This window comes from Lycium barbarum, chromosome 4, assembly GCF_019175385.1.
Source record: "Lycium barbarum isolate Lr01 chromosome 4, ASM1917538v2, whole genome shotgun sequence".
NCBI classification, from domain to species: domain Eukaryota; kingdom Viridiplantae; phylum Streptophyta; class Magnoliopsida; order Solanales; family Solanaceae; genus Lycium; species Lycium barbarum.
Window position 1 is genome coordinate 7,733,132 of NC_083340.1, and position 72,089 is coordinate 7,805,220.

Here is a 72,089-nt window from a genome sequence, read left to right on the forward strand (position 1 = left end):
ACTTGGCGACTCCGCTGGGGAATTCCTAGGTTCTAACCATAACAAACTTAGGTTAATAATTAATTTATTGGATGTTTGGTTGTTTTCTTTATGTTTGCTTTTATTGTTGACTTGTTTGTTTCTTTTATGTTCTTTTAAGTGATTGCTTTATTATGTGAAATTTTCTATGTAATAATATGTTACTGCTTTCCTTAAATTGGCATTCCGGTCATATTTCCTCCACTTCTAAAAAACTCACACTATCACACGTACACGTGAGGTGTGTTTTGCGCACCAGCAAATTTTTCTTCATAGAATCCAAATTTTAGGAGAGTTGGCGTATGCGCGGGGTGCCCGAATAATGGGGACCGTGTAGCCTTCTCACTCGAGTAGTCCGCTCGGGAACCTTGTGTCTAGTAAACCAAATCTTAGAAAACTTAAGATAGAGCTTTGCCACCAATTTTATTTAAGTCATGCATGCATAAGCCTTAGGTGGGTCGATCCTAGGTATCGGTTCCACAACTAGGAAACCTACCAAATTGTCGACGGGTTTCATAACCCAACGACCAACAAGCATATTGTGTGTACCGTGATAATGATAGAAGGATCCAAGCCTAACCATGACATGTCGAGTTTGGGAATCATTCCCTTTTGTAGGATGGTTTTTCATGCCCCAAGTTCTGAAATTTGTAAACGCTCGGTTTTAAACAAGAAATTTTTCTTGTGAACCGAGTCCTTGAATTATCGGAATAAATAAATATTTTGAGTTCGAGTTAGTTGTCGTCGTTGGTGAAAAATGATCTACTCAATTCTCTTGTCCCCGTCGCTACTCGACAAAAGGGTAATATCACCTTTCCTTCATTTTCTCTTTTCCCTCAGGTTCACAGTTTTGGTTTTGGGCAGTTTTAATTAGTTCCATCTCTGTTTGGATTCTTTATCGATGTTCATGTTAGTTTGTGTGACTAGTGAGTTTCAGTACTTATTTGCTTGGCTGCTTGAATTAGAATAGGTTACAGTGTTGAGATTGCTTATCAGGAAAACAAAAAAAAACTATTGTTTGTGCACTGATGTGATATAAATGCTGGTGTAACATAGCTCCAGTTTTGAGTAGCTTGATTCATGATTGACATGAATCTGATATTTGATTAAGTGCTCATTACGTAGTCTCTAGCTAATGGTTGCCTTGTTCAGCCCATTCTGATAATTAGTGGAGTTTGTGGATTTGTAGTTACAATATTCTTAGTGTTGTTGTCTGAGTCTCACTATGTTTTAACCAAAGGTAACAACTAAGTATGGACCTAGGGGGGGCTATTTAGCTGCTTAAGCTTGGTTGGGATTCCTATTTAAAATATAACAGTTTAGAGAGGATTGGTATTGGATTCCTTATCTTGTGATTGGTCCCAAAATGGTTTAAGGTAGAATCAATCCTAAATTACAGATCTGTCTATGTTTTAACCTCAGGAATAGTTATGTGAACATGGCTTTAGCAGTTCTGCTGTTATGAGTTGGTTTCTCTTCATATGATGTTTGTAGACAAGTATTCTCTCCTGTTATTAGGTGTTACTTTAGGCTTCAAAGGTTCAAAATGTTATGTGAAGTGTGTCTAGATATCTTGGCATCCTAATATGCATATGAGTTATTTTAAAATCACATCGTGAAGTTCTGTTCTGCTGTGTTGAGAGGTGGTTGTCGATTGTGTTTGACAGTCTACTGTTGGATTGTTGGTATTTAGTAGCTAATGTTGGTTCTGCCCAATTAAATTATTTTTCCTGAATAGTTAATGAAGCAGTTATTTCTTGAAATTGAGGGTTCTCTTCTTTCCAAGCAAGCTGCAGTTCAGCATAAAGCTCTTTTTCCCTTGATTGGAATCTGTCTTCTCTTAAACCTTTGAACTGAACATCGGCTAAACTAAAGATGTCGTAAACAGTGGGGCTGTCTTTCTTGGTTCAGTATTTTAATGACTAACTCTACCTGTTAGTTCATAAGTGCTTAATGTTAATACAATTTCTTCCTATTGCTTAATCAATTACTCTAAAGAGATAAGAATGAGGTCCTCAGTTTTAGATGAATAAGTTCACCTTCCTTGTCTTGTTCATCCTAGGCTGTGACACCTAAATTCCATTTAGATAGATTAAGAGCACTAATTCCATTCTTCACCCTTTCTCTTCTTTGCATGACTTGGGGTGTTTTTAACTCCTAATTGTTCTTGAGCTGCGTGGGCTGCTGGTATGCTTGACTACACCTTGAGAAGTTGTTGCTATGTTTACTCAGTTGTGCTACTGATGCTTTGACAAAATTACTGCTGCTTTTCTACAATTTGAGGAGATCTCTGCTACAGCTTTTAGCTGAGTTTTGCTGAAATTTTACTGCTGAAATGAAATGATAAATTTGAGACAAACTGGTGAAATCAAGCCATCATTGTTTTGCCTCTTAAGTCTCTACTGTTGCATTTGAATTGCTGCACACTTGAGTTATTACTATACTTGGTGAACTTGTTGCTTAGCTGGAACCTGAGGGGAAATAGTGGTTGTTATGCTCAAATGCTCTTAAAGTCTGCTCCATCCCAATACCCTTGTTTACTGTTTGATAAACTACTGGCTGATTATGAAAATTGCTGCTAAGCATTCTGTTGCTATTCAGAATTGATATTGTGTTATATCTGAGAGCATAAATGAAAGTCGGGGAACACTTATGGGATTGGTTAAGCCTTTTTCGATAGCCTGCCATGCTTGGGGTTCTAGAAACCTTTTGATCTTGCGCGGCATCGAAGAGATGAAGGTAGTAACCACCTAAGTTTCCTTATTCCTTAAACCTTGGCAGACATAGTTGACCACACTTTGAAAGCTGATGCTATATCTGGCTTAGCATTGTTACAACTTACACCTTGATGTGCTATCCTGCTCACTGCATTGTGATGCTGTTATGCTTGTCCTTTGGGCAGCTGATATCTGTCTTTTCAAGGCTGTTATTAAGTTTGTTTTTGGAGGCTGTTGTTGCTGTTTGTGGTGGCTGTTGGTTACTTTAATACGAAACAAACGCTACACTGGGGAAGAAAATAAATTGGGGCTGCACTTTGGCTGCACTTTGCTACAAATTATTACCCTTTTGAAGCAAGACATTGCTGTGAATAGCTAATGCCTTTGAGGGTTTGGTCTATTGTGTAAATCTGTATTCTAGGGCACCTTTGACATGGAAATATTCTCCTTACTGCCTATTGTTATATTTGCCATCTGGGTTGCTTTATTTGGACAATGTTGTACTGTTTTCGAAACCTCTTATATCGATGCCTTTTAGAAGGACAAACTGCTACCATTTATTGCACTGCTTTGCTGCTATGTTTCTGGCTTGTTGAGGTTACTTATTCATGCCCTCAAAGGCACACTACCACTGCTCTCAAACTCTGGTTGTTTGCTTCTTGTTTGGCTGAATTGTTGCTGCCATTTGACTATTCACTGTTGCATTAATAGCCATCTGCCGTTACGTCTTGGTCAAAATAGTTTTCTGCTGGGTTTTAAACCTTCTAAGTTGTCGGGCATGTGTTACTGCTGCTGTTGGCTGCTGTGACCAGATGTCATTTAGTGGGTCTTTTTATTACACTCTTGGACCCTTTAAGGGCAGCCTGTTGTTACAGCTTTTGGGTTGGTTTGCTATCTATTGAGCTGCTGATCTAATGCACTTAGTACCAATGCTGGTTGCATCTGATAATTGGTTTAGTGATGCAGCACTTTGGTTGAGGACACATTGTTGCACTTGGACAATTGTTTCACTGGGAGAAAATGGTTATGTATCTCTAAGGCTGTTTGAGATAAAGTTTGTTGTTCTCCTTAAGGATATGCTTTTGGTATTCTCTAGCTGTCATCGGTTTGATATTGCATTGCTGCTACCTTTACTGAATTTAAGTGCTGCATTTTGCTGCTGTCTTGAGAATGTTTACCCTATTTTAAAACTGTTTTTATACTGCAAAGCAGTCATTACATCCCGTGAATAGTTGAAAACAACAGATGCCACATGTTGAGGAAAATGTTCATTGTTATCTTTTTTTTTTTATATATTCTGCTGGTCGTTACACTTGTGACACTAGAAACACTTAGATTATTTGTACCATGCTCCTTCGTCAAATATAAACAACTCGTGACGGCAGTTCGCAGAGACAAATGATAAGGAAGATACTCAATATGAATACGTACACTTTTTCAAAACAAGGCGATTTAGACAAAAGTTTAACAGTTCCTTAAACGCTATCTGTCTAGAATCAGTTACTTTTGGCCATATACAAGAGGGTTAGAAAGTCATTATAACCAATCAACCTCAACGTAGACGTGGAAAAAAAAGGTGTAACGATCTTTCCATATAGGACATTTTAGCAACTAATTCTAGATATTCTAATTCTTCCAATCCTTTATCTTGGATATGGAAACATGCATAAGATCTATCTAACTAAAATGACTACTGATCAGCCGCCGGCATGATTAAGTGCGAAAGCTTTAAGCTAAGTCTTAGGATTGTCTTTACATTATGTCACCCTTTTTGTGTTTTGGTTTATTGTCTCATCAATGTACTCGCTTTTGTTACTTCAATGAAACTTAGCCTTTTATTTCCAAACTCAAGTGTCTCAATTAAATGGCTTGGATCACTCTATCATAATCTCGAATATTTGGCGTTAGGCTTACCTCTGGCATAAAGAGGTCCCTGCATATTAGGACGTGTTATTAATGTTTGTGTTATAAATTTTGTAAGTCATTTGCTTGCTTACTTGCTAAGTGATTTACTGGAATTTATTTGTAATATGCTCGCTCTTGAATTTATTTGCGATTACTTGATGTTAAGAGAATTATTTGAATTTATTTTCTACTTGTTTAGTTTTAATTCTTTAGAGGTTGCCTAGCATTGAACATTGCATTGGCTGCGAATCTGCGTTAAGGACAAAATACAATGGCAAAAAGATTTGAATCATTCAACATCGGTGTGGGATTGGTGCAAGCACAAAATGAGGATAGCGAGAAGAATGTGGTACAAAGGAGCGTGTTGGTCAATTTAGGAAATACCTTCAGCCTTCTTCCTAACACAAGTTCAGCTTACAGCTCAACCCAAAACATTTCTTTCACTATTTCTCCTCACCCAGCTCCTACATATATACCGCCAAGATACTCTATTAAACCAGAAGCTTTGCAAGTCACGTTGATGCCTAATGTCCAAAAGCCGGCACTTGCAGCACCCTTCACAGAAAACCACCAAAATCAGCTAGTGGTATGCCCATACAAGAGATTGAGAAATGAAACGAATGCAATCAATTGGGATGACTCGGATAGAGAGCTTCACAATTTAAGGAGGATTGTCGAAGAAGAGATGCGGGCAAGAAATGTCCAAAGTTTAAGATATGAAAGCTTGTGCATGCTTCCAAATGTTGAGTTGCCGCCAGGATTCAAAGTGCCAAAATTCAACACCTTCAATGGCAGAGGAAGTCCTGTTACGCACTTGAAGGACTATTGTAGCAGATTAATGGGAATTGGACAAGATGAAGCCATACGAATGAAATTGTTCATTCAGAGCCTATCAGGGTTAGCATTAGATTGGTACACAGAACAAGACTTTCGCAAATGGTACATATGGGAGGACATGGCTCGCGACTTTGTAGAACAATTCAAGTTTAACATCGGGGTTAGTCCAAATCTTTATGATATGTGTGAGATAGAAAGAATGCCACATGAGTCTTTTCAGGAATATGCCATCCGATGGAGATTGGAAGCTTCAAAAATACGCCCTTCATTGCCCGAGAATGAGTTGATTTCAACTTTCATCCAAACGCAAAAGGGCATATATTATGAAAAGTTGTTATGTGCACGGTTACGTGAATTTTCTGATCTAATTCAAGTTGGAAAGCAAGTAGAAGCTGGCGTTCGAGCAGGAAGAATTGTTGACACTTCATCAGTACAAGCAACTTCTCAAGCTGAGACGTTCAACAACTTGCGAGGCAAAAAGAGAGGAAACGACTCAGCTGTCAGGTCTACATATCAGCCGCAATCACGACAGAACTATCAATGTTCGCGTGATCATGTATACCTTCATCAACGAGGCTTTCAATATCAACCGGATCAAACACAGTCTAGCTTACGACAGTCAGAGCACGCAAGACTCCGCACTTTTACTCCTCTTGAAGAGTCATTAACCAGCATATTTCAGAGAATGAAAGCCAAGGGACTCCTGAAGCCAAAGAAAGGATGGATCCCTAAAAGCCTACCGCCAGATTTTGATTGGTCCAAGAGTTGTGCTTACCACTCTAATATTCCAGGTCATGACACAGAAAATTGCATGGCACTTAAGCATAAGATCCAGAACATGATTGAAAAGGATAAGATAAGCGTGCAACAAAATAAATTGTGCGGCAATGATGGCCCTCCAGTTGCAAATGCAATTATTGTTAAGGGTGATCCATCGAAACTGGCACCAAGGCATTTGAAAAGAAAGCGTGCAACAAGTCAAGCAGACTGATAGGGACATCATCTCGCCACTCGAGAATATCATTCTCCACATGCCCATCTTTAGGAGTAGCTGCTATCTTGTAATCTTTTCTAGACTTTTATAATGAACTACGGTCGACCTGATTCCTGTTAGTAGCAGGATATGTAGGCGCCCATGTTGGGTCCGGTCTCAATAAATAAAATTCTAATTTTCCCCCCATAGTTGAACTGGAGAAATTTTGCAGACGGCTTATCCCAAGCCATATTCACATAATCAGATTTCCGCAATGGCATAGCAACGAGAAGCATAGATTCAAAGCCAAAGCTTCAATGTTCAACGCAAGGCAACCACTTCCTTTTATACTAACAAATTTTCTTTGAGTAACGCAGAACCGATTTTTAGCTACTCCTCAACGATTATGCACGGCATACGAATCTTAGCGCCAAGAAAACATCACGAAAGTCATGAAGCAAAGGATGATTCAAGGATGATTCAAAACCAACACAAATTTCGAAACTCATAATTTTCTTTGAGCGCAGGAATTTTATTCATGGAAACATTTTAGCAAGGCGAAATATCACCAAGGCTTCCAGTTGCGGAAGCCGAAGTATGCTTACAGCTTTGCAGGGACTGCGCATCGAGCGGTTTGAATCTTCCTATAACACGCACAAATATTATTGCTTTCAAATGCTCTGCGCATGCACTACTATTTTAAATACCACGCACTGCATATGCATTATTGCTTTAAATTCCCCGCACTGCATGCACCGCTATTTTAAATACCACGCACTGCATATGCACTATTGCTTTAAATTCCCCGCACTGCATGCACTACTATTTTAAATACCACGCACTGCATATGCACTATTGCTTTAAATTTCCCGCACTGCACATGCACTACTGCTTTCAAATATCCCGCACTACAAAATCACCGCACCTGCATTGCATTATTACTTTCAAATGCCCTGCAAAGGCACAACATCATTGTTCGCAAACCCACAGCATTTGGGTTCGTCCACCCTAAAATAGCATATTGGGTTCTTCCACCCTAAAATAGGATGCTTGGGTTCGTCCACCCTAAAATAGGACATATTGGGTTCTTCCACCCTAAAATAGGATGCTTGGGTTCGTCCACCCTAAAATAGGACATATTGGGTTCGTCCACCCTAAAATAGGACATATTGGGTTCTTCCACCCTAAAATAGGATACTTGGGTTCGTCCACCCTAAAATAGGATGCTTGGGTTCGTCCACCCTAAAATAGGATACTTGGGTTCTTCCACCCTAAAATAGGATATTGGGTTCTTCCACCCTAAAATAGGATGCTTGGGTTCGTCCACCCTAAAATAGGATACTTGGGTTCTTCCACCCTAAAATAGGATATTGGGTTCTTCCACCCTAAAATAGGATGCTTGGGTTCGTCCACCCTAAAATAGGACATATTGGGTTCTTCCACCCTAAAATAGGATACTTGGGTTCTTCCACCCTAAAATAGGATGCTTGGGTTCTTCCACCCTAAAATAGGATGCTTGGGTTCGTCCACCCTAAAATAGGACATATTGGGTTCGTCCACCCTAAAATAGGACATATTGGGTTCTTCCACCCTAAAATAGGATACTTGGGTTCGTCCACCCTAAAATAGGATGCTTGGGTTCGTCCACCCTAAAATAGGACATATTGGGTTCTTCCACCCTAAAATAGGATACTTGGGTTTTTCCACCCTAAAATAGGATGCTTGGGTTCTTCCACCCTAAAATAGGATGCTTGGGTTCGTCCACCCTAAAATAGGACATATTGGGTTCGTCCACCCTAAAATAGGACATATTGGGTTCTTCCACCCTAAAATAGGATACTTGGGTTCGTCCACCCTAAAATAGGATGCTTGGGTTCGTCCACCCTAAAATAGGACATATTGGGTTCTTCCACCCTAAAATAGGATACTTGGGTTCTTCCACCCTAAAATAGGATGCTTGGGTTCGTCCACCCTAAAATAGGACATATTGGGTTCGTCCACCCTAAAATAGGACATATTGGGTTCTTCCACCCTAAAATAGGATACTTGGGTTCGTCCACCCTAAAATAGGATGCTTGGGTTCGTCCACCCTAAAATAGGATACTTGAGTTCTTCCACCCTAAAATAGGATGCTTGGGTTCTTCCACCCTAAAATAGGATATTGGGTTCGTCCACCCTAAAATAGGACATATTGGGTTTCGTCCACCCTAAAACAGGATACACGGGTTCTTCCACCCTAAAATAGGACATTTTAGGACATTTAGGGCTCGTCCTCCTTTAATAGGACAGTTTAGGCTAGTCCGCCTTTTATATGTTGCGTGGGCTGTGCACCACCCTTTGAAATTCCTGCATAAGGCTGAACGCCGCCTTTCATATGTTGCATGGGCTGCGCACCGCCCTTTGAAATTTCTGCATAAGGCTGAGCACCGCCTTTCATATGTTGCATGGGCTGCACACCGCCCTTTGAAATCGCTGCATAAGGCTGAGCACCGCCTTTTATATGTTGCATGGGCTGCGCACCGCCCTTTGAAATTTCTGCATAAGGCTGAGCACCGCCTTTCATATGTTGCATGGGCTGCGCACCGCCCTTTGAAATTTCTGTATAAGGCTGAGCACCGCCTTTCATATGTTGCATGGGCTGCGCACCGCCCTTTGAAATTTCTTCATAAGGCTGAGCACCGCCTTTCATATGTTGCATAGGCTGCGCACCGCCCTTTAAAACCGCTGCATAAGGCTGAGCACCGCCTTTTATATGTTGCATGGGCTGTGCACCGCCTTTTATATGTTGCATGGGCTGTGCACCGCCCTTTTGAAATCTCTGCATAAGGCTGAGCACCGCCTTTTATATGTTGCATGGGCTGTGCACCGCCCCTTTGAAATTTCTGCATAAGGCTGAGCGCCGCTTTTTTATATGTTGCATGGGCTGAGCACCGCCCTCTTAATGTTGTTGCAAAAGATTGAGCACTGCCTTCTATTTGTTGCATAGGCTGAGCACCGCCCTCTTGATGCTTTTACATAAGGACCGAGCACCGTCTTCTATCTCAATTTTGAACTACGCTCGACCTGATTCCCTTAGTGGGATACGTAGGCGGCCTATATGGGCTCGGTCTCGTCATTTTGAAAGCTCAACATCCTCCTGTGCTAGAAACTGGGACAAATTTTTAAGGGCATCATCGCAAGCGACATCGAGAAACATGAAAGAGTATATGGCCAACAGAGTCATCAGAAAAAAAAAAGACTTGGGAAAAGGACGCTCGCTTTGTTTCACAGTGTGTCACAGTCCCAGTTAGACAAGACTCAGAAATGGGCGGAGTTTACAAGTCCAGACGAAGTTGGAAGCAAGAAGCGTCGAGAGCCAGATCTGCAAAGTCAACGCGAATCAAAGCACTGCATATGCACTATCGCTTTCAAATGCCCTGCGAAGGCACTGCATCATTGCTCGCATTGCACCGCACCCGCATTGTTTTATTATTTTCAAATGCTCTGCGTATGCTCGCAGATGCATTGCACCGCACTCGCATTGCTTCATTATTTTTCAAATGCCCCTGCGTATGCTCGCAGATGCATTGCACCGCACCCGCATTGCTTTATATTTTTCAAATGCCCCTGCGTATGCTCGCAGCCGCATTGCACCGCACTTGCATCGCTTTATTTCAATATTTATTTTTACTGACTATTTTTATCTAGTTTAAAGTTTCGCAGGAGCTTTAGTGTAACGTGGAACTATTTCTTCGGCAGCGAACTGGGGCAATACGTCGGGAAGGATAGGCAGACTTCCCGACAAGGGTCAAAGATCTACCTCGAACACTCGGCTCCAATTCCAAATATCCCGTTCGCGTTCCAGCACACTCAATTTTCAGAGTTCTATCACAATACCCAGTGTCATCGTAATTCAACACTGGGACAATATTTTGCAAAGATTCGCACCAATCGCGATTTGCCAGTCATAGGTATTGTAGTCATCCCAGAACTACACACGGCCTGATTCTCGTGCAGCCCGAGATATGTAGGCGATTCAGAGACCAGAGTTCGGCCGTAATTTTCTTTACCCTTAGTCCTCCATAATCCTTTAGCCGGGACAAAATAAGCTACTAAGTCAACGTCTTTGCCCGACAACTCTTTTCATCATTATCGGGCAAAGAGGGACAAGTTGTTGACACCCAATTTTGTCCCACCTTTTCTCCAAAATACCTATTTTTCACTTCTAATATTTTGGCAACTTTAAAAAATAATTATTTGCATTTTTACTATAATTAGCTTTTATTAATACCGGCATTTCATTATCCTGTCATTATCTTTTACTACCGTCATTACTACCATTATTATTATTACTATTATTATTATTATTATTATTATTATTATTATTATTATTTTGTTACTATTTTTTATTATTACTAGTATTATCATAATTATCATTTCAGCATTTTTTACTCTCTTACGCACACGCATCGCATTCATCTTCGCATAATTAAATAACAGCATTTACTTAATGCTGAATTTCAAATATTATTGCACTGCTATTACAACGGCATATAATTTATTATCCGAGTATTAATAATTGCACATTTTATATTAAGTAATTTAAATTGGTCTTTTATTTAAATGTAGTAGCCCAATCAACTCATAAATATTTTGGAACAGCCCAAACCAGCCCATACCCGGTCCAATTTCGACCCGCCCCATCGTTTAAAGGAACCCTTTTAGGGTTCCTTGTTCATTTTTTTCCACAAAAAACGCCGCCCCCTCCCCTGTTCTCTCTCTTTCCCTCTTCTCTCCTCGTTACCGCACCTTCCCCCCCCACTTCCTTTCTCCCTCATCGTTCCCTCCACGCCACTGCCATCCTCCACCTTCGCCTGTCCCCCCACGCCACTGTCACCCCCACTTCGTCTTGTCCCCCTGCTCCTCTCTCTTCTTCACACAAGAAACCCTAGCTCGCAACTATAAATACCAGTCCTTGCATCCATTTTGGAGGGGATTGTTTTTGAGATTCAGGAAAATTACCCCAAGAACAGCAAGTTTTCCAGCCGCAAAAACCCTCCCTGAAAAGCAGTTCTTCAGCTTTGAATACTCCTGAAAATATCAGTCCCTAATCGCACGAATTTCCCTTTTGAATACTAGTTTTAATTTTCTAGATATCGACTCAAGCATTAAATTCTTTTCTGTTTTGCCCCCTTATTATTCGTTTTGAATCCGAGCATCGCCAGCCCGGACTTGATAGTCTTCGAGGTAGATCGGAGACTCGAAGCCTCACTTCGCTGCGCCCGAAGAAGGTAATCCCCCTTCCTTTTATTGTTTGCATTTTGTTCGGTTTCTGTAGTTATATGCAGTTGATGATGTATTGTATCGGCATATTTTTATGATTAAATGCGTTTTGTGTTGTTGTTTGGTTCAGCCACTATGTGGTAAAGGTTAGATTAATTTCAGTTTTCGTTTACACATATCATTCAAGTTCCAGTCCTGTGTTACCTTATCAAAAAAAAAAAATTAGCTTGATTGAGTTTTATGGGTTCAAATGCTAGTTTCTTTCCCACCCCCCTTGAAATGAAAAAGATTAGTTTTCCTTTTAATTTATTAGTATGAACATTCAAAGACAATTGTTTGGTTCTGTTTTAGTCCCATTTGAATCAAGTTCGAAGCTTTCGAATGCTTGTCCTCAAGTTCGAAGTTGTACTAGCATATAAGTTATTCAAGCCATCGTGTTATGGTGGTTCCTCATTCCTGTGAAATTGCCATTATTTGCCAGTATTTTAATTCCTCTAAGTTAAAGTCTACCTGGGCTGCTGTTTATTTTTAACTTGTTGTTCATCTTGATTATTGAAACTGTTAGTCTGAAACTGTTTTAGAAAGCTCAGAGATACATAGATTGCTTGATTGTGTTTTGCTTGGTAAATTAATTTTATCTACTCCTTAAAGTCAGTAGGGTATCAACTGGGTCTAGAAACTGGTTCAAATATTCCAAGAGGATTAGTTTATAAACGTTAGGGCGATCTTGAATAAACTCTTAAATTTAGAAGTTATTACTTGTAGAACTCATTGGCAGATTTGTAGAAATCCTTAAAGCTGTGTTCTTCTTAGTTTAGTTTGATTGGTTCTTATCCTCAACCTTTGTGTCTAACCTCAAATGTGCTAGAATTAGGATCTTAAATGATAAATAAGATCCAAAAGAAAAATTGTTTATGCCTACATCATGGCCATATCTGTTAATTCTCGTAATCAAAGAATAGTGTGTGTACTCTTAGTTGCTATGTGGAAAGAGGTTTTGAATTCCAAAAAATATTCAAAATGAAGAACGTATGTTTTAATTATTATATATTCTTTGCAAAACATAACTTTATGTGAAGATCATTTGCTAATTGTTATTTCTCTCATTTTTTTCTACATGTACACATCGGAGCAAACGGAGTCTTAATTCGGGACTTTATCAAAACAAAGTCTCAAGATGAGACTCGGCACATCCCTCCATATAGTCATCTCGTGTCGCGATTCTTAAATCACCTCGGGCAGGCGAAACTCGTCAGAGATCTCCTGCAACATTTTATTCTTTTTTTCTTATCATTCATTTCCTCTCATCCATCTTTATGATTGCTAATTTGTCTGTGTTTTGGATTGTGTGTGGTTTAAAATTAGGTGCAGAATCTATGATTAATGTAGGATTAGAAAGGGGTAGATTTTACTGTTTAGGATCACCGCTCTGAACATTAAGTACTTATTTTCACCATATAGAGTGCATTATTCATATAATAACACTTTAAACTTTGTTAGTTATAAGTTATCTTTTTTTTTTTTTTCTCAAAGCTATTTTCTTAAATTTTAAACCTTAATTAATTAACCTAAGTTCGGCCGGATAACCGTATAATTGGCTCTTATGGTTATCTCTCAATCTAATTCTCAAACAAAATGATAACACCTATCTGTAGACAAAATGGCAATGTTGACAAAGAGAAAATGAAAAGACACATCAAAGATCATGGACGAAGTCATCAAAATGGCATCAATATTTATGAATGGCAAAGCTGAGTGTTTGTTCCACGGGGTTGATATCCGCACTTCTCCACCACAGATGACCGTACAATCTCAGGGGTTGTCAGAGGGGCGGGGATAAGAGTGGGGGTGCTGGGAGTAGGGTACGTGTCAGGATGGGGAAGGGGAGGAGGTGGGGTGGGAGGGAGACAATTCATTAAATGTCATGCACTCATGGGGACTTGTTTTCTCTACTTTTATCATGAAAGTTGTTTTCTTGGTTTTAAGAAATTTATTTTCTGAAAAAATATATTTTATCCAACCAACCAAACATGAAAAATTGATTCGAAAGTGTTTTACTCCGCACTTAATACACACTATGGTATGATACATATACCACTTACTTAAAGTATATGATGTTTTTCTTTTCGAATCTTGGGCAGGAATTGAACTTGGACGGATTCATAATGCATGAAGTTAACTTTCAGGATATTAACAAAGCATTTGACTTACTTCAAGCAAGGAAATCGCTGCGTTGTATCACTTGGATGGACAGCTGATCCTGTTTTTTGATTTAAAAAAAAAATCTTTACTGCAATGTAAAATAATGTATGCATGGGATATTCGACGGTCCAACTACTAAATATTGGTACAAAATGATATATATAAAATTCCTTTCCTGATTTATGAAGATTCAATGCTTGAATGATAGTCATTTGGTTTCTAATGCGATGTCAATATCATGGATAACAATGGCATTCAATAAAATAAGGCGCTGAAGATGTATAGTAGCCAAATTCTAGTATTTGTTTCCTATTTTTATGGAACATAATACTAGTTTAACTTCAGTTGTTAAGGCAATCATAACTAATTATGCTAATGCAACGCGATAGACCCAGTTCTAAACAGTAAACAGAGCCTAATCAAGAAGAAATTGCACGGTTTTCCTTCAAATTGACTGCTCTTTTACTTCAAATGGGTTGGTTTTTAATTTTGCCTTTTTAAAATTGAACTTATGCCTAGCGGGACATGAGTTCTTTAATGATGTGGGGCATAACTATACATAACTTGTGTGATATTATGATACGAAAATATAAAGTTATTTGCATTGAGGACAAAAATTGAAGACTAAGCATAAAATGGGACAAAAGTGCAAATGATTAGCCAAATTTGCTGGATTGTCTTTCGCTGAGGTGGTCTTTAATTTTTAACGGCAGATGAGATGACCAAACTGAACATGCTACCAAAAACCTAATTACTCTGCTACTCTATTTACTCTTTGTCTAAGCTTGGTCCAGCTGGCCAAAGTCGCAGCCTCAAATGTTCCTTCTTTGAGCCCATTTGGATTGGCTTATAAGTTGCTGAAAACAGCTTATAAGTTATTTTTAGTTTTTTTGAGTGTTTGACTGACCAGCTTATAAGTTATTTTATGCTTAAAATAAGCTTAAAAAAATAATTAGACCCGTTTGATTTAGTCTAAAGCAATTTATAAGCTGAAAATAACTTATAAGCTGCTTTTTTAAGCTCATCCAAACAGGCTTTTTATCTGAGCTAAATTAATATTTCCAATTTTTCATCTTGATTTTGTTTGTGCCCTGCAATTAACCAATATTTTTTGAGTACATGACAAACACATTCGGATTACGGGTTATTTAAAAAAAGGAAAAAGAAGAAGGGGAAAGCTTAGCCTTACCACGACATCGAGGAGGAAAGCAGAAAGTGGAGTGTGGCTATGGTACTGCCCGGAACCACTTTTCATTCCCTCAAACTTGCTGCTATCCCTTACTTCTCCAAAACCCTAAGCTACCATCCAAGGCCTCTCTTCCCTCTTCTCCTTAGATCCCTTTCTGCCACCGCTGCCGCCACCCACGATAATAAAGGTATTTATATTCACCTAAAACTTTTTTTTTTTTTTTTTTTTTGCATAATACATAATTAGACACCTTAACTCGGCTATAACAGGTAAGTAAACGCTCCAACTTTGAGAATTTACATCTAGACACCTCAACGCGTCCCATTGTGTATAGTGAGGAGAAGTAGCCCAGTTTAAGAGTTATGAATTAGTATTTTTTTTTTAAAATTTTTTTTTTTGTTTTGTTGAAAGACTAAAGTTTGTGGTGGTGAATATAGCGGTGAAGCCTCAATGGAAAGCAGCAATAGATTTCAAGTGGATAAGAGATAATAAGGAGTCAGTTGCGGTTAATATTAAGAATAGGAACTCCATTGCTAATCTGGAGCTTGTTCTTGAGCTCTATGACCAGTTGCTCAATGTTCAGAAGGTCAATTATCTATCTCTTTTTGGCAATAGTCTAAACCTTTCAGTGTTTTATGTTTATCTTCAAAGTTCGTAATTTCAGTTGTGCTGTTAGTTCAATTTGTTAACTTGAAAATGTAACTTAAGTAGATATTTTAGCCAAAGGATTCTGAGCATTAGCTACTGCATCATTGTATAGTCTTCGCAAGCATTTAACACGTTACACATAACAACAACAACCCAGTGAAATCCCACAACGTGGGGTCTGGAGAGGGTAGAGTGTTCGCAAATCTTACTCCTACCAAGGTAGGACGGCTGTTTCCGAAAGACCCTCGCTCAATAGAAAGCATAAAAAGAGGTCAGATAAGGCCAAGAAATTCAAAGCGATATGGAAATGAAAATAACGAAAGCGACTAACACATTACACATACTGTAATGGAATTAAGGGAAAATGTTATTCAGAAGAAGACCTGTTTGTGACTCTTTAATGTGGATATCGAGTGTCATGATATTAGTTTGAAATTCCTTCACGAGGAGTATGAGGATTTCTCTTACGTTTCTCTTCCGTTTTCTTGTGGGTGAAACTGGGACAGTTCCAGCATCCCTCCTACCAACTGTATATCTTGCATTTTAATGAAGTTCTGCATCAACTTTTCTTACTTTTGGCAAAATTGATCACAAATGTAGGTTAAGGTGGGTTTTAATTGGTTAATGGAGGTGAATTGCTGCATAATTCCTGTAAATTGCATTTATATTCCTGATATGGTCCTGCTCTCTAAAGAGATTCCTTCCTTCTGTCATCTTGCCGTCGCTTTTGCATCATACTATAATTGATGCATGACAAAAAGAGCAGGATTTCTGCACATTACCGTTGTATTGAAAAGGCTTTTAGTGCTTTGTGTTGCATTCTTAGAGCTTTGATTCATTTAAAGAAGTAAGAAATTCACATACTTGAATGATTTTGATAGAACTGGTTATTCTCAATTTTAGCTAATTGTTACTCACAGATAACAGGAGGTTGAAAAGTGACGAGCGGAGAGAAATGCAGTTGCAAACAAGATGAAAGGAAAACTAGAACCCTCAGAGCGCCAGAAGCTCATAGAAGAAGGTTCGTCTCTTATTATATGTCCACCTTGAAGCTTTTGGTGGCTAGGTTATTCATTGTGTGAATTGTATTTTTCGTCAGGAAAGAATCTGAAGGAAGAACTTGTTACTTTGGAAGAAGACCTGCTCAAACTTACAGATGAGCTGCAGCAAGAAGCACAATCCATACCTAATATGACACATCCAGATGTTCCATTAGGAGGGGAAGATTCTTCAACAGTCAGGAAAATGGTACGTCTAGTCTGATATACACAGATGTGCAGACCACATTGCTTTGATCCTGCTCAAGCCTTATTTACATTCCTCGTATTTCAGGTTGGTAAGCCTGCTGAGTTTAGCTTTGCTGTTAAGGACCATGTTCAGCTGGGAAAAGAGCTAGATTTATTCGATTTTGATGCTGCAGCTGAGGTATTCTTTCTCACCGGAGGTATTAGTTTTGTAACCTAGTACTAACTTAGCAACTAGAGTATATTATCAATACAATCCATTTTGTTTTGAAAAAAAATCAGTCTTTTCCTCTTTATATGACCCTTTGCATACAGGACCATGTTCTTCCAAAATATCTTTATTCGAGTTTTCAAACCTAGTGTTATATTCATTGGCTTTCATAAAGTCTATGCCAAGCTGGTTGTACATCTAGTCTTCCACTACTTCGTTTCTTGGCAGAGTTCTTGCATCCAAAGATCGAAGGACACGATTAAGTTTGTATACCAAATAGGAAGATTGACCTGCTATCACTTCTTACTTTCAGCAGATGGATCGGTTACAGGAAATCTTGGTTTAGTTTATATTCATGGTTAAGTTAAATTTGCTTTTCAGGTCAGTGGGTCCAAATTCTATTACTTGAAGAATGAAGCAGTTATGTTAGAGATGGGTCTTGTAAACTGGGCAGTTTCAGAGGCCATGAAAAGAGGTTTTACACCTCTGACAACCCCTGAGATTGTACGGTCATCTGTGGTGGAAAAGTGCGGATTTCAACCCCGTGGAACAAACACTCAGGTTGGCCTTTCATTAATGTTGATGCCATTTTGATGACTTCGTCCATGATCTGAGATGTGTCTTTTTCATCTTCTATGAGACATAACCATAAGAACAATTAATAGTTATCTTGTTTTTTTAACAGTATAGCATCTTCTTTCTTCTGAACTGATTTTTGATGGTAATGTTGATTCTTTTGACTACACCATATTTAACTAAACCTTCCAGATTATTCAAACAATATGAGTTTATTTGACGCTAAACTGACAACAACTACAACCCCCACCCCCAAAAGGAAAAAAAAAAAAACACGCACACAACCAAAAGAAAAAAGAAGACAACAATTTAATACCTAGTCTTGAGATACCAAGGTAACCCTGGTTTCTCACAGAAAGTGAAGAGTTGAATGACCTTACGCAAAAATTGTAATTTGAAGCTAGAGAAACCCCCTCCCAAAACAAACATAGCTTGGGTTTTTAGTTTCACGTGTAGATATCGATTAAAAAACAAACTCTTTACTTGAATCATATTTTTCGTACTAATGAATCTTATTCTGAACCTCTTACTTGCAGCATGTTATCTTTGGTATAAAAATTTAATTATGTATGTTTTGCTTTCTTTGTCCTTCTTGGTTATGTTTGTCATTGTTTTAGGTAGGCTTTGTGATTTTTTCACATTTTCTTTTTGGGTGGGGGAAGGAGAAGCAGAAGCTATAGCATTCACTGAAATGAATTGATTAAATTAGTTTATCTGATCAGTGATATTTTACAAAACCAACTGGCAGGTGTACTCCATTGAAAATAGTGATCAGTGCTTGATTGGCACCGCTGAGATTCCAGTAGGTGGTATACATATGGACTCCATTTTGTCCGAGTCTTCATTACCATTAAAATATGTGGCTTTCTCCCATTGCTTCCGGACTGAGGCTGGTGCTGCAGGAGCTGCAACTAGGTTACTCGCGACATCTAATCTTTCCTTTTTTTGTCTTCCTTTCAAAAACATCTTTTTTTTTTTGTTGATATATGATGGCATATGCTGTGTATAAAGAGTAAAAACATATCCACGTTTTGTAACTTTCATACCTAAACATGGGCACTATTTCCAGGAACTACAATATTCCCTATTAAATCCCTCTAGAGGGCCAAGTGGCATGGAGAGTAACTTCACTCTCTTTGTGGTGTGTGGGAGCTAAAATTAGGCCAAAAGTTCGGTGCAGGTCTCCCTTAAAAGTTCCATTAGTTGAGTCATTTCTTGATGGTCTATTACCTCTAGTTCTGGAACATTGGTTGGTGAGTTGGGTGGAGTGGGTGACTGGATGTTGGGGAGAGCTAGGGGCCGAGGGACTGCGGGTTGTAGCCATGGGACATACTGATCCTGGAGATGGTGTTGGTTGTAAAAAGGAAGATCTAGGAACTGGAGAGTGGACATGGGACTCTGGGGATGGACAATAGTCCCTTGAGAGAGTGATGGGTGTTGGAATTGCATCATCGGATAGTATGGCCTCGCTTGAGTGACTGTCCAATTTTGTTGTCCATAGTGAGCCATTCCTATCGACATCCCCTCGGTCACTATTTGTGCTAGGTGAGCTAGATTTTCTAGGAGAATTAGCACATCCTGATGTCTATTTGTAGGGTGAACGTCAGAGCATAGTTCGCTAAGCCTAGCTCCAACCACGACTGTGGCTGGAGGTAGTTGGGTGGGCGAGGGGACGAGTAAACTAGGGGATAGTGGCTAGATGGAAGGTGGTTCCTCTCCATCATGAATGATGGTGGTTGCAGAGGGGGCCTCCGAGATTGGCGATATCTCCTGAAGGTGCTGCGGCGAGTCGGGGATTGGTAAGGAAGACGAGGCATGACTTAGTGAGGGATTGTAACTATGATTATGCAGAGAAAGACGATGGGGAGTGATGGGATGTACGGTTGAATTTATAGGAGAGTTGAAGGGTCGGTCTGAAGGGCTGAGTGGCTGGTCTATGTTACTAGCTTGTGGTACGTGGTTGTGTGGAGAAGTAGGTTCTGAGGAGTCTTTGCATGCATGAACTGAATGAGGAGTCGACTCTGCATGTTTTTGGAACTGGTGAGAATATTGATCATTAGTTTCAGCGTCAGATGAGGGTAATTGACTGGTAGAAGGAATTGCAGTATGGGGCTGCTGCAGAATATTTTTGTCCCGGGTAGTGTGCAGGGGTACAGCAGGTGGTTTTGTTTTAATATTGAGTTGAGGGTGGAGGATTGGTGAGTCTTCTGTAATGTCATTTAACTGATTAAATATATTCGGAGAATAGTCATTTATAGGAAGAGGCGAGGATACAGCTTTTTTGGTATTGAGGGTACTGCTGGTATTTCCTTCATTAGGGTTTGATGTCACGACCCAACCCCGTATGCCGTGACTAGTGCCCGAATTGGGCACCCAAACATACTTATCCAAATCGAATCACATACAAATAGCATATACTGGCACAATTGTCACACGCTACCTTAAATTATATCAAACGGTCTCAAACGCATCTCAACACAACCATAGACATATATATATATATATATATATATATATATATATATATATATATATATATATATATATATATATATATATATCAAAAGCCGACAAGGCTATCAAGTGGCTCAACGGCCCCAAAACATATACGAATGCACGCCGACAAGGCTGTCATAGCGAATAGGATCATACAAACACATCTGAACAAAAGTAGGCACACACACCCACAAATACGTCTACAGACCTCTAAACAGACCAACCGAAACATATAGTCATCACATACAAATCATTCATAAATCAACATAGTCAAACATAGAAATTGGATTACCTGAAGGTACTGGGAATAGGTGAGGATACTTTTTCTTCATCTGTTCCTCAGCCTCCCAGGTCATCTCTCCACGGTTATTATTCCGCCACAGCACTTTAACAGAAGCCACATCTTTATTCCGCAACTTTCTTACCTGACGATCCAATATGGCAATAGGCTGCTCTTCATAAGATAGCTCCTCGGTGACCTGTATATCTCCTGTAGGAAAGATTCTGGAAGGGTCACCAATACATTTACGAAGCATAGAAACATGGAATACCGGGTGTACCGCTCCCAAATCAGCTGGCAGATCCAATTCATAGGCCACCTTGCCTATTGTACGAATAATCTGATACGGCCCAATATATCTCGGACTGAGCTTTCCTTTCTTGCTGAATCTCATAACCCCTTTCATAGGTGACACTTTCAGGAACACCCAATCGCCAATCTGGAACTCTAACGGTCGACGTCGTTTATCAGCATAAGATTTCTGTCGACTCTGGGCCGCTAATAGTCGCTCTCGAATCAGTTTCACTTTATCGACTGCCTGTTGGATCAAACCAACCGATCGGAGATCTGCATTTCCTGCCATACAAAGCCTCATATGGTGCCATCTGAATACTGAAGTGGTAGCTGTTATTATAAGCAAATTCAACAAGCGGCAAATGATCGTCCCAGCTACCTCTGAAATCAATAACACAGGCCCGCAACATATGCGTCTGAATAGTGCGCTCGGCCTGTCCGTCGGACTGAGGATGAAATGCTGTACTCAGACTCACCTGGGTCCCCAATCCCTCCTGAAATGATCTCCAGAAATTTGCTGTAAACTGGGCACCTCTGTCGGAAATGACAGACACTGGAACTCCGTGCAGTCTCACAATCTCCTTAATATATAACCTGGCATAATCTTCAACTGTGTAGGTAGTCCGAACTGGAAGAAAATAGGCTGATTTTGTCAGCCGATCAACGATAACCCAAATGGAGTCGTACCTCCGTGGAGTGCGAGGCAAGCCTACAATGAAATCCATATTAATTATCTCCCACTTTCACGTTGGTATCTCCATCTCCTGCAATAACCCACCGGGTTTCTGATGCTCAATCTTCACCTGCTAACAATTAGGGCACTGGGCAACAAACTCTGCTATGTCCTTTTTCATGCCATCCCACCAATACAGACATCTAAGATCATGATATATCTTCGTCGACCCTGGATGAACAAAATATCTGGCATAATGTGCCTCGCCCATAACCTGTCGCCGCAGTCCCGCAACGTCAGGTACACATAATCTGCCCCTGAATAATAATACTCGATCGGATGAAATCTCAAACAGGGTCTCCTCTTTTTCACGGGCTGTGTCTCTGTACTGCATCAGAACAGGATCCTCATACTGACGCCGCTTAATCTCACTAAGAATAGAGGACTCGGCCCCTCCTCGAACAGAAATCCCAGCATCTCCAGAATCGGCTAAGCGGACTCCAAGACTAGCCAACTGATGGATATCGCGAACCATTTCTTTCTTTCCTGAAGGCGTCGACCGTTAGAGTTCCAGAGTCGACAGAAATCTTATGCTGATAAACGACGTCGACCGTTAGAGTTCCAGATTGGCGATTGGGTGTTCCTGAAAGTGTCACCTATGAAAGGGGTTATGAGATTCAACAAGAAAGGAAAGCTCAGTCCGAGATATATTGGGCCGTATCAGATTATTCGTACAATAGGCAAGGTGGCCTATGAATTGGATCTGCCAGCTGATTTGGGAGCGGTACACCCGGTATTCCATGTTTCTATGCTTCGTAAATGTATTGGTGACCCTTCCAGAATCTTTCCTACAGGAGATATACAGGTCACCGAGGAGCTATCTTATGAAGAGCAGCCTATTGCCATATTGGATCGTCAGGTAAGAAAGTTGCGGAATAAAGATGTGGCTTCTGTTAAAGTGCTGTGGCGGAATAATAACCGTGGAGAGATGACCTGGGAGGCTGAGGAACAGATGAAGAAAAAGTATCCTCACCTATTCCCAGTACCTTCAGGTAATCCAATTTCTATGTTTGACTATGTTGATTTATGAATGATTTGTATGTGATGACTATAAAAGCAACTCCCCCGAATTTGAGTAAGGTCCGTAGCATTAATCCAACATTCGAGGACGAATGTTCTTAAGGGGGGAAGGATGTTATGTCCCGTATTTTTTATACATTGGGACAACCCGGATCAACTATGATAATTTAAGGCCAAGACTATTCCGGCATTTGAAGTCGGGACTTTTGCCCATTTGATTTTTATTTTGAGACATAAGTTATCTATGAAATTGTTGGTATTGAACACTTAGGAAAAATTGGGAGTTAAAAAAAAAATCTTGCAAAATGGCCCTTTGGCCGTGTGATCCATTAAATGGTCCCACACATTTGTGTGGCCAATTTTAATTGGTCCAACACATTGTGTGGGCCAAAGACAATAAGAGATATTTTGGGGACTTAAAAAGATGACCTTAAGTCATCTTCTCACCATTCTATACTTAGCAAAATAAAACAAAAGTGGAAGAACTTCAACAAGAGGCTCTCGGCTAGGAACAAGGAAAAACCAACTCCATTTCAAGCCTTCCAAAAATTTATTCTTTGGTACAAACCCACTTTATTGAGGTCCCTAAGTAGCGTGGAAGAGTTGTTTGGGTCATCCAACCATTCGTGGTGTCGATTGCAAACCCTAACCAAAGTGTAGAATTGGAGAAGAAAGGTAAGTTTTACTCTTGTTTATGTGTTGTGAACGTTTAATTCATGTTGTAGTATGTTAATATGGATGAAAATTATGAAATGTAGTATGTTGGAAGTTGGGTCGTGTATGGTGTGTGAAGTTGTGCAAATGGGTGTTGTGACTAAGTGATGAATTAACTCTATTTAGTATGTTGATTGTTGTAGGGTGAACAAATGAAGGAGAACTAGCGATGTATGTATATAGGGGGGTATGTAGCCGTGTATATAGCCTCCAATGTGTGGCAAAGAATGAGTTAATATTGCTTAGCGTTTTAATTGTCGTCGTTATGAATTCTAGTTTTGAAATGAACATTTAATGACTTAAGGAAGATGTTGAGAATGTGTGGGCTGATTTGAGGCTCATGGTGCGTTTGATGTAATTCGTATAATTGTGAAAATGACATTGTTATATTGTGGATTGTTGATACAAAACATGAATTGAAATTGAGGAATGTGAAAAGAGGGTTGTTCTCGGCCTAGGGACTGTTTTCGGCCAACTTGGAGAAAAATTATGTGAATTGTTTAGAATGGCCTTGAATATTGTTGGTAAGGATTCGGGTTGATAATTGAATGTATGAGCTATATTGTCGCTTGAATGTAAGCCGTCGAAACGAATATTTGGAAAGTTGTTGAATGGTGTAAAAGAGAGTTACTATTGTTATTTTGCCTTTCGAATTGATTATCGATGTTGCTAGATTGGTTATTGTTGTTGTTGATTTTGAGCGAGTTAAATTCTCGGGTTGGCCTATTTACAAGGGAAATGCTGCCGAATTTTCTGTAGAATTTAGAGTTAGTTTGGAATAAATAATTGCTTAAATGCCCATGGTTAATATTGGATATTCGTTGGCATATTTGTAGACCTTGGGGAGCCCGAGGCGTAGATTGGGATTAACTTTATATTGGAGTGCGTACGAGGTATGTAAAGCCCAGCCCTTCTTTCTTTTGGCATGCCTTAGTTTTCAATAGGCTAGATTATAAGCCTTGAGGAAAATTCTAAGATTCGAAAATCCGAGCATGTTAGGATCCTTATATATTCCTTGGCACTCTTATGTATGATTTGATGAAATATGAACCATTATGTTTTTGAAATAATCGCTTTCCGAACCTTGCATAGAAAGGTTTCACTTTAAAGAATTTTTGAATGTCATATCTTTTGCATCAAGGCTCGGATTGCTCCAATATTTTTATAGGAGTTTGCATGATGTATAATGAGCATGTTTTCCATAGGCGGGCCCGGCTCGGGTCAATACCCTTCCGCGGGTCTCGCGACTTTCCTTTATGTAATTCGGAGAATTTTTGAAAGAATTTGGTATGACTATTATTTCGCTTTCCAAGTATGATCATTTTATCTATGTTTGAGTTAATGATAATGATTTTATGCATATGACTACTCACGACTCTACTCGTGCATTCTGTTACATCTTTCGCCGAGTTCCGGGCCGGTTCTGTTGTCGTGCGCACTTTGATATACTCCGGAGTTATGCTGTGTTTATGATTCATCGAGCCACTCGCTAGAGGGCTATGTTCCACTTACATTTGGTGATGTGGTGTTATGCTCCGTTTGATATAATTTAAGGCAGCGTGTGACAATTGTGCCAGTATATGCTATTTGTATGTGATTCGATTTGGATAAGTATGTTCGGGTGCCCAATTCGGGCACTAGTCACGGCCTACGGGGTTGGGTCGTGACATCAACATCATGCAAACTCCTATAAAAATATTGGAGCAATCCGAGCCTTGATGCAAAAGATATGGCATTCAAAAATTTCAAATTTTTTTTAAAGTGAAACCTTTCTATGCAAGGTTCGGAAAGCGATTATTTCAAAAACATAATGGTTCATATTTCATCAAATCATACATAAGAGTGCCAAGGAATATATAAGGATCCTAACATGCTCGGATTTTCGAATCTTAGAATTTTCCTCAAGGCTTATAATCTAGCCTATTGAAAACTAAGGCATGCCAAAAGAAAGAAGGGCTGGGCTTTACATACCTCGTACGCACTCCAATATAAAGTTAATCCCAATCTACGCCTCGGGCTCCCCAAGGTCTACAAATATGCCAACGAATATTCAATATTAACCATGGGCATTTAAGCAATTATTTATTCCAAACTAACTCTAAATTCTATAGAAAATTCGACAGCATTTCCCTTGTAAATAGGCTAACCCGAGAATTTAACTCGCTCAAAATCAATAACCAATCTAGCAACATCGATAATCAATTCGAAAGGCAAAATAACAATAGTAACTCTCTTTTACACTATTCAACAACTTTCCAAATATTAGTTTCGACGGCTTACATTCAAGCGACAATATAGCTCATACATTCAATTATCAACCCGAATCCTTACCAACAATATTCAAGGCCATTCTAAACAATTCACATAATTTTTCTCCAAGTTGGCCGAAAACAGTCCCTAGGCCGAGAACAGCCCTCTTTTCACATTCCTCAATTTCAATTCATGTTTTGTATCAACAATCCTCAATATAACAATGTCATTTTCACAATTATACGAATTACATCAAACGCACCATGAGCCTCAAATCAGCCCACACATTCTCAACATCTTCCTTAAGTCATATAAATGTTCATTTCAAAACTAGAATTCATAACGACGACAATTAAAACGCTAAGCGATATTAACTCATTCTTTGCCACACATTGGAGGCTATATACACGGCTACATACCCCTATATACATACATCGCTAGTTCTCCTTCATTTGTTCACCCTACAACAATCAACATACTAAATAGAGTTAATTCATCACTTAGTCACAACACCCATTTACACAACTTCACACACCATACACGACCCAACATACTACATTTCATAATTTTCATCCCTATTAACATACTACAACATGAATTAAATGTTCACAACACATAAAGAAGAGTAAAACTTACCTTTCTTCTCCAATTCTACACTTTGGTTAGGGTTTGCAATCGACACCATGAATGGTTGGATGTACCAAAGAATAAATTTTTGGAAGGCTTGAAATGGGGTTGGTTTTTCCTTGTTCGTAGCCGAGAGCCTCTTGTTGAGGTTCTTCCACTTTTGTTTTATTTTGCAAAGTATAAAATGGTGAGAAGATGACTTAAGGTCATCTTTTTAAGTCCCCAAAATCTCTTATTGTCTTTGGCCCACACAATGTGTTGGACCAATTAAAATTGGCCACACAAATGTGTGGGACCATTTAATGGATCACACGGCCAAAGGGCCATTTTGCAAGATTTGTTTTTTTAACTCCCAATTTTATGAATTGTGATCTCAATTTTTCCTAAGTGTTCAATACCAACAATTTCATATATAACTTATGTCTCAAAATAAAATCAAATGGACAAAAGTCCCGACTTCAAATCCCGGAATAGTCTTGGCCTTAAATTATCATAGTTGATCCGGATTGTCCCACTGTATAAAAAATACGGGATATAACATTTGAAGACATTCCTATTTTTTTCGGAACTTGTGTATCAGGCGTCTTGGAAATGTTGCTAGCCGCCATATTAGTGGGAGAAAGATTTTGAGGGTTTACCGAAAACTTACCTTGGGTGACGTCCTTGTTTTGTAGCTGGTCCTTTTTGGGAAACTTCCTGTGTTCCACTCAGCTTGACTGGTGTCATTTTGAAGGTTAGGATCATGACAGGGAGTAAGTTGGGTATTAATGGGTGTATTAGAATGGTGGGAATATGAACAAGATTGTGTAGTGTATCCGAGTCTCCCACATGATGTACAAAGGATATTAATGCCCTCGTAATTAATATTCTGTCTGTGTGACCCAATATAGATATGGGTTTTAACTGGTGTCTCCAAGGGAACTTCAATGCAAATCCGTGCATAACGTCCTCTTGTAGCGGATGATGTGCACGTATCGACTTTGAGTAGCGTTCCAATCTTGGTACCAATTCTACGAAGTATATCCAAATCATAAAATTCCGTAGGCAATTCCGGTAGTCGTATCCATATAGCAGAATAAGTTAGTTGGGCTTGCGATGCAATGAATTTCGGCTCCCAACGTCGAACTGAGATAAAGTGATTAAAAATGAACCATGGCCCTTCATGTAAGGCCTTGTGCAGATTTTCTTCGTAGCAAAATTTGATTAAGAAAAAATCTGCCCCTAAATCGATAAGAGAAATATTTTAAGTAGGTTTCCATATTGCTAATAATTTCGATCTAAGGAGTTGATGCCCAACATTTTTTCCAAAAACTTTAATGCTGATTGATTGCTTCCATGGGGAATAGAGCCTTTCCTTATCGCTAGCAGACAAGGGGTAAAATCCTCCGACGGTGCTGGAAACATTGATTCATCGGAGAAATCAAATGTATGTGGGGGTGTGTGGTTGAAGGTGGGGTCAGATGAAAGATGGGTATTGGATAGTAGTTTATGTAAAAAAGTAAAGCTGCTTTTGGTGGAATCCTCTTCATCCATTTGCATTTGATGCATGTCTGATGATTCAGCTGCTGAGGTGCCGTGACTACGTGGTTGCGTGTTCATAGTATTTGGTGTAAAGTGCTGAGATTTTCAGATCTATAGAAGCAGGTGAAGATCTGGGTGTGTTATTAAAGTTAGTGAGAGAAAAGGAGGTAGAGAGAAGTGACAGCATTCTCGATGCCTCAGTGTACCTAAAATAAAACCCGTAGATGTATTGGTTCATACTAACTAACAGATTGCTATTACACCAGACATCAAAAAACTTTATTTTAAAAAAAACCTATTTTTTCCCATCCATTCAACCAATCCGACCTTAGAATTTTTTTTGGGATATGAAGTCAGTTTTCTTTTGTTTAGTTTAATTTAAGAGGTAATGAATAGAAAAATGGAAGATAAGGGGCAATAGAAACACCCAATACTTTAAGTATGTAAGTTGCAAATAGTGCCAAGTTTTTCTTTTTCTTTTTTTAGGGGTGATCTTATTTTGAAGAAAATACCATGTGTCATGCCACGTGTATGACGCGGGAATTACACGCATTAAGTTAGTTTTGTTTAGGGATTTTGAACTTTTGAATAGGAAACATTCAGAGGTAATAACACCCATTTCCCCCCCACAGTTCAATTATGAAAGTTACAAAACATGAATAGTTCAGGTTTTTTTTTAAATGTAATATCTCATATATAAACTATTCCATGAGCCCACTAATGTATTATTTACTTTAATATCCGCGGGGTGCATATATTTTGTTATTGCATCAAGTAATTAATGTCTGATTTGGCGACAGGGGACTTTATCGAGTTCACCAGTTCAGCAAGGTGGAAATGTTCATACTATGCCGACCAGATGAAAGTGATTCATACCATAAAGAACTCATTGAGATTGAAGAAGAGCTCTTCTCATCACTCGGATTTCATTTCAAGTGAGCAACTTAATTTCATATCTACGAGTAACAAGTTATGCATGTTTAGTTGTTCATTTTTGTGCACCCAAACATACACTTGCCTTTCTTTCTCCAATTCCTATAAGCAAATCATACTATGTGCAGGACATTGGACATGGCAACCGAGGATCTAGGTGCACCAGCATATCGTAAATTTGATGTGGAGGCCTGGATGCCAGGATTGGGCCGTTACGGTGAGGTAGGAAATGACACCAATTCTATTCTTTTTTTCTTTTCTTTCACATGTACAATGGAACTGGACTGTCCATAATTTCTGCAACTGTTGAATTGTTGAGCGGTTGAACTAAGCTAGAACAACTGAATCACTTGTTCTGCCTTAACTTGATTCTTTATATTCTTTTAACAATATCCTAATCTGCTATGTTCTTTGATCAACAGATATCAAGTGCATCAAATTGCACAGATTATCAAAGTCGTCGGCTGGGAATAAGGTATCGCGCCGAATCATCATCATCAACGAGTCCTAAAAAGGGCAAAAATGCAGCTCCAACACAGTTCGTTCACACACTAAATGCTACAGCATGTGCTGTTCCGCGAATGATAGTATGCTTGCTTGAGAATTTCCAGCAAGAAGATGGCTCAGTTATTATACCAGAGCCATTGAGACCATTCATGGGCGGGCTTCAGATTATTAAACCAAAACATCTACAGAACTGAAACAGGATGCACATTTGATATTAGATACTGTATCTGCATCATAATTTTTTTTTTTCATCATCTTCTGGGGAAGTTCACTTTTGTTCAGTTCGGCAGCAGATTGAACAGACGTTTATAATGAGTTCGGTTAAGTTTATAATAAAGTTGAATATTTATTGTCATTGCAAATAGCAGATTTGCTGATTGCTTTGAGTCTATTGACTCTACTATGTGCAGCTATCTAGGTTGTACCTTGTATAGATGGTAATTGTAACCTAAAAATAATAGTTAGCTCAGTTCTACTGTTGCTTTAGACCATGGAATTTAATAGCACATCTTTGGTAATTGGGTGGGAACATAATGTACTGTACACTACAGAGGAAAAAAGCCATACTTTGCGTGGATGTAAATATTGAGTGCAAGTTATGAAGCATCAGTCTGATCTTTATTTTCACTCTTTTAAATAACCAAGAACATACTTATTTTAAGCTTTGAAATTCGGTGGATAATGGTATACCTTGATTTAAAATGATTTGAACCTGTCATGTGCGTCTATTACACATCTTGCACTGTATTACTCTTGCCACTGAACCAAAACCCGATGCAATATAATCACGGCTATATTCAATACTTTTTCTGACTATCCATCTCGTCTTTTCCATTGGAGGGACAACAGAGTGGACTGTCAAAGTTAATCTCTTCTTTTCATATTGCTGTTTAAGGCCTTGAAAAGAAAAGAAAATAATTGAAATATGCTGTCGATTGAAGCATGAGTGATCTTGAAAGACAATCCTGTTGGCGCCGTAGTATCCACGTCTCTTGAATTAAATGAAACAAGAAAATTGTAATAACGTTGAAGGATCTTGATTTAGAGACTACAAGTCTACAACAGTACTTGGTGATGTTGAAATGTAAAACCTTTCTAAAATACAAAGTATAAAAGAAAACTAGGACTTGATCTAGAGCACTTGCTGATGTTGAAATGTTGATAGTCTCCTAAAGAAAACTATGTAATACTTTCTGCAATACATTATTATACTCTGAGTTGGTTTCTCTGAGTTGAACTCTTTGGATATGGTTTCTGCTGCATCAGTGAGAGCTTTGTGGTGCAAAAATAAAGCGAAATCATGTCGGCAAAAATTAAAGACCAGCGATTTGATGGACAAAAATTAAAGACCACCTCAAGAGAGAGCATTCGGGTGAATTGCCCACAAAACAAACTTACTTAAATGACTACCTTATTGTAGTTTCCTACCATTTATAGCTATCCTTTTAAATATTACCATTTGTAGCTACATTTTAGCAAAATAGTATATGTTTTCGTGTGTATTTGTTGCCAACAAATACATGAGAACATGGTAAAAAAAAAATTAAAAAAATAGGATCCTTGATTTTAGCCTTTAACGGTGGAGCTATTAAATTAGATATTAATATATTTTTTTGATGTATTTTAGTGATTTCTTTTTTTACTTTGATGTATTTCAGTGATTTTTTTGTTTTTTGCTATAATGTATTTTCGTGTCTTTTTTTTTTTAAAGGTATTTCAGTGATTTTTTTTTTTTATGTATTTACTGTTTTTTTTTTTTTTATGTATTTCAGTGGTTTTTTTTTATGTATTTCAAATACATTGTGTACATTCCAACTACATATGAAGCCAAATATATTCAAATTTTCGTGTATGTGAATGGATTTCAACAAATACATTCAGATACAAGAGAAAAATTCAAATGCATGACAAATACATTCAAAAACAGTGTGTTTGGCTATTAACAAAATACACTCAAAAAATGCAAAGACAAATACATTCAAACATAGTGTATTTGTGAGATGTAGATTTTTGAATGTATTTGTATTTAGCAAACAAATACACACGGCCAGATTTGAGACACTATCACCGCCAAAAACCCTAATCTCTCCACCACCATCAAAATCCTAATCTGAGACACCACCACCACCAAAAAACCCGTAATCTTTCCACCACCAGTAAAACCCTAATCTCTCCACCTCCATGTCACCTTCTCCGTCGCTATCTCAAAACCAGTGCCATTGACGCCACCACCAACAATACAAACAGCCAGATTTGTGCCATCGTCTCACCGGATAGAGTGAAAAGAGAGAGAGAGAGGGGTGAGCACAGAGGGAGAGGGAGAAGAGAGAGAGGGGCGGCGGAGAGAGAGAGGGAGAAGAGAGAGAGGCGCGGCCATGGTGTGGTGGTTGAGAGAAGGGAAGAGAGATTTTTTAGGGTTTTGAGAAATAAAAAATCTGAAATGGGTAGTGATTGGGAAAAAAGAAAGATATATGTGTTTGAGTATGTATTTTTTATATAGCTACCATTTGTAATTTAGAAAAGTTAATTAGCTACTAAATATAATTAAATAAAAGGGTAGTTAATATTAATAATTAGGTCTTAAAAGAAGCTAAAATGAGTAAAAATTCCTAAATCTATTGGGGCCTTAACAGGAAGATGCAATTATCAGGACTTTTATGAATCAAAAGTTGGGCCATAAATCGGGGCAAAGAGAAATTGGAGGGCAGACACGTACATCAATTCTAAACTGATTGATAAATGAATTAAAGTCTGAAATTCATTTTTGATATATGGTTACATGATTCATGCTAGTAAAATTTTGCATTTGCAGCTATAGTTATGTAATTGTAGCAAGCTCAAGTAGATTGAGCCATATACTCCATCTGTTTTACTTTATTTGATATAATTTGACTTGACATAAAATTTAATAAAGAAATAAAATTTTATAATTTATAGTCTTAAATATTTCTTATCATAATAAATATTTGATTGTTAAATTTTTAAAATTTGTAATTTAAAATATATCGATATATTTTAATAATTATACGACTATAAAAACTTATCAATCATAAAATGCATCAGTTATTTTAACGAACTAACAAAGAAATAATGTCAAACAAAATTCTACAAGGCGAGTATTATAAAAACAAACTGTAGATAAGACAAGAAAATAACAAAAAATAGCCTCTTATGTTTGAGGATATGTTCAAAATAGTCCTTCAAATATATTTCTGAGTAGTTTTGGACCTTTAAGTTTGTTGAAAGCGAGCACTTTTAATTTTAGTTTCCATCAATTATTTAACAAATTTATGTCTATTAGATTTGATTGGAACCACACAAAAAAAAAAAAAAAAATTGTGGGAACTCACAGGCGATTCTATTTTTGATCTATTGTCAAGAGTTTGATGTAATTTTTGAGATGCAACTTCTGCTCGTGTCTAGTGCAATTTCTTGTCTTTCATTTCTATAATTTGAAGGAACTTTCCTAATATTTTTGGTTAAGTTTATTCTCCACTATTCCCTTGTAATGTACACAGACAGAATTTGTTAAAACATCTAACAGAACTAAAAGTGCTCACTTTTGACAATTTAAAGGATCAAAATTGCTTAGTAATATATTTGAGAGACCACTTTAAACCTATTCCCAAACATCAGGGACCATTTTTCTTACTTCTCTAGATAAGAGTTTCTTTTTTGGTGCGTATTTCTAACGGATAAAGCACCAGGAAACTAACTAAACTCTAACAACCAGACATTTGAAAGCTCTCATCAATAACGGCCAATAATGGCCTCAATATTCAGCATTAGCTTTGCTAGTTCCCCCATTGGAGCTCAATTCAACAGGCCCAAATTCGTTAAACCCAAGACTTACGTAAACCCAATTCGTTGTGCTGGTAGACTTGAATGGGTATCTATATATCTCCTCTTTTAGTTTCCCTCACTCCCATGTTTCTCAGTCTATTTTTACTTGTCCTGTATACTAAAATAATTGTACATTTTCACTTGTCCAATTTGGAAAATCAAGAGATGAATTTTACCCTTACTATTAATTATTGGGTTGAAAACTTTAAGAAATTATAGTGGTTGCACAACATCTAAAGCATGCTTGATTGACTTAATAATAATTAGGGGCGATATAGTAAAAATTGTCATTCTATTTATGATTCCTGTGCCAAGTAAAAATGGGCTGAGGGAGTAGTAGTAAGTTGGTAAGTGCATGATAAATTGGTGAGTTTGATTTATGAATTATACAGGACCCTGATGGCTTATTGGGTCCACCCCAAACGGGTCATATAGCCCGACTGGAGTTCACGAGACGCCTTGAGAATGACGCTGCGGCTAGAGAAGAATTTGAACGGCAAGTCCGTGAAGAAAAAGAGCGTCGCAGAGTTCTTCGTGAGGTAATTTCACGTTGAATTGAGTGGATGTTACCATATTATCTAACAATTTAAGCTCATAAGAGGGAGCATTGTTAATTACTTTATTTATATTCACGCCCCTCGTGGGGACTAATAGCAAACTTTCAAAATTTTATGTTTTTTTTTTTTGAAAAAGTAGTAACAGTTTGTGTTTGTCTAGTCAATGTGAAAAAACTTTAGCCAATATTAGACATGTAATTTGTATTTGAAGGTTTCAAAATTTCTTTTGAAGAAAAACTATTTTATCGGCTTTTAAAAATAGTTTTTGCTACTACTCAAAACCACTATTTTTTTAGAAGCTTGTCAAATACTTCATGAGTATTTTTTTTAGTTTTGAAAAAAAAAAAAAAAAACACTTTTGGCTTCTCTGAAGCTCGGTCAAACAAGATATAGTTCTTTTTCTTGTGTCAAGTATGAGGAAATGTTTTTGTTGATAGCGAGTTGAATCTAAGAAGTACTTGATACCATGTTAAAATTGAAGTGACCACTTCATATTAAGCTGATTTTATTTGTTTATATTAGGTCTGCAACGATTTGTGGAGTAGTTAGTAAGACATACTTTAAATCTTTTCTATTTTGTTATGGATACAAATTTTATGCATATCTTTGTCTTATGTGTTCTTTTTGTCCTGATCAGTCACGAGTGATTCCGGATACAGTGGAAGGGCTTGTGGAGTTTTTTCTTGACACTGAAGCCCGAGAGATTGAGTTTGAGATTGCAAGAATGAGACCACGGTGAGTTATCCGCTCTCCAGTATCACAGCTCAGGTGGTAACATTTACTTCTCTTGTGGCAAAGCCGGAAAATGCTATAAGTTGTTTGAATCTTTGCTGCATTAGTTTCAGCTTCAGCTCTGTTAGGTTATTCGACAGTTGAGTATTTAAAGTTGCCGCCTTTTGCTTTTGATAATTCTGTGATCATGAAAATGCACATGATTTCGAGTCTGTTTTTGTTAACTTGTGAAGAAAAAGAAACCTATAAAATTATAGACTTTGTATAAAGATCAAACTGTTGCCTCTTAAGATAGAGGAGGAGCATTTCTTTATTATCGTCCATTTTCTTGACCTTTATGTTGTTATCAAAAAATTGAGAAAGTATTGGTACTTGACCTACTTTAAAGTTTGCTAACATGTCCCAGAGGAACTGGGACAGGACCTTTATAACATCAAATTGCATGGATTTCTTGGCTGTCCCTGCTATAGTTTTTTCTTCTTTACTTGAAATTTTCTAACATGTCTTCGTTTACAGATTGAACAAAGAATTTTTTGACCATCTGCAAGTCGAACTTGGAAAGCTGCGCTTTTCTGTAAACAAAACTCAGGTATTTACTGACAATTTTCTTGATTTAATGTGAGACATATATGTCAATGAAATGATACTTACCATGATTTTTTCGCAGGAAGTGGAAGACAGATTAGTTGAACTGGAAGCACTGCAAAAGGCCTTGCTGGAAGCAACAGGTCTGATAAATCGACTATTTGCTCTTTTGTTAGAGATTTCATGAGTATGGGTATCTGGATTCTTCATCATCTGTATCTGACATTCTGCTTTACTATTTTTCTTTTTCTTACAGAAGCATATGATAAATTGCAAGCAGATCTTGTAGCAACAAAGAAGAACTTAACCGAGATTTTGACGTCAAAGGATGTCAAGGCTACTGTATGTGATAGTCTTTAAATTCTGCTTTTATGTGCGTGTTTGTGTGTGGTTTGTATATTTTCTTAAGTTTGTTGCTGAATTTGGATTGTTCCATTTTCTCGAGCAGCTATTGGATTTGGTTGAGAGGAATGAGCTGAACAGACCCTTGTTGACTCTTCTTGATGAAAACATTGCAACTGCACATAGTGTTAACCAGGTGAGACAAGCAAATTCCATACAATGCAGATAGAAGTTCTGTGGGAGTGATGATGCATATTTGTGAACACACTGGCGCAACAGCACATTCAATAACTGAAACTTAAGTAGAAAAATGTGATTTGAAAAGGAAAAAGTGGTACCTTTTGAAATTGGGCATCGATAACTGACATATATATCCACGCAATTTATTAAAATTTTAGTGTACGTCAGGGTTATGCTGTGCTTTCTCCTAATGGTAATATCATCAATCCAAAGAAAACAATATGCTTGAAACACACATTGTCTGGATTGAGAATTGGTTAGGAAGAAATGGTAAGGCAACAGCTTCTAAATGTTCCTCATATCATTTAGTGGCAAGTGAATTGACGTTGTGAGCTTACAATATTCCTGAGTAGTTTAAGGACCTTTTGAAGTGAAGTAACTAGCTAATCAATTGTCAATATTTTTTTGATACAGAGGCAATGGAATCTATGAGTTATATGTAGAAGTTCCTATCATTTCCTTGTTAGTTCGTCTTTGTTCAAACTAATTATGATAAAGTTGATCGGTTTTCCATCACTCAACTTTTTTCTGGGGTCTGATAGCTTCTCCACGATATCTTATGGGAAGATTTCTGGTGAAATTTCCTTCATTTACAAGTTACACAGATATACTAGTAGAAAATTATGTCTGTTTTTTCCAATTGCACTCCACGTAACTCAAGCGAAAATGTATATTTAAGTTCAAACATAACTAGTTATGTTATTTTCATATTTGGCTATTATTCTTTCTTGAATCTGCTCATCGTCACTAATAGGATGAAAAAGAAACATCCATAGTTTAAATTGACATAATAAGTAGCTTTATGCTTTTGTGTGCATCCGCTTTTGTACTAGTTGAGTATGATGTTCTTGTTCTAATGGGTTGAGCATTATTTAAGGAAGAAGTTTTTCTTTGGGATGATGAAGTCTATCATATAGGGCCGAGGTTGTGTATACTGCTTACTTGCTAAATAATGAATCTTGCTCCCCCTAAGTTGTTCATATGAAATGAACAATTCAAAGATGCTAAAATACACAGACGCGCATAGTGTCCGTAATATCTAACTGCCCTGTCATGAAGTGGTTCAATAATTTTTCAGATACTCAGTGAAATTTCTTCAAAAACTTGGTAGATGATAAAATAAGATTATGCAGTAACATCCCCCACTTCCCAAGATGTTCAAGCTTGTTATTTTCTCAATAGAGGTTGACATTCACTTGGATACACTTTTATCTCTAAAGATATGTGTTCCTTTTCAAGGATACAAATGGATTTGTTAAAAGTTTGCCAATGGCTACATATCAACACCGTCATCGTAAATTTGTGAATGTATCATTTTGTAATAAGCGGAAGCTTTAAATATGACTGTCTAACTTTGAACTTATCTTCCTTTGTGAGTGCAGAAACAAGCAGCTGAATACATGGAAAAGCTGAGGGGACTTGTTCTGAAGTACCTAACGGTATAGGTTTCATCTAAAACTATTCAAATGCTTTTCTCAATTTTATACAGAGAAATGGTGAGAATTTCTGGTTTGTTTATATTCTAGTAATGTAGTATACTACAAAATTTTGTAGGAATACTTAGAATGAATCCCTTGTAATAATAAGAAGAAAGTATCCCCATCATTTGTGAAAACCACAGTGGAAAGAATGAGTAACCATTCAAGTGAAAATCCATGCTCTTCTTCCTTGTGTGTTGGAAAGTGTGAAACCCTGTTTTACTGGAAGTGACAATTAAATTATATTTTGAACGCCTGGAAAGTCATTAAAGTTTAATTGGAGCGATGCGTGCATCAGGGTAGGCTGCCACATCACATCCCTTGGGGTGTCACCCTTCCCTGAACCCTACGTGAACCGTGGATGCTTCGTGCACTCAAACAGCCCTTTTTTTTTTTTGCTACTAGAATGCAATCTCCTTTAGACTGCAATTTCTGATGTAAATTGAGTAGAAGTGTTAGGTTTACTGTATTCTAACCTGTGAAATAAATGGATATTTTATTGAGAGGAGTGAGAACCCTCAGTGAAAGACTGAGCAAGAAAACTAATGGGGCTGATCTCTGGACTTTTGTCCTTTTCTTGCAACTATCACCTATACTCTGAGTTAGTGATGTTCCCAAAGCTGGATCTATCTCTTCATCCAACCATAACAACATAAGCTAACTCAATCAGTATTCAGAAAGGGTAAAATATAGCAAACTATAAAAAGGGGCAGCCTGGTGCATTAAGCTCCCGCAATGCGCGGGGTCCGGGGAAGAGTCGGACCACAAGGGTCTACTGTACGCAGTCTTACCTTGCATTTCTGCAAGAGGCTATTTCCACGGCTCGAACCCGTGACCTCCTGGTCACATGGCAGCGCTTTACCAGTTACGTCATGACTCCCCTTCAAATATAGCAAACTATATATATATATATATATATTGTATAGTTTGCTATATATTATGGTTTTCAGTTGTAGGCAAAGCCTAAGGTCTGTTATAAAGTGAACATTTAACAGTCATTTCATGGCTTCATAAATTGAGGTGCAAATTACCCAATGCAGCATAAAAGTTGAAATAGGTACTCTAGATGCTCCTTTTTTTTTTTTTTTTGTGGTATACCCATTCAGTATCCGAAACCTATTGGCTTGATTAGTCTAAATTCGTGCCTCGTAGGGCCCATAAAGGGGTAACACTCTCTATTCGACGTTTTTTTTCATTTTTAAGACTCGAATTTGGGACCTCTGGTTAAGGGTGGAGAGATCTAATTCATCTCATCACAACCCTCAATAATCTCTAAATGCTTATTTTGTGCCTATTTTGTCTACTACAATTTGGTTATGATAAAAATTTACCCACACTCAATGTATTATCATGTGCTTCTTTTTGTTCCTAGCTGGGTAGTACTTAGTACTCTTTAAGTGTTCATCGCATGATCATAATACTTACCAAAACATCACATACTGTTTATTCATGAAGTTTATAATATTGAAGGTTCATAAATTGTTTCTTTTTTCTTTCTATCAATTATATCATTGCTGGCTGCCAGCGCTTATGTTCGAGTACTACAGATCCTTGTGAAAATATGTACGGATTCCTTCTCGTATATTATTGCCTGTGCAACCATAAAATACTGGTTAGTAGGTGACCTTCCACATGAATAACAATAACAGAGTTACTACTGTTTTCGACAACTGGTACATTTGGAGACACGAGGCGCAGACCAAAATTACAAAAATGTATTCAATCTTGTCTTTTTTGTTCTAATTTTAGAACAATCGAGAACCATCAAGGAAATAATCAGCTAGCTCTTCTATTTTTTCCTAAACAATGCTTTCTAGTCACATGTTGGTCAAAGATTCTCTGTAAACCTCTTGTATTAATTGCCTAATAAAAGATTAATTTCATAATTGATTATTTTACTAGACTCTGGTACAGTGATACTTATCCTTCTGTGCTGTAAGACTAATCTCACACTAGGTACTTTCTTAAGTTTCTCTCTGACAAGTAGACAAGGCACACGTTGATGTTTAGACATCTCCTACGTTACCTTAAAAGTTTGTTCATACCTATCTAATTCGTGATAAGCTTAAGGCGATCAAAAATAGAAAAGTAAAAAGCAAAAAAGATTTCATAAACTTATACCACATTCCAACTTCAAGTTGCAAAAAAAAAAAAAAAGCATAAATGGCAGATATTTGTGAGAAATATAAGGTGGAAAGCTTGAATGTTGCATAAAAAGAATAGGCAAAAGCAAACGGGAAAGGGACATGTGAAAACTTGTGGATTATACCCAAAAGGAAGAAGATATTTCCATTCGTTTTACTTTAGAATATTGTTGCTAACTTTCTAAAACATGTTAGGCAAGTAGTAACTAGCAATCCTTATGCCATCAGAAGATGCGGTGGGATGGTCGGGACTCCTATCTTATTTTGAGATTTGAGGTGTTCAAATTTTGAATTTTCATTTTGATGGATAGAGATGTATCAAGATTTAAACTTTACCAATCCGAGTTTATGATTTTGATATAACTTTATTTAATTAACTGGGTTCAAATTTATGTACTTATTTAGTGAATTTTTCTTCTAACTCATACTAAAGGTTTGAGTTAAAATTACTAAGTCTCGATCAAGCCATAACTTAATTACCCTTTGCGTTTGCCCCGATCGAGAGAGTGTTTTACGGCCGAACTGCATAGAGATTCGATTTTGTGACCATCATTTAAGCCATACCCATAGTGTGTTGTAACAAATTGCAAGTCTACCCACTTCAAAATAACTTAAGACATGTGGTGTCTGAAATTTTATATGGTTGAAGTTCAACAACTTTTATCTAAAATTCAGGCATTTTTACTTGATGCATTCATGGTCGAAGTTTAGACCAAAAAGTCTTGAACTTTGTTCATACAAAAAGTTGTTTTGAAGCAGTAGACGTGGTGTAATAGCAGTGTCCAAATAACGAATCCCCCCATTTCTGCGTGTTTTACGTTACCTCTTTAGTGGGCCCATCCGAAACGAATTCTAATTAGTTTGGAATAAAATAACTAAGAACCCTTTTGAATTCTATATAAAGCTTCACCATACTCTAGTACACTACACTAAAAGTAAAGTCATATCAAGTTCCATTCCAAGAAAACCAAAAAAGGAAAAAAGCCATGGGTAACCATACTCTTCACTTGCTAATAGTATTCTCGTCTTTCCAATGTTTTCTTGCTTACAACACCATGGCTAAATCAGCCATGAGCTCAAATCCAGATGCCATAAAATTCATCAAAGTTTCATGTAAAGCCACACTTTACCCTGTTTTATGTGTCCAATGCCTCTCTGCTTATGCTAACACTGTCAAACAAAGTGAGAAACAATTAGCTCATGCTGCTTTATCAGTTAGTTTAAGCAGAGCAAAATCCACAACCCTATTCGTTTCTAAGTTAACTAGAGTGAGGGGTCTAAAGCCAAGAGAAAAGCAAGCTGTTAAGGACTGTTTGGACAACATGAGTGATAGTGTTGATCAGATAAACAAATCAATTCCAGAACTTGGACATACTGGTCAATTTTCAGGTGGACAAGACTTTATGTGGCATGTTAGTAATGTGCAGACTTGGGTTAGTGCTGCACTTACTGATGAAAATACTTGTCTTGATGGATTTTCAGGGCCTGGTATGAATGGACATGTGAAGGCTGCTTTAAGGGCTAGAATTCTACATCTTGCACAAGTTACTAGTAATTCACTTGCTTTGGTTAATCGCTTCGCGGATAGACACCGCCCTAGTCCTTAATGTGACAGAGAAATTCCTGGTAGGGAGCACTTTCTACCTTTAGAATGAATGCGAATTAATCGGGTCGGTAGGTTTCAGATGTTTATGAAGACTGAAGTCTCAGTGAGATTGCTAGTTTTGCTGTGTAAAGGTTATGTTTCTTTAATTTGCATAAGCATGAATTTGGGGCTTTGTGTCTAGTGGTAACAATTTATATATACTGTGTTGTAGCAGCAATGAAGATAGAGCAGCTTAGTTTGCTGGTCTCTATATGTGAAATTGTAATAATATGATCTTCTTGCTTGTATGAGCTTTCTTTTTGTATCTCTCTTTTCACTTTTGTATAATATTAGTACCTAATATTGAGCTTAAACAAAGAATGTTCTTGATTTTTTCTCGCTTCCTCAAGTCTCATCTCTGTTTTTGTGGTTTTTCTTTATAACCGCATTTTTCGGGTCAGCTTGCGCGCCTCTTAATTAATTTTACTGAGTACTTGATACTTTATCTAATAAGGTTTGAGCAAATGAAAGAAATCACCTGTTACTTTACTTGAAATTTCATTCTCAACCGAATCACTAACTTATTCCTGGCATAGGATGCTTGTGGGGTTTCATCTTCATGTTGGAAAGATGTTTGTATCTGGAGGGTATACTTCATAATTATTTGTTAGTGCCATAGGACTGGTCCCGCTCAACAAATTTTGTAGCTTGTAGGTCATTGTTGGAAAAAGTCATAAAGTGAAATCGTCATAATAATCTCCATTTGGTGTAGGGCATATTTCTAAGTTTTTTATAATTTTGTCTCACAAAACTTCAAACTATGTTTTCATGTTACACAAATTCAACCGCCCAATACCTTTTTTCAACTTCGACTTCAAATATAATTTTCTTTTTCAAATTTCAATCATATCAACGTCTTCGTAATATTCACCGAGACTATAGCGAATAATGCCTTTTTCTTATTATATATTCGTTCTTTCTTATGATATATGTGTGAGAAGGAAAAATAGAATTCATTTGCACATCACAAGAGCCTAAGTCATCAGTGCCTGAGGTTCCTTGCTCTTGGTTGCCCCGCAATAAGAAAAGCCCTGAACAACAGAGAATTCGTAAACAAATTATTGCTAGTATGTTTTTTCAATTGATAAGGCATGAGATTGACACCAACTCTAATTTAAACTCGGAGCTTTGTAGGCTCAATCCTCTCTATGATTTGAATTGTGTTCTATTGATAACTGATTTGTTCAATTATGCTCTGATGAAATTGAGTCGTCAGTTTAACAATATTTTTGTCGTAAATTGCAATAATATAAGGGGTCGTTTGGTACACGGATTAAATTATTCGAAAATTATAATTTCGAAACTAATTTATTCATCTGGTAGATGGGATAAAATAATCTCAACGTTAATGAGATAAAGTGATATATCTCATTCTTAGAATTGTGCTTTATTTATACTTCGTAGAAGATATAAATTTATCATTATATCAAATATGATACAAAATTAATGTCAAAATTAATGCAGCTTATACCACGTAACAAATGACCCCTAATATGACAAGCTTATAGTAGTACTTTATAATTGAATATTTTTAAAAGAATATGGCAATATTTTTGTCGTATATACCGCCGCAATCTCCGGCCAATTGTACATGTGGTTATCTTCAATTGGATTTTTTCTTTAATTAATTATTTCTAGTGAGACATATTGGTTTCTCTTACCTGCCGTGGACCAAATTAGATTATGAATGGACTGCCACTGTCTTTTTCTCTTATAAATAATAATCTTTTACTATTTGAATGTTGTTGGAATGCATGCGTGAACAATGAGCAAAGAAATATAAGCGTTTAATAATTATGGTGAATTCAAAATTTAAATTTTATAAATTTTTATATTAATTTTATATTAATATATATAATGGTGATTGGGTTTATAGATATTTAAGAAATTTCTTAATATATATATATACAATTTGGACAAAAATTACTAGATTCGTGTGAACCCGTAATTGAAACTGTGGATCCCCTGATAATAATCCTTGATAAAATTAAATTTTCTCGCATTTGGTTGAGTTTTTGATTTCGGGATTATATATAGTATCATAATTGTGATATTGTTTTTATGCCACTCAATGTGGGCAGAGAGACTGGCGAAAAGCTTGCAACCTATGAGTATGTTACCTTTTGGACAATCCTATATAAGTACTAAAATTTTTCCTAAATATCTATAAATATTTGATTTTATACCGATCTTATCTTTTAGTTTCTCCAATTGTTAACTTTGCTTTTCAATTAAAATTTTTAATGTAATATTACGTATTATAAGGAATCTGCAGAGTCCATTTTTATTATATTCCTTCACTCTTGAGACAAATTTATCGTTGATTTATTATTTTATAATACCAGATGTAAAACATATGATTCCTCACTAATCACAACTACCAAAATTCAATAATTTATATTTATAATTTCTTATTAGTGTAAACCCTGAGATCTTTGGATTCTTTTGCCAAGTGCCTATGAGCACGTGAAGCCCAACTGGCCACGAGAAACCTAATGAGTAAGGGCCCATAAAGATCGTCCTTTTTGTGGGTCTATTGTGGGCCAGAAGTCATGCAATATTGGAGAGGCATGTTGAGGAAATAAAGAAGGGATAACTACATGATAATATTTTAGTATTTTCATGTACTGGAATAATTATTTTACTTACTAGTTTAGGCTATGAAATTATATAATTCAAAAATGAAATATTATATAGGTTTTCTCCTTATCCCACACCATTTTTTTTTGAACGAACATGCATGAGATGTGGCACGTAGGTCAGTTTAGAAGGCCTTAGAAGTGGGTCAGGTACTTCCCTAAAGGCCCGGTTCCTTTTTGTTTGTTGTTTAGGTTTCGTTTTCCCGAAAGTGTCTTTTTTTGGCCTTTCATACGGACTGGTATTTAATTTGCCGTTCACATTAGTGATTTTTATTTTTTGTATGTGCCGCTTATTTAATGAAAATATTCAGATGTGTTTCGCTCGACATAAATTTAGTAATATTTTTATTTTTGGAAACTGAACTTTTGTCTCTCTTGACACAAGTTCTGTAAGAATTAAGTTATGCAACATAAGTCGTGTAGTATTTTTCAGATTATATTGAGTATTGAAAGTTTTGTCTTTTCCGGCATAATTTGTGTGAATAGGATGATAGTATGCAGAGCTAAACGCTAACTATGCCGAGCGAAATCTAAACTTATGCCTTTTTTCGAATTATGTTGAAAGTTTTGTCTTGTCCGACATATTTATGAAATGTTGTGATACATATGCCGAAGCTAAAACGCTAACTATTCTGACCGTGCTGGGGGATAAAAATTAAAGACCACCCAAAATAGGGCCATTTGTGCCAATAATCGCTGAAATCTTACAAAATAAATTATAATGTAACCTCATTCCTCTCAAGTAACTTCTACCGCATGATATATGATATAAAAATAATTTTGGCCTCATATATCACTTGGCTTCTTACCACGTTTACTTCTTATATTTTGATTTTTTTCAATAATTTTTTTTGACGTTGCCTCTAACATATATATGTGTTTGTGGGTGCATAAATGAATATCATTAGCATCATCATTTATGGATGTATGCGTGAGATCGAACTTGACACTGCAGTTAATGATAACAGGGAGGGGTGTACAAATCAAACCGACAAACAACACCAAACCGATAATTCGAACCAAGCCGAGAAAAAAACTCGACTAGTGGTTTGGTTTGACTTGGTTTGGTTTTAAAAAGAAAAATCCGAACACTATTGGTTTGGTTTGGTTTGGTTTTAACTAAAAAAAGTCAAACCGAATCAAACCAACCCTACATTACATTTATAAAATTTCAAACATATTTTATACATAAAAATATTCATTTATAATGTAATTTATAGATGTTTCTTTAACTTTTTCATAGTTTTTTGTCTTTTAACATATTATTTCAAGCTTGGAATTAGAATTTGAATGGTCCAATAAATTTTATAGTTCAATGATATTAGTACCTCAAATAAAACTCAACAAAAATCAAATCAATACTAATGCCAACAAAAGTAATTCATATCTAACACTGGAATGACAATAATACTGATATCTATTCTTTAGTTTTATATTAGTTTAGAAAGTAAAAATACATAACTTAATTTTTTTTTAATATCTGGTCATGTAATTAATACTTATTAGTCGTACTTATTTTAGCGTGATTTAGTACTTTTAGATTAAGATTATCATTTTCTACATGCCTTATAAATTAGCCGTATTTATTGTAGCATGACTTAGTACTTTTAGATTATGATCATTTTATTTTATACAATTTCATTAATTTTTTTCGTTGAATATTTTAGTACAATGTCATATCTCATCTCATGTTTTGTGATATTTTCTAAATAAATATTTTAATTAGATAGTCATATCTTACTAGGAATAAAGAAATATTTGAAGTACAAGTTATATGTTTTGTATGAAGATTTTACCGAAAAAAACCCGAGCAACCCGAAAAAACCGAGAAAACCTGAGGTTGAAAAACCTGACTTCTTTTGATTTAGTTTGGTCTTTGAATAACCCGGATCAACCGGGTCCATGTACACTTCTAATAACAGGGATGTGATGCATGCATCATTTTTATTGTGCTGACCTAATCGCTATTGAATCTATAAAAGTTGAATTCCAGCATAGTGTGTCAGAATTTCATATGTAAACGTTAGAAATTTTATCGCATGGAGTTTTACATAAAGGAATTTTCCTATTATATACCGGAGTTTCACTTATAAAAATTTTAAACTCCAAATATATTATTTTATTGTATTTTTATTCAAATTTTATTTATGCGTTAAACAGTGATTACTTTGTAATTATATTTCAAAATAAAAGTGGCTCAAAAACTGGCCATCCCATTGCTATTTTTACGAACATTAATGGTTAATGATTTGGACCAAATAAATGGTGATTGTGTTGGATAAATTGATGCCTGTTATAAAATAATAACATTAAAATACAAGAGAACATATATATGAAAGAGACTTGAAGATTGATATGATTTCTTTCACTTCTGTATTTCTTCAATAGGACATGAGCGGTCCTATTTATAGAAAAACTAATTTAGTAATTTATTTGGTGATCACTAACTAAAAGATAACTTTACTTTGGTGATCACTAACTAAAAGATAATTTACTTTGGTGATCACTAACTAAAAGGTAACTTACTTTGGTGATCACCAAAGTACTTGAATGATACATGGACATTAACTATTAAATATTATTTACAACACTCCCTCTTGAATGTCCATTAATAGATAATGTGCCTCGTTAAAACCTTACTAGTAAAAACCCTGTGGGAAAAAGTCCTAGTGAAGGAAAAAGAGTACACATATCTAGTAATACGCTTTGATAGCTGCCTCATTAAAAACCTTACCAGGAAAACCCAATTGGGACAAAAACCTTGGTTAAGGGAAAAAGAGTGCAACGCGTATTTTACTCCCCCTGATCAAAACTTCACTTGCTGTCTCGGAGACGACGCATTTCAATTTTGTATCTCAGCTTCTCAAATGTTGAGGTTGGAATGTTTCAATGGACAGATTCGCCATATTATCAATCGAGCGAATTTATTGAATATTTATTTCACCTTCTGTTGAAGATTGTGTCTGAAAGGAAATCTAACAAAATGCTTTATCCTGTCTCCTTTGATATATCCTTCTTTCAAGTGAGCTATGCAAGCTTCGTATAATATTATTGGAATCTTCATCTCCAAATAAATATCGCATGATTGCAGAATGTGCTGAGGTATTGATCTCAGCCAGATACATTCCTGACTTGCTTCCAGATACATTCCTGACTTGCTTTAAAAGTTACTGATATCTTGGCAGATGAATAAGTATAATTGACTGTCATGTAGAACGTCATATTATGGCAACATCCTCACATGCTCACATAATTTGTTTGAGATCTAACTTTATAGAGATCGTATGAATGCCATGCATTTCATAACCAACAAATCTTGATAATATTGGTTAGAATCAATAAATTCATATCATTATTTGATTCATCCTGATGTCTCCACGAATAAAAGTGAGGCTATATCTTTCCTGCATATCATAAAAGCATTATCTCATGGATAGTAATAGCAGGATACATTAGTGCATCAATTGCACTAAGACATGGTACTTTCTAACCATTTCCGTGAGATTCAAAATTGATCTTTCTTTATTTTAAGCGATCTTACAGCCATTGGGGTACTCAATGGAATCGCTTTAAGGCCTTTTCAATCCTTTAAGAATTTTCATATAAACTTCACTGTCTAGCTAGACATGTAAATATTTCAGTATACGCATTCAATTTTTTTTTTCATGTACTGCCAGACTGTATAAAACCTCATTACATCCACTACAGGAGAACAGATCTCCGTACAATAATGTTAGGACTTTTTCGAAAAACCTTTATACCACAAGGCACGAGCCGTATTTTGTATCTTACGGATTAATAATTCATTTCACTTTTCGCTCAAAAGTTTCTGTATACCCCACTGACATTATATCTTCAAATGTTTGGACTATAGATCCAAAATATTTCATATTTACCACGTGAAATCAAATATACTTGAATTGCGTATTTTCATTTGGCCAATCATCTATCTGTCCACATTTCTTGACAGATTTGAATTCAAGATCCTCGTTACCATTTATAATGTTGAGCGCTACATTATATCAAAGATGCCGTCGACGGTCATTTGATATCGGTTCCCATACGACATAACTTATTGAGATCTCTTCAATTTTCATCATTTTCAGGTACCTGAACCTTTCCCAAGGTTTCATGAAGTGTTATGTCATGGTGCTCTTTTAAAGCACTTGCCTCATTATTATGGTCATCTTGATCATTTGCTCCTCTCCTTCTTCAAGGAGATTTACTTTTGGAACCGATTGGTCTATCACGCTTCAGGCGTGCCATAGACTCTATCCTTCAAGGATTTTAATTCTAGTATGAGCATTTGCAGCTGGAATATGATTTTCACTTTGGTCAGAAAATGCGTCTGACAGTTAACTGGAATTATATTTTAAACGAGGATCATACTAGTGATAATTCATTATATATAATTTATTTTTCCATCAGCTTATCATCTCTCCCCCTAATGTTAGGAAATCTAACATTTACCCCCAACCTTACTTGGGGACCCATCTTTGTGCGTTATGGTGGAGCAATTGAATCATATACCGCACATTCACATTTTAGATGGAAATTATTTGGTTCCTGACCTTGAACCAATTGTGATAGGGGAACCTAGTTGGCTTGATGCATATAAGCTGCTACATATTAAATAATACATCTCATACCAAAACTCTATTTGAGAGATTTTTTCTCATAATCAATTGTTTAGCAACTAATTGGAGGCATGTATTTTCTGCTAAACCAACTTGGATATAAACCGGCATTATCAATAACCATGCTCTTAATTTAACAATTTGAGCAAACAACCTTGCAAAAAAAACCAAACTGCAAGTTGATACCAAATGCACATGTGACCATAACATAGATGCATCTATTAAAATCATATAATAGAAAACGGTCCACATGGCAGGTGAACGGGCCCAAATTCACCTTTTTATGTTCCAGAATTATTGAAGGATTCAATCCCATCTTTAGCTGGTATAATTTTCAATTTATCATGAGAAAAAGTAGCACAAGAGAATTCTTGAGGAAACTTTTATTTCTTCAATATATAATAATGTGAATTCTCAATTTTTTTTTTGCATCACATTAGAATCAGAATGGCCAACCGATCATGCCAACTGATATTTATTTCAATAAACTTCTAGTTTACCATCGCATGTGATTCCATCATCATGCTCATATTTGTGTAGTACAAACAGGAGGGAAGCAGGGTAACATTTCACATTTATATTTCTTACCCGCTATATGACTGTAGTAACATAAAGATATTAAATCTTTCCATCATTTATAGTCTCAATATGAATGGCCACTTTGGCGAATACCTTTGAAACTCAATAAGTTTCTTCGAGACTTACTACAGTATAATACTTTCTTGATAATGAATTTAATTCCTCCAAAGTAGTAATAAATTGGCTCTTTCAGAGCTCCCAATTAATTGTGTACTACCACATATTTCATAACACCATCCGTATGGTGAACATATCCTTTAAAGGAGAAATTTGTATCATTCCGATCAAATTATTATAGGCAAGACTCATTTCTCTTTAACCTTTTCCTATCAATAATCATAATTGACAAGATGATCTAAGACTACTTATTCCACAATAACGATTTCTCTCAAACCTCCCCTAGAGGTGAGTTGTGGTATTAGCATATACAACATAAGCACATATTTATCCATATCTTTTATCATATCTAGCCACATTCACTTTCAAGAATGGGCCAACATCCACGATGCTTATCACAAGTCGCATTCTCTTCAAGGAATGGACTATAATTATATATGTGTTTCATAAATTTGATATAAACTCATTGTCATGTCTTATGATCCACCTCGACATCACTTTGAAAGGTCAAATGTGCCTCCACTTTGTATTCCTTTCTTTTGATGGAGGATTTATATAATTTATCAAATTAGGTCGCAAGGAATCGCGTTCCCAATGACTTTTCATACTACATTGATGACAAAAATTACCTTCACCTTTTGAAGAACCATTTTGAGAACCCATAATGTTCTTCCCTTTTATAATTATCATAATGATGACTATTATTATTTATCACGCCCACGTTCATTCATATAGCCATAACAAATATTTTTTCATCTTTCAGACTTATCATATACTGCTACCACATTCACTTCAGGGAATGGAGCAAAGTCAGTGGGATGGGCTTCACAAAAGCATATTAATTTGCTCAGTCATAATCATATCATCAAAACCGTGTATTGGGACTTAAACCCAATGTCTTATTCATATAAAGACGTTTTTAAGCCATAACGCGATGAGACTTAAACCCAACTTTTTATATTATCATCATAGTGCACCGGGACTCAAACTCAATGTCTTGCCCTCTTGGTGCAATGGCACTCGACTCCACTGTCTTACCCTAAACCAATAGCATAATAGGCTAAAGTGCACCGAGACTCACTCTCGAGTAAAATAAAGTACCACTCTGTGATTTTACGCATAACTATGGACCATAAAATCACGTCATAATATCTCTCGAATTTTTCATATTGCTCTTCGGGAGCAATTTTGTGACATGATATAAATAATATTTCTCATATACATATCTTCAATTGTAGCCACAACAGACTTATGAAAATATTACCACTTTTGGTGGTTATAGATATAAATAAGTTTAGACCCAACGAGGCATAGAAAATATTGTCACTTCGGATGACCATGTATTTCTTGCAAGCTCTCATTTAGCCATTAAGGGATATGAGATTAGCATCATAATCCCTTTTAACAATATTGTTCTTCAGGAATAAAATTTGAGGCATAAATGATCCAGAACCATTTAGGTTCCTATGGACCCGATAAATCTAACGACTTGTAATAGCCATATATACTCCTTGTGAGGCCATCCTTATCATGTGAAAGCATGAGTTAAATAACTTAAAATATTGCATACCTGAATTACCTTTAGAGGTGATGAATTCTGCAGATGCTCAAAGGCAAATGTCATTCGCAAACAATTTTAAGATATTTTCATTGCATAACAAGTAAGAAACTCTTTCTAAATCTCATCATATAAAAAGGGTAATCCTCCACAACCAAAATTCTTGTATTAGTGAAATCATCAATTTGGTCATCATGTTTACAGTAACTTCGTGTAAACATCAATATGCATATTAGCGAATTAAAGCTATGCAGTGAGCAAAGGACCTATATTTTATGTCGAGTAGTGCATAGTATATATATATATATCATGGTGAAGCAATATGGCTTCTAGCTTTTATATATATATATATATATATATATATATATATATATTAGAAATAGCATGAACAAGAACCGATACTGATTCATTTTTCTTTTCTCCCACAAGATTTGAGAAATAAATACCACTGTCAAGGCTTTAAAGAAAACATACCTGGCAGCAAAGTAGTAGTACGGGAGTCAACGTGAAACAAAAAACTAACTTATTAATTATGGCTAATGCCCAAATAATTCACGCAGAAGCCGTGATATTATTCATAGTTATCCTTTTGGTTAGAGTCTCGTGCTGATAACGTGTTATAAAATAATAACATTAAAATACAAGAGAACATATATATGAAAGAGACTTGAAGATTGATATGATTTCTTTTATTTCTGTCTTCAATAGGACATGAGTGATCCTATTTATAGAAAAATTAATTTAGTAATACATTTGGTGATCACTAACTAAAAGATAACTTTACTTTGGTGGTCACTAACTAAAAGATAACTTACTTTGGTGATCACTAACTAAAAGGTAACTTACTTTGGTGATCATCAAAGTACTTGAATGATACATGAACATTCACCATTAAATATTATTTACAACAATGTAGGCCCAATATTCATTTTAGACAAGTCCAAAACATTGTTGAAAGCTCTAGTTGCTTTATTAGAGGGACAATTTCCATGATTGTCCTTATTGGGGGGTGGTCTTTAATTTTTGTTCCTCAAATTGCTGGTCATTAATTTTTGTCCTTCGCCTAATATCCCGAGGTTCTGGATTCAACCTCGGCATAGAAAATAAATAAATTCGTAAGACGGAGTTTCATAGCAAAATTAGGCTTATTCGGGCAAAAAATAAGCCTTAAGGCAAAATTTTGGCCAAAATTAGGCTTTGAGGCAAACTTCTGCCTTAAGGCCTAACTTTTGCCCAAATAAGCCTTTGGGAAAATTTTAGGCTTTAAGGCAGAGGTTTCGCGAAAGGCTTGCTTTGCGATTTTTTTTTTGTTGACTGAGTGGGGTTTCGGACCCAGAACCTTGGGGTATTTTCGGTTACTTTTTTAAAGCGAAGGCTAAAAATTAAAGACCAGCGCCTTTGAAGGCCAATCCGTGCAAAACAATGTTATTAGAGGCCCAAAATTGATAATCGTGTAAGAACTTCTAATCTTTTCATTACGTTTTGTAATTTGACAAAAGCATCGGCATACTTTTGTAATTACTTACTTGGACCGAAGTATGTGTAACTAGAAATAAAAAATATAAGTTTATTCAATTAATTACATGTAATGTACTTCCTGGATTTTTTTTCTAGAGGTTGAAAATTAAAGGCTATAGTTATAAAGTACTTAACTCGTGCAAATAAAGGTTACAAAATAAAGGAAACTCTTGCAAATAAAGGTCACAAAATAAAGGAGACTCTTGCAAATAAAGGTTACAATTCGGATCATGCACGAGCATAACCAAAAGCACAAATTTGGATTAAATACAGGTTACATTTACTTAGCTCGAAATCACAAGAACCAAGTTTTTAATATATCAATATGTGCATGACTAAAAGTGTACATTTTCCTTTTGATAAAGAAACGAAATAATACAAAGTAACAGAACAAGATACCCATTATTTATCTTAAACTACACTCCTTGAAATAGAACATATACCAGTACAAGGCTTTAGACTTATTAGAAACACAATTAAAGTACGGTAAGACTTTGGGCCTTTCAAGGGTAGGAAGTCTTCACCATAAGTTTAGGTAGGAGCTAACATTTATTGGCCACTTTCCAGTTATGCCTTTGAAAAATAGCTATTGATGAAATTCCAAATTCTACGAGTGAAATTTTTGAAAATTATCCTATAGGTTTCTTTTTCCATTTTGAATCTCCAGGATAGTGGTTATTTTTCAAAAAGAGCTGAAAAGTGGCTATTTGGCGATTTTAATCCATTTTTAGCAGTAGTATGAGCATTGTTAACACCACTAGAACTACTTTTTATCATTTTGGAACCCTCTTGAATACTGCCACCTCTATAACGACTTTCTATCATTTTCGAAGCCTCTTGAATATTGCTACTACTTTGACGATTTTTTATCGTTTTGAAAGCCTCTCGATTTCCATCATCATCGCGATTCGTGGCGGTGATAACGCCCATACGAGTTGCTGTGGCTGTAGTAACACAAAGGAGCAAAACAAAGATGGCTACTGTGATATTTTCATCCATTGAGACTATTTTGTTTGACTTCTGTGCTGAGATATATGGAGGGTTACGTTGTTTAAAAATGCACTTACTTATATATAGGGAAGGATTTAAGAGAGCGTTCATGGTGGAATTGTTTGTATGTGCCTTTTTCACCGAACAATCCATTCATTTCCTGACGATCTTTGCATCGTTAATTAATCAACAATACATAGTTCACCTAGGTATTTTCAGAGAAAGATTCCATTAATTTGTGCTTTTTCCAAAACAAAATCCGATCACTACAAGGCAATTGATTGTGTTTATATTATACAGTATATGGAGATTTAAATATCACCAATTAATTCAAATACTTTGCGTGCCATTTACACGATTCCTTTAGAAGAAAACAGTACTATTATGGGAGATTTCAGGGTGTGCTTCCTGGAAAATTGTTTTCTTATAGGCACTTAGTTTTCTAACTTATTTTTTGTATTTGGCATTGAACAAAAGAGTATAGTTCCAAGGCATTTACATGGAATCTAGAAAAACACTATGGGAAGGGGTCAGGGTAGGGTGGGAGTGAGGGGTTGGGGGTGTCTGGGGTAGGTTAGTCAAGGGGTGGGGAGAATGAGAAAATAATGAGCTCGGAATACAACCTATATATGGAGCTTGCTATATATATATTAGAAAAGTCATTTTCTAAATATTCTTCTTAATTTTTTAGGAACTTGTTTTCCTAGAGAAGATGTTTTCTAAAATATTTTGACCAACCAAATATGAGAAAATTGAAAAATCCTATATATATATATTAGAAAAGTCATTTTCTAAATATTCTTCTTAATTTTTTAGGAACTTATTTTCCTAGAGAAGATGTTTTCTAAAATATTTTGACCAACTAAATATGAGAAAATTGAAAAATCCTCCCTACCAACGCACCCTGAATGTCTGATCAAACTAGTAGTAACATGCATAGAAGAAGAAACTTTAACCCATCAGTAGTACTCCATGTCCTTGCATCAAACATGTTACATATAAGTTCCAAAAGATGTCATTTATTTCAGGAAACTTGGATACAACGAAAAGAAGGCAACTCGCCCGTCTTCTAACCAATTAGAATAAAAAATATACTTGCCTTGAAAATAAACAACTATTATAAGCATACAAAACATCAAACACACTGAAAGAAACTAAATACTCTATGAATTGGAAATTGGCTTAAGCGCATTGAAAGTTCTTGGGAGCATACTTTCCACAGTTGTTGAGCAACAAGCTGAGGGAAAGTGGAACATTCAAATTAATTCCCAATACATTGGCTTTAATGGCAGTGCAAAGGCAAACAGCAGCATCAAGGTCAGCAAGTCCTTGAATTAGAGAGCAACATGGAGTTTTAGCTGGGCTACTTCCAATAACAAGGTGCACTAAGTCATTTAACAAATTGGCACACACTTTTAGCTTAAGTGTGTCCTTTGGGCACTTTCCGTTTGATGATGGGGTGGATGGGGTAGATGGGGTGGAGGGGGTTGGGTTAGGGTGAGGCTTGGGGTGTGGGGGTGGTGGGCATGGGACATTAGTGGAACTAACCAAAGTGAAGAACAGAATGTTCAATGTGAGAACAAGGGCAATGGAAGATGCAGCAAACTTAGCCATTTTTCAAAGTTAATTAGCACTCAACTATTTAAAATGGTGACTAATTAAGTGAAAGTGCTGTTTGCTTCTTGTTGAGGAATGATGAAATGACGGGTTATTTATAGATGGAAATCCTGAATATGTTATGCATTTATTACCTCAATATCTGAAACTAATGAAGAAAATTGAGAGCGAGGCCCATGTGGATGGAGAATAATATCTAGAGACAAGCAGCTGGCAAATGCAACTTGAGATACTACTATTATTGGAATACAAACTTGCTTTGTGGATTTATTAGTTGTCTATTATCTGCTTCCTCAAAGATCATTTATTTCATCCTTTATTTTCACATGGGACTTATAATATTCTCTCTAATTATTTGAACATTGATCTTGAACATGCTGGACTCTGCGCTAATCTCTGGATCTCATCAAGATTAATTCTTTTGTTCAGTATGGAAACTAATACTAGTAAAAGTGCGGTCTTGTTTGTTCTTCGAGCTATTCTTTTGTAAATGTAAGTGCGTAACAAAATAATAACAGGTAACAGGCAAACTAACATCCCTGACATGTTGTAAGAAGAGGGTCTATCGGAATTAAACAACCTCTCTATCTTCACAAGGTACCCAGACCCTACTTAAGATTTCACTAGATATGTTGTTTTTGACAACTTGACATGTTATACCATATAAAATTAATAGTAATAGTTGCTCCCTCTGGTCCAATTGTCATATGTTTTGTTTACATGTCCCTTAAGAAACTATGTGTTTTGACTATTATATCATTATTTATTAAGTATCTTTAATCATTTAGAGTGTTAATATCTCTCCAATAAATATTCTCTTTTTAATCTCTTTTCACTTAGGTTTTCTATATATGTTAATTAGTTAGTGTTTTTTACTTCCAAGAATAATTATTACGAACGGCAAAATGAGACTCCATTATATCCTTTTTTTTTTTTGGTAAACATTGTAAAAGATTACCATAACAACCAAAAAAAATAGAATTAAATCCTAAAGAGCACCTAGCTCAACCCCCAACAAGGTGAAATTGAGCCCAGGCCTCGGGCATAAAGACTAGTTACACATATATCCTTTGCATAATTCCTCCACATCTATATAGTTTCCTATACAAGTAATGTAGTGTTGATAGAAGAATAATTATTACGAACGGCAAAATGAGACTCCATTATATCCTTTTGTTTTTTTTTTGGTAAACATTGTAAAAGATTACCATAACAAACAAAAAAATAGAATTAAATCCTAAAGAGTACCTAGCTCAACCCCCAACAAGGTGAAATTGAGCCCAGGCCTCGGGCATAAAGACTAGTTACACATATATCCTTTGCATAATTCCTCCACATCTATATAGTTTCCTATACAAGTAATGTAGTGTTAATCTATCAACTAAATCCTTCTTGATTTGAGCAATAACTCTCTCAGTGTCTCAGTATATACAGTTATTCCTTTAAACAACTTCCAATTTCGGGCTCTCCATATATGATAGACCATAGCCTCCCAAACAGCTGCAACAATAACCTTCTGAATGTGCTTCCAGTGTTTGTTTCTGATGGTTGCCGAGACATTCTTCACACTGCCAGGCTGCAGTTGAATGCCAAGCCACTGTACCAGTGCCTCCTTTACTACTCTGAACCATCCACACTCAATAAACATGTCCTGAGCATTCTCTAGGCTTCCAGAATCACATAGGCAACACTTTCAATTGTCAACTTGAATATGCAACTTAAGTAGCCTCTCTTTAGTGAGCAATCAGCATGGGAAATTATCAGAACACACAAGGAGGAGGAATACATCACTAGTAAGGTATGGCACTCTAAACTCCCTTTTAAGATATCTTTCCTTGCATGGAGAATCATCCATAGGAAACTTCCTTTGGATGATACTCTATGCAAGTTTGGTACTTATAGAGTTTGCATGTGTGTCTGCTGTGAACAGGAAAAACACGAAACAAGACATCACTTGTTTATAGATAATCCGGTGGCCAAGCAGATCTGGAAAACATGTTGCAAATGAACTGTAGTGTGGAGCATTGTTATATAGAAGCCAACCAAGTGGCGGATGGGCTTGCTAAATTGGGCGCTAACAGTGAGGATACAATTATCTTTCAGAACTGGCAACAAATCCCGGGCATATCAAAAGGAGCATACCATCTTGATAAGTCTCAGATTCCCAGTATGAGAATTAGATACGATAAGGCCAATTTCTTCGTTAGTTAGGACTATTTTGTAAATATGCTAGTCCTTATACTAGCAACTTTTGTAGAGTTCCATTGAACTCAATGGTGCATTATGTAAGTTTTTGTGGGAAGAAATAAGATGCACATCCAATGATGGATGTAATTAACAAAAAAAAAAAAAAAGTGAGCAATCTGTCCTTAACAGCTAGTCAAGCAATAAATCTATGCTTAAGTTGTGCAGCACTGTTCCATAGAAGTGTAGTGATATCCAGTTTCCTATGCTTCCAGTGCTTGTTTCTGATGCTTGCCTAGACATTAATCTTGACACTGCCAGGCTGCAGTTGAAGGCCAAGACACTGTACCAGTACCTCTTGAATTATATCTTGATTTTCTAAAATAAGAACTATTTATTTTTAGTAAGGACGACAAGTAAAGTGAACGGGAGGGAGTAAAAGTCTTATGTTATTAGTGTACACTACCTATATTTTGATTAGTGTTAATAGAAACTTACCTTACGCAAAAAGAAAAAAGTAATGGCTCCCAGAGCGGGACAATTAACGACACGAGGGAATAATTAAACATTAAGCTGTACGCGATCCTCGGGGATAAATTTTTCTCTCCGTACAACTACGAACTATTCACAAATAACAGGCATATTTTTTCGCTCTCTTAGCGCTTGAGCCTCACGCTCCGTCCCATGGGGACGCCGGCAGCGCCAGAGTCGGCGTGTCAAGGGGAAAACAATGCTCAGCAGACGGCGACGAACAATGGGAACACCCCAATTCCACAAATGAACAGCTATGCAGGGGCAATCCTTAATACTCCTGTCTTGAACCCTAACAATACCCGATATGGAAATCCCAATGTGAAAGCTTGGTACACAAATCACGATGGGAAGATTGCAGTGTTATTCAAAAATAAAGATTTCTATGAAACAATGGTTGAAGAATGCAAATTCACTCTAGTTGGAAAATTCATCAAAACTCGTCCCCAAATCGAAAGAATCAGAACCAAATTCGCAGAGAAAATTACTGTTAAAGGTAATCTCCATGTTGGAGTCTTTGATTACCGTACTGTTTTCTTAGATTTTTCAAAGGAAGAAGATTTTAAAACGGTCTGGTACAAAAGATCAATAGAAATTGAAGGACAAGTCATGTGGATCGAGAAATGGACTCCAGATTTTAAATCGGACTCACCAATTGTTCCTATATGGGTGTTATTGCCGGAATTACCATTCCATTGTCATTCATGGAACTATATCAAGAAAATAGTAGCCCCGTTAGGTACTCCCCTAACTATGGACTTAGCTACTGAACGAAGAACAAGGCCTAGTATGGCAAAAGTGAGAGTAGAAATAGATTTGACCAAACCAAAAATCAACTCTATTTGGATAGGATCCGAGGATGATTCTTGTCCTCGTAAAGGATTTACACAAAAAATTGAATATGAAAATCCTCCTAAGTACTGTACTCATTGCAAAATTCTAGGACACTCTATTGTCTAATGTAGAAGAGTGGCTCAAAAGGAGGAAGAAAAGGAGAAAAAAAGAAATAAGGACAGCAAAACAGAGAATGATGTTACTGGTGGTGAGGAAAGTACTATTGAGAAGGATAAAAATGCTCATGAGCTGAATGAAAAAAGGGAAGAGATTAAAGAAAAGGTTGACAACCAAAAAGATCAACACAGAGAAAGCATTACTAAACATGATGAGGTGAAAGGAAATGAGATTGAGGAAAAGGAACAACATGATAATAACATGAAGTTTAACGCTGGCTCCTTACAGCAAAATCAGAAAAAAGGAGAGAAAGGAAAAAAGAAAAAAAGGTACAGCAAAAAGAAACTTCCCACAAAGAAGAGTATAGTGATGGTTTCTGCAGTTCTTCCACAGAACAGAAAAAAAGAAAAATTGCTGCTGCATAGGAGGAAACAGAAAAGCATAGTGAGGACATGGTTTCTACTGAATCGAGGGCAGACTCTTTAGTATCGGATCACAACAGGACTGAGGAGGAAAAACAGAAGAATAAGAAAAAGAACTATGAGGAACAAACTCATGAAGGGCAGAAAGAACCAATCCATATCTGTAACACTAAAGATAAAGAGACGGATGGATCAGGAAATACTGGAAGAAATCACAGTATACAGAACAAGGCCATAGATGAAGAGCAGAATATTGATCAAAGCAAGTCCAATACTAATAGTAAAAATGATTAGTAAGGATATGGATCTAGAGGGAGAGCAATCAAACATCCTACCTACTATAGAGGGTATCAACCTGGTTGTAGAACTTAACTGCGAACAGGACCTCCAAGACAACTAAGTCAATGAGATTCAACAGAGAGGTGGAAAGAAAAAAGAAAGAGGACCCTACTGATGCTATGTCACAATGTCAAAGCAGTGATCAGAGTCAGGACATGGATGAAAACACTAGCAAAAGAAAGAGCAAAAACAAAAACAGAGCTAAAGGAGACAAACAAAAAAATAATACCGGGAAGCCTAATCTTCATCAGAGAGGAGAAGGAGATAAAAAGAATATAACCCCTAGTTTCCAATGATTTGTAAAATGTTTTGGAATATTAGGGGGGTTAGATCCAAAAAAGCTATTCATAGACTCAAAAAACTTGCTAACATCAACAAAATGGTTTTCATAGCTGTTTTTGAGCCTTTTGTAGACAAAAGCAAGATAGAAGGTTATAAAAGATTTCTGGGATATCATCATTGTGTTACCAATTCTAATGGTAAAATATGGTGTTTCTGGAACCACATGGATCATACTATTATTATTGAGGATAATGAACAACATATCACTCTCAATATGAAAAATCATGTTGCAGACAGAGGCACTTATATCTCAGCAGTGTATACTAAAAGCTCTGCTAGAGAAAGAAGAGAGCTTTGGGACAGTATTGATAACTTGAATAACTCGTGGGATGGTCCTTGGTGTATTGGTGGAGATTTTAACGTGATCATGGATCCTGAAGAGAACTGTGGTGGCAATCTAGAGCTAGTAAGAGCCTAGATTTTATCAGTATTATGGAGGCTTGTGGTTTTATGGATATTGGTTTCTCCGGACCAAAATTTACTTGGTGTAATAACAGAAGTCCAAGAAAGAGAATCTGGAAAAGATTAGATAGAGTCTTAGTCAATGATCAGTGGGCTCAAAAATTCAATAACAATACTGTTCAGCACCTAGCTAGAACAGGCTCGGATCATAGAACTCTTTTGGTGAAGTCTCTAAATGATGATCATCATCATATTAAGTATTTTAGATTTCTGAATTTTTGGACTACTCAGCCTGATTTTCTGGGGATAGTGCAACAAAGCTGGGAAACAAGAATAGATGGTAATCCAATGTGGCAACTCTAGTCCAAGTTAAAGCTTCTAAGCAAAAGACTGAGTGGATGGTCCAAAGAGAGCATTGGGGATATTAATGAGGAGGTTAACAACTGGGAGGCTAAAATTCTTATTTTGGAGGACATGGATCTGCAAAATAACTCTGAACTTCACAGAGAAGAACTTAACAAGGGACATGCCGAGTATGTAAGATGGTTGGGGCTTCAGGATAACTTGATGAGACAAAAAACTCAGACAAAATAGTTCAAGGAAGGTGATTATAATTCGAGTTACTTGTCATGCCCCATTTTAACCGGAAGGTTAAAGTAGAGTACAACATATTGGAGATTCCTGTTTTTTTTTTTTTGTTTATTTTAAGGAGTCGCCACCTAATTAATTATGGTGAATTAGGACACCTAAAGTTTATTAAAGTTATGTTTAAAGTTGACTCTGTTTAAGGTCTGCGAAACTTAAGATTCTAGGTAAGGGTTCAATTAGTCTAAAGGGAAGGTATTAGGCACCCTTTAAGACCCATTAACAATGGTTAACAGACCGGACTTATAATTAATTAGGCTAAGTATAAATATAGTATTATAGGAAAGAACGTAGCTTTGTAAATGTGGCTAAAGTTATAAATAGACCTGTAAGAATGCTATTAAAATAGAACTTGTAGAAAATAATAATTTACACAAAAGAGTTTATAAAATAAATTGAAGAAAAACGCAGGATGGTGTAATGTTTTAAACATGTTTGAACATAACTCAAAAGGGAAGACATTAACTGATTTTGTTTTAAAAGTAAAGATAAGATGGGATTTTTCCTTCTCTTTCTTAAATATGTTTATTCACTATGCCGGATTAAAAATGTACGTGATTGATTCAAACTTGAAGAGTTGTTGATAAAGTATACATGAGTTCATACTTACGTCTTAGTGACATTTCAAAATTTTCTAGGATAATAAGAATAGGACATACTCTTAATTCAAAATAGATATTCGCAACTTCGCGTCTTTGAAAATCAATTGTATAATATAAGTGAATACTATAGGTATTATAAACATATTTAGAAATAGACGAAATAGATAAAAGAAAACTAAGTTGATGGAATTACTAATAGTTCTTCCTTAAGATGACTACTTATTGTTTCTACAACTACCCATACTAATTCTCTATAATTCATATAAACTAAGAGGCAAAAATTAAGTGTTAGTCATACAAGGTAAATAAAAAATACACAACAAAAAATAAGATAGAAGGAAAGAAGGGTAAATGGATCAATCCATTTTTAGGACTGCTGCTGCGGATAGAACTGATAGGCTGACTCGAAAAGAATATCTTGTTGGGCTTTTAGCCCAACACTGAATACGGAGGAAGAGATATTATCGACTTTAGCGGCGACATAGTCTCCAAACGAGACTGCTCGGGTGGTGGGAGTCTTTATGAAGACTCCATTTCGCTCCGAAGTGTACATGTAAAAAGAAAGGGAGAATAATGGTTAGATGATATCCATGCTTAACAAATTAAATCAAGAAGAGAGCTTAACACAAGGATGATCAATTTGAAAACACTACTTAAGAAATGATTCATGATGACAAACAAATTGTTAAGGCGTAAAGACATGTACATACGGTCCAAAGCAGAAGCTAACTGAACTGATGACAAGTAAAACAAAAGATAAAATGGGCAGTAGACAACCACCACTTGACTCAAGGAAAACAGTTTAAATGACAGATTCACATTTTGAACTCAACTGAATAAGATCATCTTTTGCCACTCATCTAAACTAACATGCCTTATGGTCTTAATTGGTTTCAAAACAGGGGAATACAAGTGTAGGACAAACTAAACAGCAACCAAGATCATTCAAGCATGTCTAAATCTAAACTAAAGCATAATGAAGGCAAACTAGCAACAAAGATTTGAGTTTATCCTACCCTGATAATTACCAGCTTAAGACAACATGATATGGGGGATACAAAGAGAAAGATAACAAGGCAATAACAGTTCAAGACATGAGAGATGCAGCACACACAAACTAGAGGCTATAGGGGAAAAGATATCCATCATACTTTCCGGATACAAAGAAGGCAAACCAACCAATTAGCTTTAACATAAATAAAAATGACCACTGATGGACATATCCTAACCAGCAGATCAGTGCACAGCAATGTAAACCACATCAACATGCTTTTTGACATTCTTTAGTTATACTTAGAGAAACATAATGATCTCAACCTTCATATGGACCAAAGAAACAAAGCATCAGGCAAGATTGCATAGCATTCCAACTCATATAATGTCCTTAAGTGCACAAGCAGGTGTAAGTTCAACAGGAAATTGTCATGTGGCATAAGAACTTGTATTTTTGTCAACAAAGCACATCAGATGGACTTACAAACCTAGCAGCATATTGTCAAGAGTTTCCTGATATTGAAGCTAGACTTAAAATCCTTTTAAAGCCCTTTTAAGCATTTTATAAGGAGCTCAGATCAGGATATCGAACCAGTATCTCACTGGACACTTAAACACAAACAGATAGGAATTAGACGAATGGGAATACTAAACCCTTCATAAACTATAATATTAGACACTCCCAGATATCAAACCCTATAGGCAACACTAAACCCCAATTGGTAACTTTAATATTCAACTGACCAAAACATGTGTTAACTATCCAGGTTTAACACAGAACTAGCAAATCATATATATAAAAGCTAAAATGATCATATTTTGTATAAGTGTACATCAACAGTGATGCGACTAATCATGCTTATACAGAAAACTATGCTATCATTTGCACGCAAAGGGCTAATTCGAGAGAGCATATCTAAACACTAATTGAATGCCCTGATACTACGTATCCTCTGTATTTTTTCTCTTAAAATTACCACATATGCCCAGATTTATATACTGATACATAACATCAGTCAACTTAAACTAAACAACTAACATGATGTCATTGGCTTATCTATAGGCAACTTAAGCATCACTTTCAACCAAAAATGAATGGAAACTACGGATTAAACTTGACAACATATTTATGAATTAATGACTGAAGCCAGACATGTGCATGATCTTACCTAAACAAAAAAAAACATTTCATTACAAACCAACAGCGACAGAAAACAGTAAAGAAATGAAGGTTCGGGATTTTAAATAACAAACGAAAGAACTTGGCTAATCAAGGATTTAAACTAATGTTCAGTTTATATTTAATGGACCTAAAACAACATATTTTACTTTGTTTGTAACAGAATCACTAAATAGATTTTGAACTGGCAGGTTCATAGAAAGAACAAGCATTTGAAAGACATCAACTGATTTTGAACACCAAATCATCTCGGCTTAATCGTCCAAACATGAACTCATACGAACATCTAAATACTAACAAAACTGAAATTGAACTAAACTAAAATTAAGACATAAACAAATGGATGCTGTTAATTACCAAACTGAGACTAAACCAAATTAAGGCACAGACATACAAACATTATTACTTACTAAATCGAACCTGGATTCATTAAACATGAACATGCATAATGACATTAAGCTGCTAAAATGAGATTAAACCGACTGAAACAACAACACACACAAACATACCAGAAATCCCAGATTTGAAAGAAAAGAGTACACTGACCTTTTGTGGGTGCAGTGAAGTGGGGATCATCGATGTCTCGAATCTACACTCGAACGCGACGCACTCGAACTCGATAAAAAAATAACTAGAGTTTTAAAAGAAACAAGGAAAGACAAAATAGAGTAATTGTTGACTGTTTTTGTTGATTAAAATTGATGTTTTTGTAGGGGATTTTGGGTTCCAAATCCTTCGTTTTTCCTGTTTTCTCCTTCTTTCTTGCTCATCAAATCCCTCTTTTCTAAAACGATCTTCAATCCCCCCCCCCCCCCTTTAAAACGATTCCCCCCGATTCCATTTATAGGGTTTCCAAAAAAAAATAAAGAGAGGAGCGGCGTGGGGGGAACAAAGGCGACAGAGGAGACAGAGGCGTGGGGGGACAAGGGAGTATGGGAGCAGAGGCGGGTGGAGATGATGATGGCAGAGAACGTGGGGAACAAGGGAGTGTGAAGGTGCAGAGAAGGGTAAGAAGAGAGAGAGGTGAGTGGAGAGGAACGTGGGCGTGGGGGACAGCAAAGTATGGAGGTGCAGAGAGAGATGAAGGAGGAGAGACGAAAGAGAGGTGAGCGACGTGAGAGAGAAAGTGAGGAGGAGCGATAGAGAGAGTGGGGAGGCGGCTGAAAATGGAAAAAGAAAGAGAGATAGAGGGATTAGGGTAAAGGAGAAAAGAAATAAGGGGATTGGGTCAGGAAAAAATAGAATTGGGCTGGTCCGTTTGGGCTGGCCCATTAATTTAAATATGGGTTGAAAATGTGGTTGGGTATAAAAATGTGGGTTGTTTATTTGGGTAGGGAAATAATATTGTATTTGTATTCTGAGCCATTAATTGGCTGAAAATTATTGACCATTCTTCCGCTATTTAATTATTTTGGGATTCTAATTTAATAACTTGTATAATATATTATGTAAAGTCAATAAATAATTAATATGTAGAAGAATAAAGATTTTTGCAAAATGTTGTATTGTAATTAATTTAACGATTCCAAACCCGAAGAAATGAAATGATGACGAATCGTCTAAAAGTTGTAGTAAAGTGATACTTGTAATGTCAAAAAATAAAAGTAATGATATTAGTAGCAGTGGCAATAAAATATTGTAAAAATAAAGTATTTAGCTCGTCAATGAAGTTAGACGCCCGAGTGAATAAGATTGAGGAGGGACAAAATTGGGTGTCAACATTACTTCCATAGCATTCTTAGAAACAGAAGGAGAAAACTTCTCCTTCACAGAATAAAAAATCACAGAGGGGCTTGGATTCAAGGGGAAGAGAAAATCTCTAAGGCTGCTGTTAGTCACTTTAAAGGTTTTTTCAATCTGAGGCAGCAGACTAATGATCATAGAATTCTGGATTGCATACCTTCTATAATCAATGATCAGGATAATGAGCACCTTATTGCTATTCCCAACGAGGAGGAAATTAAAGAGGCTATATTCAGCATGAATCCTGAAAGCAGCGCTGGTCCAGATGGTTTCAATGGCAAATTCTTCCAATTCTGCTGGGACATCATTGCCTTTGTCACTAAGTTCTTTAAAGGTAAAAATTTTACAAAGTTTTATACCCACACCTGTTTAGCTTTTATCCCTAAAGTGGATTCTCCTTCCACCTTTCATGAATTCAGACCCATTAGCCTTAGTAACTTTACCAATAAGATCATCTCTAAACTAGTGGCTAATAGGCTTAGTCCTCTGTTGACCAATCTAGTTTCACCCAATCAAAGTGGCTTGTTACTGGGAGATTGATAACGGAGAATGTAATGCTTGCACAAGAAATTGTGCATGACATTAGGAAGCATAACAAGGGTGGTAATATGGTTATGAAACTAGATATGGCTAAAGCTTACGACAGATTGTCTTGGTCCTTCTTATTTAATGTCCTAAAGAGATTCGGCTTTTGTGATAAGTGGATAGACATGATTAGAAGAATAGTGGATAATGTTTGGTATTCTATTCTGATTAATGGTACCAGACAAGGGTTCTTTCAATCTTCTTAAGGTCTAAAACAAAGGGACCCTGTCTCTCCTTCTCTTTTCATTTTGGCTGCAGAAGTTTTTTCTAGATCCTTGAACAACCTACTCAATCATAACAATTTTACTCCTTTTTCCATGAACAAGAGAGGACCTCAAATCAGTCATCTTGCCTATGCCGACGACATTATCATCTTCTCTAGTGGTAATTCTAAATCTGTAAGACTTGTCATGAAAGTGATAAAAGCCTATGAAAAAGCTTCTGGGCAAAAAATCAATGATAGTAAGAGTTTCTTTCTCACTGGACCTCGGACCAGTCCCTATAGAACTAACAAATTAAGACAATGCAGTGGTTTCATGGATACGACCTTCCCCTTTACATACTTGGGCTGCCCCATTTTTTCTAGAAGAAAGAAAATAGAATACTTTGATGGTATGGTGTCTGGGGTGGTTAAAAGGATGAATGGTTGGCAAGAGAAGATGCTAACAGTAGGTGGAAGAGCTGTTTTGATCAAAAATGTCCTCCAGTCGTTACCTACCTACCCCCTCTCAGCTCTAAATCCTCCGAAAGGTACTATTAACCTTATTGAAAAGCACATGGCTCGGTTTTATTGGGGTTCTTCTATTGAGAAAAGAAAATATCACTGGAGTTCTTGGAAAAATCTCTACTATCCTAAAGAAGGAGGGGTCGGAATCAGAACCCTCTCGGACATCACCAAAACTTTATCCATCAAAAGATGGTGGAGATTGAGGACAAAGCAGTCCCTATGGGCTGATTTCATGAAAAAGAAGTATTGTTCTATCAAACATATAGTGCAGAAGAAGTACATCACAGGAAACTCTCAAGGATGAAAGAACTAGTATGGGCCAGAAACCATGCCGAAAAGCACATCAAATGGAATATCAATGCAGGGAACTGTAAGTTTTGGTGGGATACCTGGACCAATCATGGCCCTGTTGCAATGATCCCTTTTGTTAACTACGATGATATTTTGGCTAATCTTACTGTTAAAGACTTTATGATTAACAGAGAATGGGATGAGAGAATTCTTTCATGCATTTTACCTCCCAATATTATCAATGATATTCAGGGCATAGAAATTGGGCCTGAGGACCAAGACGATGACCCAGTCTGGAATTGCACTGAGGATGGTCGCTACACCAACAAAACTGCCTGGCACATCAACAGGAAAAACAGACAACAAGATGATTTTCTGAACAACATTTGGCACAAAACTATTCCTTACAAGGTTTCTTTCCTAGTATGGAGATTATATCACGGGAAATTGCCTTTCAATGAAGCTCTCAACAGACGTGGAATCTACTCTAATGAGGTATGTTTTTGTTGTTCTAACCATGTGATTTATTACACTAACCATACTTTTACGCAGGGAGAAGTGGCTAAACATATATGGAAATATATTGGAGCCCCTATAGGAATCATCCATCAACCAGGTCCTATCAAAAGAACTATTCGAAATTGGTGGGATCAGCAGGCCAAGAACAATGTTCATAAACTCATTATTCACAGATGTTATATCCCGTATTTTCGTACGATGCATTATTCATAAGCTGAGGTGGGGTCCACATGTCGAGATTTTTTTTTAGAACATATGAAAAGTTATATGAATAATATATGCGAAGTTTAACACAACCCAAGAAGGACCCTTGAGCCAAATCAAAGTGAAAGCCCTCCAAAATAATATTTTTAAGATACGTTTTCGGGTGATTTGATTTTGGGAGGTCATAACCTTATCGTCCTTTGGGAATTTGGGAAAACTCCCAGAATGAAAGTTGTAGATAATTGAAATAGCTTTCCAACCATAGGTCGTGGGTCTTCATGTGACATCGGGATAAGGAGATATGAACATTTTAAGGCAGAAAGGTCAAGCTGGGCAATGAATTCGGCCCAACCCGATTCCAAGTCGGGTCAGCCCATTTTCTTTGCCATTTAATGAAAAAATTCGGCCTTCTCTTCATTTTCAGACCTCAAAAAACCCAGAAATTTCAGAGGTAGAGAGAGAGAGGAGAGATAGAGAAAGAAACCAAATTTTGACCACAATCTAAGCCCCGAATCGCGAAGCTCCTGAAGAGAAAAGTGTTGTACGTCGCGTTGCCTTCAATTTAAGCTAAAAATCAGCCAAGAAAGAGAGGGTGAAAGTGGTTGCTGCATGATTAAGGTCCATTTTTCATTGTTAACAAGTTTATTTAGAGTTTTAACGGATTAGAACGGAGAAAATAGCATTATAAACTCGTTTGTTGTTTTGTTGGGATTTATGGATTAAGGGGCTGTTTTAGGTGGATTAAATGGATGGAATTAGCTGAGTTATGATGTATAATAATTGTTGACATTGTTGTTGAAGTTGTTGATAAGTTGTTGTTCTTGAATTTGGGAGAATAAAGCGTATAAAGATATTGTATACAAAGCGTATACCGGGCTGTTTTGTGCCGATATTTGGGGCTGTTTTATGTAATTTTCGTGACTGTTTATTGACAATATTTTGGGGCTGTTTTATATAATTTTCGTGGCTGTTTTATGACAAAATTTTGGGGCTGTTTTATGTAATTTTTGTGGTTGTTTTGTGACTATATTTTGGAGCTGTTTGGTATAATATTTGTGGCTGTTTTGCGATGATATTTTGGGGACTGTTTTATGGTCGTTATGGACTGTTTTGTAGGCTGGAATATCGGGGGATTGGCTGTAGTTGTTGTTGTTGTTGTTATATTATGGATATACGGAAATAAAGAAGTGTATACAAGCATTGGCATCCGAATGTATATTAGGCTGTTTTGGGAGTAATTTAAGAATGGATTTAAGTCTAGTTTGATATGAAATTGTTGGTATTGTTGTTGTTGGTATTTTGATTGATGTTTGGCTAAGTTGGAATTTCGAGGATTGTTAAGTTTACAGGGGAAATGCTGCCCAATTTTCTCTAGAATTTACGACGCGTCCTTATAATCTATTAACTAATGTTAATATGAATTCTCCCGTGAAGGTAACGACGTGACATTGGAGGAGAGCAAGTGAACGATAACATATCTAAACGACAAAGGTATGTGAGGCTAGTCCTTTCTTTCAAATGGCATGAATCCTATAGCATAAGTTCTTTTCCTCTTCATGAGTTCCTATTTTCCGGAAAGCTAGAAGCCTAAGTCCATAAATGTCTATATAAGATAAGAGATATGATATGATGATGCCATATTGATAATGATGCTATTTATTGCTTACACTCACCTTATGTACTAATTCCTTCAAGGTGAGGCAGAATGTCAATAATTGCTCCATAATGAAATCGGGGGATCACGACCTTACGTCACCCCGATAGAGTATAGTTGATCTTGAGTCTTATGCATGTACTATGATAAGCATATTATTACAAGTATTTTTTATGAGCATGTCATGATCATATTACACCGCGCCTAGTTGGCCGGGCAGTCACCGCCAAGGCGGGCAGCTATACGGATACACCATGACCTTTTGGCATGGGCAGACACCACTAGTGGGCGGCATGAGATGGTACCCCGGACGCGGGAGGCCTGGACGCGGGCTAATGTTATTGATTATTACACCGTTCCGATATGGACGGGCAGCTTGCATATTATGCATATATGAGATTATGATGAGTATGAGTAAGACAGCATGCATTACTTCTTTTATGATTGTCATTCAGATTCAGATGTTTCATATTGATGTTCACATTATATTATCACTGTCTTTCTTCATTGTTTATGCCTCTCATACTCAGTACAATGTTCGTACTGACGTCCGTTTTCTTTGGACGCTGTGTTCGTGCCCACAGGTAGACAGGAAGGTGAGCTTGGTCCAGACCCTTAGTAGCTGTCAACTGATCGAGAGCACTCCATTGTCCGGAGGTGCTTATGGTTCTTCTTTTGGTATATATGCATATTTTGGGCATGACGGAGTCTTGTTCCGTCTATATGTTTAGTATGTCAGTAGAGGCTCGTAGATACGCAGTGTGGGTCAGATGGTCTCGCAAGATGTTATTATTATGTATATGTTATTTTGATGGCCGAGAGGCAAATGTATATAAGTATTTATGTTTTTATATAAAATATGATTTTCCTACAATTCGTGTATAAAATTGGTAAAAAGGCATTAAATGAGTAAGATGAGTATTAGAACGAGTGGTGCTCGGTGGCTAGCCCCGGGTACCCGTCACGGCCCCTAGCTGGGTCGTGACAACATTGCTCCTATATTTGTTTGTTGGGAAATCTGGAAACAATGGACCTCTTGCAAATATGGAAATCAAGTAATGATGAATAAGAAAAGATGGAATATCACATTATCTGGAATATCATGACTGCCATGAAAATGATGTTCCCTAGTTGCAACATTTCTGGTAACTGGCCTGCTGTCTGCGAAAAAATCGAAAAGCTTAGACCGATGCTGAATATCAAGCAAGTTACCTGGAAATTTCCAGATCATGGAGAGTTCAAAGTTAATGTGGATGGTAGCTATATTAGAGAAATTGGCAGAGCTGGTATAGGAGGGATCATTCGAGACAGTAATGGAGACTTCTATAAGGCTTTTTCTAAACCCATTGACTGTATCAACAATAATTTCTCTGAAGCAAAGGCTGCTAACTTTGCTGTCCAGTGGTGTAAGGTAATAGGCCTTAACAAGGTTATTATAGAGATGGACGCTAAGATTATTTGTGACATGCTCAACAAAAAGGCTACTACCAATATGAAACTAAAGCATTTGATCCAAAGTATCATCAGGGAAAACGACTCAGTGGACTTCAACCATTGCTTCAGAGAGTCCAACAAGATTGCCGATTTTCTTGCCAAACAAGCTTCAACTAGTGGTAACGACATTATCTACACTTCATTTCATGAACTTCCACAAGAAGTGAAGGGATTAATCCAACTTGATAAGTGGAAACTCCCTTCCCTGAGAAGAAGATACGACAAATGTAATTTTTTTGTAAGTTGATAGAACTTTTCTAAATAGAGAAGGACATTGTATAGGCTGCTTCCTTCTTCTAATTTTTTTTGGATATATGTGCAGTTATCTCTTGGTTAGAGGTTTGGTCCATGTCCCCCTCTAACATATGTAATACTTTTGCATCAATAGACATGGTAGGGGTCGAGCCTAACCCCTCACACCATCGGGATCACAACCTAAGGTGATGGCTTAAAAAAGAAACGAGATCCTCGGGGATTAATAATGTGCTAATTAAATAATCAACCTTAATCAATAACACGTTAATCGAACAAAAAAATTCTATGCCCGTGGGTGTGATTCGATGCTTAAATGTCCCGATTAGCTAAAACCACATTCCGCATAATATGGTCCTTGACTATCTTTTTATAGTAATACAGTCCTCAGAGCAAGTTCCTTTGCACTTTCTTTTTTATCATAATTTAGTTAGTATTTGGAGGTGCAACTTTTTCTATTTGGCGAGCAATAGAAATAGAGTCCGTTTGGCTTAGCTGATTTAAAATAGCTGATAAATATAAGTGCTGATAAGAATTATTTTAGTGCCGAAACTGATTTAACAAATAAGTAATTACGTGTTTGAATAAAAGAGCTGAAACTATTAATAAGCTGTTGAAGTGTTTGGCAAAAAAGTGATGATAAGCAATTTTTTGTGTTAACATGACTTAAATGCCCCTGAAGCTGTTTAAACTAGGGGAAATAACCCTCTATGGCATTTTGGGTAAAGTATTACCCGAAATGGCCATAGTTTTTTTTTTTTTTTTTTTTTTTTTTTTTTTTACATTTTGTAGCCGTCATCCCATTTTTTTAAAAAAGTTATTACCCGAGATAGCCACCTCCCCTTTCCCCCCATATCAAACTCCAAGATGCTATTTTTTCCTTCCAAATCTCTTTCTAATGTTGGTGTTTTTTTAAGGGTAAAGTGTGTATAAAACACATACATTATGTTACACTTTTAACACTATATAAACACTGTATAACACTGTAGAAGTGTGTATAAACACCTCTTATACGTTATTATACATTTTTATACAAGGTTTATACATTGTCTACAGTAGGTGTATAAAGTTGTATATTGTTGTCTAAAGTTGTACATTGTTGTATAATGTTGTATATACAAGCTGCGGCCATAATTTGTTGGGTCACAGGTTTGTAATTTAAAAATATGCTAACCAAATGTAATTTTGTGGGCTAAATTGTACATTACTGAAATTTCCCCTTTAAACTAATAGGACATGATTATTATAATATTGCAATTTCCAGATTGATAGTTCCTTTCGAATAATTCATTAAAAACATTTGTTTGATTCAAATAAAAAATGGTTTATGTCTCAATTTAGGTTTAGTTCAAAATTGATTAGATAATAGTATTATTCAAAAACAACAACAACAACAACAACATACCCTACCCTAGAATATAGAGGAATATGATTGAGTTTCATGCTTTATAAAACTTACAAATCAGCAATCATTGATGTCCAGTTGGTAGAAGGGAATTGCTTGCAAGTTGGAGATCCAAAAAATTTAAAAAGTTAGAAAATACATCGTAACATAGCTTTATGTCATATGCAAATTAATAGAGTAAAAGAGAATTTTCTCACCCAAATAATACCAAGAAGAATTTGTAAAAATAAAGTTGTTGATGTTGAA

The 72,089-nt window shown here is 36.6% G+C and overlaps 3 protein-coding genes and 1 pseudogene across 3 annotated transcripts; 3 read left to right on the plus strand and 1 right to left on the minus strand.

Annotated features, from left to right (window-relative positions):
• The first annotated feature begins 14,980 nt into the window (after positions 1–14,980).
• Positions 14,981–29,512, plus strand: LOC132635061 (serine--tRNA ligase, chloroplastic/mitochondrial-like; annotated as a pseudogene).
• Positions 29,513–32,849: 3,337 nt separating this feature from the next.
• On the plus strand, positions 32,850–37,108 carry LOC132635062 (uncharacterized). The gene is made up of 8 exons (XM_060351279.1): positions 32,850–33,046; positions 33,393–33,539; positions 34,195–34,292; positions 34,806–34,878; positions 34,957–35,017; positions 35,131–35,216; positions 35,323–35,412; positions 36,839–37,108. The coding sequence occupies exons 1-8, from the start codon at positions 32,924–32,926 to the stop codon at positions 36,899–36,901; spliced, it is 741 nt and encodes a 246-aa protein (XP_060207262.1). The 5' UTR covers positions 32,850–32,923; the 3' UTR covers positions 36,902–37,108.
• Positions 37,109–39,988: 2,880 nt separating this feature from the next.
• LOC132635063 (pectinesterase inhibitor 9-like) lies at positions 39,989–41,066 on the plus strand. Its single transcript, XM_060351280.1, has one exon. It carries the CDS (start codon positions 40,065–40,067, stop codon positions 40,683–40,685), a length of 621 nt encoding a protein of 206 aa, XP_060207263.1. The 5' UTR covers positions 39,989–40,064; the 3' UTR covers positions 40,686–41,066.
• A 12,692-nt stretch (positions 41,067–53,758) lies between these two features.
• LOC132638135 (14 kDa proline-rich protein DC2.15-like) lies at positions 53,759–54,461 on the minus strand. The gene has a single exon (XM_060355112.1). The coding sequence runs from the start codon at positions 54,373–54,375 to the stop codon at positions 53,944–53,946; it is 432 nt and encodes a 143-aa protein (XP_060211095.1). The 5' UTR covers positions 54,376–54,461; the 3' UTR covers positions 53,759–53,943.
• Positions 54,462–72,089: the final 17,628 nt, after the last annotated feature.

Bases quoted from the DNA above. Each gene is read 5' to 3' on its own strand.
- LOC132635062 (XM_060351279.1), top strand. From the start codon at position 32,924: ATGGCCTCAATATTCAGCATTAGCTTTGCTAGTTCCCCCATTGGAGCT. The intron at 35,217-35,322 runs GTATGTGATAGT...TTTCTCGAGCAG, and splicing joins CAAAGGATGTCAAGGCTACT to CTATTGGATTTGGTTGAGAG. The intron at 35,413-36,838 runs GTGAGACAAGCA...TTGTGAGTGCAG, and splicing joins CTGCACATAGTGTTAACCAG to AAACAAGCAGCTGAATACAT.
- LOC132635063 (XM_060351280.1), top strand. From the start codon at position 40,065: ATGGGTAACCATACTCTTCACTTGCTAATAGTATTCTCGTCTTTCCAA.
- LOC132638135 (XM_060355112.1), bottom strand. From the start codon at position 54,375: ATGGCTAAGTTTGCTGCATCTTCCATTGCCCTTGTTCTCACATTGAAC.